The sequence below is a fragment of the Lactuca saligna genome, chromosome 8 (assembly GCF_052625555.1).
Source record: "Lactuca saligna cultivar CGN05327 chromosome 8, ASM5262555v1, whole genome shotgun sequence".
Taxonomy (NCBI): domain Eukaryota; kingdom Viridiplantae; phylum Streptophyta; class Magnoliopsida; order Asterales; family Asteraceae; genus Lactuca; species Lactuca saligna.
In genome coordinates this window covers 112,184,644-112,256,732 of record NC_136424.1, presented here as the reverse complement: position 1 = coordinate 112,256,732, position 72,089 = coordinate 112,184,644, and the positions used below count along the sequence as shown (strand labels likewise).

The following is a 72,089-nucleotide window of genomic DNA, read 5'->3' as shown; positions in this document are numbered from 1 at the left end:
ATTCCTCGCAGAACTTATTCCCATTCAAGTCAATTAAGATGTTTTTCATACGATGGCTAACAGGTACAAACTTGCCACTAGCAACTTCGACTAATAAAGCATTATCTAGTCTATTAATAGGCAAAGCTAGTTTTCTACCAAATTCATGCGATATAAAGGAGTAGTTGGCTCAAGAATCAAATAAAATTTGGGCAGGCAAATTGTTAACGAGAAAGGTACCTGAAGCGACATCAGCTTCATCCTTAGCAGCTTCCAGTGTCATCTGGAATGCTCTCGCCTTCGGCTTTGGTGGAATGTTGGGCTTAGCTGCCTCCTTCTTCTTCGGACAGTCTTTCAAAATATGCCCCTCTTCATTACAACCAAAACACATCCTTTTGTTGTTCGGACATTCATTGGCAAAATGTCCAACCTTTCCACACTTGTAGCAAGTTACATCCTTGCTACATTTCCCAAAATGCTTTTTCTTTTTCTTACACTTTTCACACCACTTCGCTTCCCCTCCTTTACCCCCACCAAACCTTTTCGAATCAGATTTCGAAAATTTGCTTTTCTTACCGGAACCAGATGTTCCCTCAAACTTCCTCTTCTCACCAACCTCAACCTTGTTGGTGGTTCTCCCCTTTATCATGTTCTCAACAGACTTGGCAGCCCAGATAGCTGCCTCTAAAGTATGTGCCTGACGTACTGGCACCTCATACTCCCATGGGAGTCCCTTCGCATACCGGTCCACCTTCGTCAGCTCGTCTGGAACGATACGCAAGGCAAACTCCATCTTATCGGTGAAGTTATTGGTGTATTCATCAACTAACATACTGCCCTTAGTCAATGTCAGGAACTTGTTCTCCAACTCCAACAGATTTTGAGCCGAGCAGAACTTGCGCTTAAACTGCACCAAGAACTCTGCCCATGACAATTGCAGTGGCTCATTAGGGCTCAAAGTCTTCCCTAGAGTGTTCCACCAACGAACGGCTCCACCTCGGAATTGACGCACGGCATAGATAGTTTGCAACTTACCTCTGCAGCCACACGTCATGAAGGCCAATTCCATTTCTGAGATCCAATCCATAACTCCAATCGGATCCTCCTTTCCATTGAAGGTCGATGGTTTGCAAGTCAAAAAGTCCTTGTACTTGCATCCCATTCCATCATTCCTTCCATCGCGGTTATCTTGCCTAACTATCGGTGGGTTGGCTTGACCAACTGATCCACTGAAGTTTCCACCTTCCGAGTGCCCTTCATTTAATTCAGGCTCTTCCACACGAATCGACAGTTCTTCACGATTTTGTTGAAGCAACCGTCTAGTTTCCTCCATCTGACGATCCAACATCGTCTGAATCATCAATTGTACACCGGCCATTGTTATCGGCTCAGGTGCTGCTGCTACAACAGGTCTTTGTTCAATCACTGGTGGTTGATTCCTGTTTTCATCAGCATTTCCAACTCCACTTCTTGTTCTCACCATTTTGATCTACACACCGAATAAGGTGAAATTAGATCCTTATTCACGATAGATATTCAAATCATCCTTATCACTCCGAAACGTTTACATGCTAGTTCTAATATCGTAGACGTACGCTTAGAATCCTACACACATAAAGTTTCTAGATCCGGTCGGCAACAAACCATAGATCCGAACAAATAATATCATATATGGCAACATATAACATTTAGCACATAAAATCATTTTAGGCAACTTTCCTAAAATAAACTAGTGCTTGTGTCTAAGATCCAACAGACACACACCTCGCAATCTCCACTTAGTATCCTAAGTTTAAGTTTAGAAATCCTACAAATTCCTAATTCGCTTAAACTAATGCTCTGATACCAACTGTGACATCCCCAAAATCTCGGCCAGAAAAGATCGATTTCATTTATGCTTTTTAAAATAATTTTCAGAGTAAATCCTTTTAATTTTAAAAGAGATGCGGAATTTGTTCCCAAAAACAAAACATGATAAAATAGATATTTATCAAAACATTTCATAAAGAAATATGATTTCATTTCATAATCAAAAGTCGGGATGTCATGTTCCGATACAGATCATAAAGCATAAACGATAGCATTACAAGTCTTTCAACAAATATATACATATACAGACTTGTAAACAAAACAACTTGATGTACGCCCATCTTAAGCTCTTGCACCACTTCCTGTAAAATAAATCAACTGAGTGGGTCAGGCTTGGGATCCTGGTGAGCATATAGGGTTTTCAACCCACAATAAATAATTAAATTAATTATTATCAACCAACAATAACCCAGTTACCCATTCCCGTTATTCTCACTTTATGTCCCTAAAATAACTATCACAGGGGACCTAGTCTAAGAATATTTCATCGGGGCGACTACACATGCTTCGGGGGTTCCTCAGCAATATAAGTCAAATAAGGCAACCATGGGGGGGGGGGGGGGGGGGGGGGGATGGAATACAGCGAATGAACACCCAAGTTCATTAACACCTACAGGTTATGAGCCTGCTAGCGTTCCACTGGACTGTCTAGAAAAGTCCGTGGTCGTCATCTAAATTCTGCTAGATGACTGGATCAAAACAACATCGAGGCCTCTCATCTGTTTATTACACACCAACTATCTACCCATATTCTACCCAACATATTAGTAGATAAAATATACATTTTTATATGTAGTTTCAAAACCTGTATAGCATGCTCAATCAAAACATTTTTCACATACAGATGAGGCACACACACATAACACGTATTTCATAGAGAAATAATCAGATCTATAAGATAGAAGAGAGTGGGTATACATTCACATATATAACAACAAAATATATACACATAGCACGTATTTTATATAAAATACTTCATAATATTGTGTTGGAATGAAAGTAACTACACACTCACATGATCAGAAGATGATCGGGCAGCACTACGACTTGCAGAAGAGGTGTTTCTCCGTAGATCTGGAAGATCTTCACAAAACCGGGCTCCTCGCGGGCAGCGTTTCGGCTCGGGAATAACGCTCTTCGGGATTCTCGAGGCTTCGGATCTTGCTTCGGGGCTCGAGAATATTACCGGGGCTTCGGGGTATAAACGGCACGCAAAACGAGGCAAAACTTAGAGAGAAAGAAGAGTTTGAACAAGAGAAAATGGCTGAATTCGAGTTCTATTTATAGGCTGCTGGGTCTGGGATTACGCGGGGCGTACTCAAATTACGCGGGGCGTACTCAGGTTACGCGGGGCGTACTTTGACGTCACTGCGTGCGTCGACTGGTGGCACTCGAGTATTGGTCAGACAAGTTGCAACCGACTAAGTACGCGGGGCGTACTCAAATTACGCGGGGCGTAATTGACTTGTCAAACTTCTAAATTGCGTAACTTTCGCATACGAGCTCCGTTTTCGACGTTCTTTATATCCACGCGAAGGTCATACCGTACTCTACAACTTTCATTTAGACTCCGTCGGCTAATTTTCACTTTTATTTTTATTATTTATTTTTAGAAGGCCGGGACAGAAAAACTTCGTTATAAATTCATAACTTCTTCGTCTGACGTCCGTTCTCGCCTAACTTTTCATTGCTTCGCTACTAACAACAAGATCTTCGATTCTCATTTAGATTGTTTCAGCTAAAAACCGCTCGATCTCAAATCGAGTATTCGGGCTGCATACTGCCACGTCGAAACTTCAGAAAATCATAACTTCCTCATACGAAGTCAGATTTGGGCGTTCCTTTTATGCACGCTCTCGGTTTAACGAAATCTACGACTTTCGTTTAGATCGCTAAGGCTAAATATCGTTCTATCTTAAATTCATATATTACGTCACTCGGCGTCGTGCCGGTTCTATCTCGAAACTTCGACAGGTCATAACTTCTTCGTTATAACTCGGATTTTGGCATTCCTTATATCTCCGGAATCCTTGTTTCGACCACTACAACTTTATGCAAAGATGTCGGGCTTATCTCACACTTTAATTTTGACGCTTATTTTATTCTTAATTCATTAAATTATAAAAATTAAGAAAATACACACATAATTCACAAATAATACATTTTTATTATTTTAAAATTTAGTTACAAAGGTTAACCTAGACTATTACATTGCTAAAAATGGCAAGCCTAGAAACACGGGCGTTACACTGTAGGCCAACATACCCAGGGCGGAACGGATATCCCGAAGGCCCAGCGAGCAGTCCAGATAGGATGTAGGCCCCACGAGGGCGGACCAGACGTTCCGAGGCTCGGAGAGTGGACCAGGCCGACTGAAGGTCCGACGCGGGTGGACCAGTCATACTGTAGACTCAGAGAGTGGACCAGGTGGGTTGAAGGCCCGGTGCAGGCGGACCAACCACACTGCAGACTCGATGTATGTTGCTAGACTTGGAGGGTGGACCAGGTGGACTGAAGGCCCGGTGCGGCGGACAAGTCACACAGTAGACCCGAAATGCATGGTTGTTTTGTTTAAGATATGATATGTTATGTGTATGGTATATGTGGTTGGTATTTTGGGGGTAACTCACTAAGCTTTCGGGCTTACAGTTTTTAGTGTATTGTTTCAGGTACTTCAAGAGATCATGGCAAGGCGAAGGCGTGATCGTACCGCTCCTCATGTTTTATGTGTTTATGATGTGGTTCTGAGAAATATTCTGATAATAAATGAATTGAAAACCTTTTTGTAATAAATTAACGAATATGGGTTGTTTTTGAAAATTTTAAATTGGTTGGAAATTTTGGATGTTACAGACCTCCTCCCAGAAATGCAGCTCACAAAGACATGAGCCAGGAATCTACAATATGGTGGCAGGAGTTTCTTCATGGTGGGAGGAAAAGTGACTTCGTAGCCTATCTTCTTAAGTACCTTCTGAGCATCCTCAATCCGAATTTCAGTCGGAAAATTTGGTTTGTCATCAATCAGCAGAGCATGTCTGATAAATTGTTCATTAATCACGATCTTGCATCCTTTCACAACTGCATCAACAGTGACTGCTCCATTATCATCTCTTTTCTTTTTAGCGGTCTTTCAGAACTCCCTGATTATATTCTAATAAACCATGGGGTTCACAGTAATAGCAGACGCCAAGCAACATTCCCTCAGCCTATGGATCATCGACCTGAATTCTCCATGAACAGCACGAGGATCAGCCAGTACAATTGCCAAGTTGTGCATGTCAATGAACTTCAAATTTGCCATTTTATCTGCACTAACACAAGCCAAGTAAGAAAACAAAGATATTTGAGCAAGCAATGTTTTAAGTTTTCTTATTTAATCGATTTAATTTTGGCTCAAAAAATTATTTTGGTCAAAATTGGAGTTTATGGTCAATTAAGGGTTACGACCGTAAACCCCTGGCAGTATGCTTATGGCCGCAAACAAAGTTTATGGCTGTAAATTCCTTGGCCGTAAGCTTCGATCGTAAGCTCCGAAAACCTTTTGCCTTCGATTAAAGCCCCAAAATCCGTCGATTTGATCAACAAAACACATTCTCACGGTCGATTTTGTCATACCTTTCAGATGAACCGAACAATTTCACGAAAAAAAACAAGAATTTTTTTTTAGAGGAGAGAGAAAATGGGAGGGTTTACGGCCGAAAACAGAAAAGTGAGGAATAGAAGAGTTTTCGGCTGTAAGATCTCCTAATATATCTTGTTCAAATTTACCTGTCTTCCACACAATATAAGGCACAATCCAAATCCCAAATATTTTTCAAAAATAAAACTTTTGAGGATTTAAAAATTAAAATTAAAATTAAAACAAACTAAAAATAAAATAAAATAATTTCGAAAATTTAAATTTTTTAAAAAATTTGACTATTTTAAAAATAAAATTAAATTAAAATCAAAATTAAAATAAGACTGAATTTATCTTAACAAAAGCTTAAAGTAATTTTGTGACACTGGGATCAAAGTTGTTAGACAACCTTAGTCCACTTGTCAGTACCTCTACCTTCATGTCCATGTCTGATCGATCGCCGGTATTGTGGTCTACTTAAACACGAAGAATTTGTGATTAATCATGACAGACTAATAATGACAAGACATTTTGATCATATATTCTTAAATAAATTTCTTAGGGACCATCTATCTGACGACGACCAGGGATATTGTTGTCCACCTAAATTGAGCAGCGAGATCTACAAACAATCTGTAAGAGTTCAATTCTTAATTATACTATAACATGTTTCCTGCTTCCTAATATGCTCCAGTAATCAAGGACTTCCAGAATACTCCTTACACCGGGTGAGCAGGCAATTATTAAGGGAGAAGATAGAATTAGAATGCATATGCTATACACCCAGGTCGGATCTATTCCAATCACGCAGAGGGAGAAGCATATGACTAACTGAAGTTTTAAAGGGATTAAGAAAAAGAATGATGCATATACTGTGTACCAGGTCATATTGTAAGTCATGCAAAGGAGACACTATATGCTTAACAAATAGAAAGAATTGCATTGATAGAAGATGCTGAGAGACAGAGTTCCATATGTTACAGTCCAGGTCGGATCTCTCGATCACGCAGAGGAGGCAACATATGACTAACAGACAGAAAGAAATAAAATAACTTTCTACAGACCTAACTTATCGAAATTCCCCAGTCACCCCATCAATACCGGAATTAAGGACAGAATCCGCACATCGAGGAAAAGTTAATCCACAGTTCTAGATATGGGTTCTTTTAATGTGACCAGTAGATTCCCATATATATCTCCCTGCTCAACCTATCCGAGCGTCATATTGTCAGTCTAAACGGATCTAACTAGTTCAAGATTTTTCAAGTCCTTGAATTCCTTAAATGCAACGCTTCCTAGTCAAGTCCATTTAGAATCTTTCATGCCTACTAGCGCATCGAACACAGAGCGTAGACAATTTAATTTTGGTACATTACGTGGATTCAGATTGTCTGTTATCACTTGATAATATCACTTCCCATCACATCACCTACAACCAAAAGAATTAGCAACATATTTCTGATTTTCTGATTTTTAATGTTTTTGGATTTTTGAAATTTTCATTTTTTTTGTTTGGTTTTTGTTTATTTCTCCCCCTAAATTTGTGCATGGATGAGAATGAAATAAAACAATGTGCAAATTTAAACTAATTAATCCTAAAATAAAATAAGATAAAAATAAAAATTAAAAATAAAATAAATAAAATAATAAAAATTAAAAATTAAAGATTAAAAAATTAATCCTCAAAACGAATCATTTTCAAATCCCCACAAGCACATCGAATCGAGCTTTTGTTAAACGGCTTGGTGAACAAATCCGCCACATTATTAGCAGTGGGAACCTGTTCCAGTTGGATGAGCGAACGCTCATAACAATCTCTGATAAAATGAATCTTGATGTCAATGTGCTTGGTTTTGGAATGTTCGACAGGATTTTTAGCAATTTGAATCGCAACCTCATTATCACAATAAATGGGGGGTTTCTAGATAATTCAAACTGTAATCCAACAACTGATGTTGGATCCAGATAACTTGAGAGCAACAAGCAGATGCAGCAACATATTTCGCTTCTGCTGTTGAGGTTGAGACGGTATGTTGTTTCTTGCACTGCCTTGACACCAACCTATCTCCAAAAAATTAACACCCTCCTGGTGTAGATTTCCTGTCAAGCTCACAGCCTCCATAATTACTGTCAGCAAAAGCATATAAATCAAATTCAGAATTTTTCGGATACCACAGACCCAATTTCGGGCTGCATTTGATATACCGAAAAATTCTTTTGACAACAATAAGATGTGAAAGTTTAGGATTAGCCTGATAACGTGCGCATTGACACACTGCAAGCATGATGTCTGGACGACTTGCAGTAAGATACATCAACGATCTGATCATCGATCTGTAGAGAGTCTGATCTACGGATTCGCCATCAGTGTCTGGATTTAGCAGGGGTCTTTCAGCTATCGGTGTCGATGTAGGTTTAGCGTCTTGAAACCCGAACTTCTCAAGAATATCATCCACATATTTAGCTTGATGTAGCAGAATTCCGTTTGAACTTTGTTTGACCTGAAGCCCCAAAAACATGTTCATTTCTCCCAATGAACTCATATCAAACCTCTTCTTCATTACACATTCAAACTCCATGCAAAGTTGTAGACTGGTTGACCCGAAGATAATGTCGTCAACATATATCTGGACTAGAATCTGATCATTATCCACATGCTTGATGAATAAAGTTTGATCGATAGTACCACGAGAGCAACCATGCTCGAGCAAGTGCTTTGTGAGAGTTGCATACCACGCTCGAGGAGCTTGATGTAACCCATACAACGCCTTGTCTAACTTGTAGACATGGTTAGGAAACTTCGAGTTAACGAACCCAGTGGGTTGATCAACATAGATCTCTTCCTTCACTTTGTCATACAAGAAAGTTGTCTTGACATCCATATGATAAACAGTGAAGCTCATGTAAGAGGCATACGCAAGGAAGATACGAATAACCTCCAAGCGAGCCACTGGAGCATAAACTTCAGTATAATCAAGACCCTTGACTTGTCGAAACCAGCGAACCACCAATCTTGCTTTCTTTCGTACTATAACACCCGAATCGTCCTGCTTGTTTCGATAGACCCAGCGTGTGTCAAGAGACTTTTTGCCCTTTGGTAACTCAACCAATTTCCAAACCTTGAGCTTTTCGAATTGATTTAGCTCTTCATGCATGACATCTACCCAGTTGGGCTCATTCAAAGCCATTTCAACATTCTTGGGCTTTATTTGAGAGATAAAGCAAGAATAGAGACATGTGTTGACAACTCCACTCTGACTTCTGGTTCTAACTCCGTCGCCTAGCTGACCAATGATGTTTTCGATCGGATGATTGCACTGAATTCTTGAGGGTATCTCCTAGCTGATATCATTAAGTGAGATGGGAAGACTGTGAATGTTGACACCTCCATAATTTGCTGATTGTTCCACATTAGATGATTCAGCTACAAACTCATTAGCGATTTTTTCAGGAAAGAGTAGTTCCATAAACGTTGAAGTGACAGCGGAAGCACCTCTCGACATGAAATCTCTTTCAACAGGAGTAAGAGGTGTAGCATCAACATTTGCAGTAACATCTTGAACTGGAGACTTTGTACTATCAAGTTGAACAGATGACTCCCCCTCAGGTGTAGCAGATGAGTCCCCCTCAGATGGTGAAGAGGTTACTGCTGGAGGTCTGCAGACAAATTCTTCGTCTTCATCTTTAGAAGCATTCTTTAAACCACAGAAAAACCCAGATGAACTATCCGAAGACACATTTATAGACTTGAAAAGCGATGTGTAATCAAATAACCAATCCGGACCCACTCGAGCATCTGTTTCATTCTCCTCCAACCAGTGCACATCATAGGATTCCACAATATGTTTCGTATTCTTATTGTAGACCCTATATGCGGTGCATGCAACATACCCTACGAAGTAACAATCATCGGTTTTGGCATTTGTAATGCCCGTAGATTAGGGCTAGTCAATTTAGAGACAATAAGCATCAAAATTGACTTTTTGATGGAAGATTATTTAGAAGGATTAATCTTAACCAAGTTGTAGTATATGTCTCAAGGTTTCCGAAAATATAAAGAACGCCGAAATCCGAGTTATAACGAAGAAGTTATGACCTGTCGAAGTTTCGCGACAGAACCGACACGACACAGCGCGACGTACATAGTGAATTTATGTTAGAGTGATATTTATCCAAAACAATCTAAATGATAATTGAAGATCTCATCGATAGTAGTGCAACAACGGAAAGACAGGCGAAAACGAACGTCAGACGAAGGAGTTATGAGTTTATAATGGAGTTTTCCTGTCCCGGCCTACTAAAAATAATATATAAGTAATATAATTATAATATATTAGAAATAAAGTCACAATTAGCTAATGGAGTCTAAAATATAGTTGTAAAGCATAATCTCACCTTCGCGTCGATATAAAGAACGTCGAAAATGGAGTTCGTATGCGAAAGTTATGAATTTCTGAAGTTCGGGGCGCGAACCCCAAAGCTGTGTCAGAGACCACGACGTGGCAAGCAGTGCCACGACGTGGAAAGTCTCCTGACACCTCCGGGAGTCCCCCATAAGCAACTTGAGATGACGCATATAGTGACGACCAAGCCCATGACGTGGAAAGAGGTTCCACGATGTGGCAAGGGCCAGTTTTGCCCTAAAAATAGATTTGAAGGGCCAGCCGAGTTTGGTTGCTCATTCTCTCATCTCTCTCCCATATTACCTCGATTTACGTGCAAAGAAGTACCCCCGAAGCCCCGGTATCATCCTGAGACCCGAAGCGAGTCTCGAAGCCCGAATATCCCGAGAAGAAAAGAGTTTCCGAGCCGAAGCCTGCCCGCGAAGAGTTCGATTTTTTTTGTGAAGATCTTCCAGATCTACTGAATAATACTACATTTACAAGCCTTAGTGTTGTCTGATCATCTTCTGATCAAGTGAGTGTATAGTCACTTTCATCTTACACATAGATATGAAGTATTTTATAAAATACGTGCTATGTGTATATATATTGTTGTTTATACGTGTGAGTGTATAAATACTTTCTTCTAACACATAAATATAAAGTATTAGTTATGAAATACGTGCTATGTGTTATATATTATATGTCTATTTGAAATGGGCATCGAATTGATGTTTTATACAAGTGTTAATCATTTAAACTGTGTAAGTATTTATATCTACAAAAATGTTGGGTAGAACAAGGGTAGATAGGATAGTTGGTGACTATGGAGTTAGCGCTTACCGTTAGATAAACCATGGTGACTATAGACTTAGTGCCTATCGAGTAAACCTTGGTGACGATGTGACTTCGTGCCTAGTAAGTAAACCCTGGAAACTATGCGACTTAGTGCCTATCGAGTAAACCTTGGTGACGATGTGACTCCGTGCCTATTGTATAAACCTTGGTGACTATGGAGTTAGCGCCTACTGTTAAGTGAACCTTGGTGACTATGGAGTTAGCGCCTGATAACTATGGACTTAGTACATGATAGATAAACTTTGGCAGCAATGGACTTCGTGTCAATTCCTTAGGTAAATCCTAGGAACGAATGAATAAAGGATAGTTGATTCTTAGGGTAAAACCTTAAGAAATAAAGAAGATAATGGGGATGGGTAATTGTGTTGATTGTTTGATAATTGAATATAACAAATGTATTATTCTGGGTTGAAAACCCTATATGCTCACCAGGCTCCCAAGCTTGACCCACTCAGTTTTCTTTGCATTATAGGTAATGGCACAAGAGTATAAGTTGGTGGACTTGACGGGAGATTTTGAATTATAGATCAGTAGTTATAAATAACTGTTGTAAGGTCTATTTTATATTGTTTATGCTTATGGTCTGTATTGGAACATGACATCCCGATGTTTTATTATTTAATGAAAATACATTCTCTTTGAGAAACGTTTTGATAAATTTTATCATATTTTGTTTTGGGAACAAATTTCGCAACCGTTTTCTTTAAACGATCACTCTGATTTATAAAACAAAGCATAAACAAATCGGTCTTTTCTAGCCGTGAAATTGGGGATGTCACAGCATTAAACTTTAGGTTGGACTCTAGGTGAAGAAGGGTGCAAGGGAAGCCAAATACACGGAAATGACTGATTGATGGTTTGTGACCATATAGAATCTCGTACAGTGTCTTCATCTAAGCTTTGTTGATCAACACATGATTTTGAATGTAGCAATCAGTGTTAATCGCCTCGGCCCAAAAGAAAATGAGTAACTTAGAGTCACACAACATCGTCCATGCAGCGTCTTTTAAAGTTCTGTTTCTCCTCTCAGCAACACCATTTTGTTGAGGTGTGTGAGCAGAGCTATATTGACGCATAATTCCCTTTTCTGTGCAAAAATGATCAAGAATGACATTCTTGAATTCTGTTCCATTATCAGTATGAAGCGCTTTCACCCGGTTGTTGGTTTGGTTCTCAGTCAACACTATGAACCTCTTTATCAAGTCAGCAACCCCAACTTTGTTGGATAAGAAGAAAACCCACGTAAAACGAGAGAAATCATCAATCACAACCAGACAGTACGAACTTATGTTGTTGCGTAGGACGTTGACTGGACCAAATAAGTCCATATGTGATAATTAGAGCACCTGACTGATTGAGTTAACCTGTTTTGGCAGGTGTGGTTTTCTATGGTGCTTTCCTTGGTCACATGGCACACACTTCTCAAAAGTTATGAAGTCTCTGACGGGTAAGCCTCAGACCATCTCATTCTTTGCAAGTCAATTTAGGTTTTTAGCATTTGCATGACCGAGTCTCCGATGCCGCAACATTGCGTTTTGTTCGAAGACCTTTGAAAAGAGGCAAGTGATTTGTTCCTAAATGTTTCTATTCATATCAATAATGTAAGCATTTCTATCCCGCTTAGATTTGACAAGAATCCACTCTTATGGGATGACAATGCCTGGCTTGAGAATCATGCACTCCTTGTCAGTGAAATGTGTAGAATAACCTTTGTTGCGTATATGAGACACACTTAACAAACTATGTTTTAACTCGGGAGCAAAGTTGACATTCTCGAAACTTAGCACCCGATTTGTAACGGTTCCCCTCTGAGTGATCTTGCAGCCTTCTCCACCCACAAAGGAAACATATATGCCATTAAAAGATTGAATGTTGTTCAGTTGGGAGATATCTCCTGTCATATGTCGGGAGCAGCCGCTGTCAACGAACCAAGGTCTAACGACATTCCTCCGCAATTGTCCCTGCAAAATGAGCGGGATCATTTAGATTTGGGAACCCAGGTCATCACTTTCTTGGGTTGGCCCTTCACTTTCTTAGATTTATCATTATTTACAACCTTTTTAGAGGATGTTGATGATGGATTGGAATTTATTTTGGACATCCATTGGTAGTTGGGTTTCTTAACAATCACTGGTGATTTTGAAATAGGTTTCTTATCAGTTTGCATTGAGCACTTGGGTTTTCTATCAGAAGTGGTTGAACACCCAGAGCTGCTCCTTGATGAAACCGATCTTGGTGGAGCCTTGTTCGGTTTTAGCCAACAGTAGGTGACTTTGTTATGAAAAACCATTTTTGTATTTTGAAAAACTGCCCGTTTTCTACTACAATCATCCTTCCAATCATCATTACGAGAATGAGCTCTAGAGGACTTTCTAGTTAAATACCTTCCTCTATATTCGTTCTTTCCTCTTGGAGACATATAATGCACAAAAATCCTATTGGGACAATTTCTAGCTATATGTCCACCAATACCACAATTAAAACAAATCTGTTTATTATTAAAACTGGTACTACTTTTCTCAGATTTGTTTTCTTTCCTTACATCCTTACTTTTCCCACAAAAACATGTACAAGAAGCAGGTTGTGAGATAAGTGAGGGTGCATCAGTTGGTGTAACTTGTGGAATTGGTGTGTTTTCATTAGAAGCATCACAAACATCAGAATTATCAAAAAATTCATCAAACACTTCAAAAAAGTTTAATTCAGTATCAGTAGATGCAAAAGTATCATGAAAAAAATTGTCTTCTTTAACATCAGAAACATTAAATTCTTTATTTGAAACTAAAACTTCAGGTTTAGACTCAATTTTATTATCAGAAAAAGATCATTCAACTTCATTCTTTGACTGATTTAAGGATTGATCTGCAGAGGAAGTAGAAACGTTAGTACTTTCAACATTAATAACTCCTCATGAAATAAAACCCGTTGGCTTGCCATAAACCATGAAAGATTCTTTGGCAATCTCCACATCAGAGACATGGTGATACTGATAATTGTGATTAAAAGGAGGATGCACTTTATCTTATCCCAAACCCTTTTTCTTGTTTTGTTTGATTTGCAGGCAATGGTTAATCATGTTGGCAACTACCTCGCCTGATACATCATACTTTTTAAAATCAAAATTTTCAGTTTCAAATTTTCCTTTTAATGTATCAAGCTCAGTAATTAACTCAACATTCTATCTATTGATATAGTCATAGTTTTCACATTTATTACTGTAGTCTTCCTGAAGTTTCCTAAAGTCCTTTATTTTTGTCTCTAATTGGGCCTTTAGAGGTTTTTGTCCTTTTCTAATTTGGTAACCCTCATATCTAAGGTCCTCTACTTCTCTACGTAAAGACTCTATTTCGTCACGAAGAATTTTAACGTAATCAATACAAGCTTGAGAACAAGAAGGAAAACTTACCTCATTTTTCTTCGATTCAGAAGTAGAAGATACCATCAGCGCAAACTGCAGCTCCATCATATTTCTTTAACTGCAACACTCTCCACGGAAGCTTCATCCTTATCTTGGGCCAGGTGAGCATTTTCAGGTTTTGAAATGTTCAAGGCCTGAATCTGGTCCTCCCAGTCAAATGACTGAGCAAACATAGCCTTCTCACTGTTGACCTGAGCACCTCCCCAATTGTTTCCCACCAAGACCATTGTCTTGTCATTGTTCAATCTTCTATCTGGTTTCGGGCACTCACAAGCAAAATGTCCTGGCTCATGACAGTTGAAACAACGCAACTTCCCTTTGTTGAACCCCACCTTTTTATCAGCATTAATAGCCGAGTTATTCTTCCCAGTCTTTTTGGCAAACTGCTTAGCTCTGAATACAACCATGGCTATCTACCATGTGATGTCCATCTCTTCCACATCTTCTGGATGAATCTGATCCAAATCAACGAATGACAACTGAGGTGGAAGATCTCCAGCAAGAAGAGAATTATAGCAGTTCACTAATCCTGCGGCAAAGGCAATATTGTCATCACAATCCTTTATGTTTGAGGAAGAGGCCATAGCTGATACATTGGAGGAAAAAATAGCTTGAGGAATGACATGCAGCTGGCTTTGCGAGTAAGGCGTGGATGACGCAGCAGTAATGGTTTGAAGCTGAGGTTGTTGAACAACAAATGCTTGACCTGAGGAAGGAATGGTTGATGAAAAAGCATTGTTGGAGGAAATTCCAAGATTTGCAGTCAAGTACGAATTCACATGGTTAATCCCTCGCTGTTTATCATCAATATCACACACTTTGATGATCGCCATTGTTCCAGCAAGAGTGAGACGATTCAAATCTTTGGTCTTCTTAATAATTGCTACATTCATGTCCCATGACTTAGGAAGAGCATTCAATAGCTTTTTATTTATTTATGACTTTATCAAGAAGATTCATGAAATGTTCATCTCAGTAGTGAGAGTGGTGAATCGTTGCAGTTGTGCCTCCAGGGTTTCTCCATGAATATAGTTGAAAAAATTAAAATTTTGACGCAGCATATCCTGGCGGCTTTCCTTCATACACCTCAATCAGGGCTTCCCACAAAGCTTTAGCTGCTTTATACTCTCCGAAACCTTGAGAAATATCAGGAGATAACGCCATTGTCAGAGTGGCCAAAGCTCTTTCCTGCTCTTCAACCTTTTCAAAATCTTCATCTGTATAATTTTCAACTGCTTTGTCAACCACTTGTCCAGTAACGGTGGTGGCAATTCTGACAGGATCCTTGACTATGCTTGGCCAGACTTTGAAGTCTTTCATTTTGATATATTTTTCAATGCGGTATTTCCATTCAGGAAAACCATCTGCAGACATCAGTCTCGGAATGCGTGTAGTAGTGCCCATGATAGAATCCAACTTATGATGGTGTGTTTGACTTTGAGAATCCATTTTCTTTATTATTTTAAATCAAAGATTAAAATAAAAATTTAGATTTGAGTTTCCGGTCAATGAGTTTACGGCCGTAAACTTTGTTTACGATCTTTGCAGCTTAGTTTACGGTTATTGAAGGTGCTTTGTTTACGGTCCAAAAACAATGTTTACGATCCAAGAATGTTCTTGAATTTACGGTCGTAAACATGGTTTATGCTCGTAATCTCCTGGCAGTAAACTCCCAGCAGTTCACGAAAACACGATTTTGGAGTAGATTCGATCCCATTTAGTAGTAAAAACACCAATTCCAATCTCGAACAGTGAGGATTACGGCCGAAAACTCGATTGCAAGATGCTTTGACACTGGCTTCGCTCTGATACCAATTGTAAGGTCCTAAAATGGATCTTTGCTAATGATCAAGCAATCACACAATCACAGAAACAAGAATATAAGTAGATGAAGAATTGAAACAAGCTTACACACGTTTATTACTTGAAAACGTTGGGTACAACTTGCTTACACTTGGCCGTGAACTGTCTAGCATCAACAACTAATAAAGACCTACACAACCCCTATTTATAATCGACAATGACCGCAAACAGGATATCGGCCAGAAACTGGGTTTACGGCCGGAAACTCTCCATTGACCGTGAACCCAACTTTGACCTACTATTATACCAAAAATGCTCAAAAGAACTATTACAATTGAAAGCCTAGACCAAACCATTAATTGAGCCCTTCACTGGTCATCCGTATACGACCCAGTCATCAATATCCACCAGTCCTTTGCCCCGGACCTCAACAGGTTCAAGGCACATCTGAGAATCTGGTTAGTAGGACACGAGCATGTGAAGAAACATCCCTCCTCGTCAGATAGCCACCACATGGCTATGATCAGATCCTAAGTCCCATCGAATGTTGGGGGCTTTGTGTTATCGAAGTCCCGGTACTGAAAAGCTCGGCCAGCTTCTCCCCCTGCCATTGTTACAGTCGTTGTAGCTGTTGTGGCATCCGTCTCAGAAATCGTTGGATATTTGTCATCAAAATACTCCATCATAGCGGTCTCAATAGACCTAAACATCTTTGGAATCTAACCCCGGACAATCTCGACCACCTCCTCGCGGATGTTCTCCCTGACACGATCCTTTGTCAACACAAGCCCGCCTAAGCATGTCTTTAAGGCTAAAAATGAAATTTTAAACTAATTAAGCACCTTTTGTTCATAAATTGAGATAAAAATAGCAAAAAGTATTAAGATATTGTATGAATTATATGACTAAATATAAACATATTAAAATACACCACACTTGCCTTTTTCTTGCCCCTAAGCAAAACTGAATTTTAGCATACTAATATCAGATAAGACAATCCCAATTGAACCTAATCATTATGCCAAGACCGCAACGCATGCATTTGTGTCTAAAAATTTTCCTAAGGACCCTCAACCCTAAATACTCACAATCTTCATAAATACTCACCCACTTTTTCCGAACAACTCTCATTTTATGCATCCCTCCGAATCCATCCACATAAAACATTCTTAACCTTAAGGAATATTTGGTTAAACCCCCAATTATACATATGATAAAATAACCTAGAAAAGAAAAATGCAATAAAATAAAAGACTTGATAACTTTATAACTTTTTACCTTGAATCTTGAATAATTTGCAGCTTTTCTTCATGATATGTCTTTGTAGATTCTTTCAAACATTTCAGCACTCTTTTTTTTCTTTTTTTCTCATTTCTCTCTCTCTCTCTCTCTCTCTCTCTCTCTGTAACACCGGAAATATAAAGCCAAATTTTTTTTTTTTTTTATAAAACATAATTTCGTTAATATTCATAAAAACAACCATTTTACTTGTTCCCCATAAAACAACCATTTTAATAGTTCAACATAACAGTACAAAATCCCAAGATCAACATGTAAAAACTCCAATCGTGTGTGTACGGATCAAGCCGGCGCCTTCCCGCGGTCGTCACTAGCACCTGAAACAAATAACATCAACACTGTAAGCACAAAGCTTAGTGAGTTCCCCAAAATACCACATATAACACATATTAGCCACTCGAGGCTATAACTCTGTGGGTCCGTGCACCCAAACTCCTTGAACCCTCAGGTTCTAGCTCTGAATACATGCACTACATAAATCACATAGAAATCATGCAGTACAACACATAACATACATAGCATACAATTACTCAATCACATAACTCTGGTTACCTACTCAAGGTAAAGTATAGAGAGGAGACTCACCTCGATGTCTCGGTAAATATCTGACTCGGAAGAAGTGTGATCTAGCCTCCGCCTAATCACATAAAACTCTCATAAATACAACTGTACTCAACCCTAAAAGTCAACAAGGTCAACGGTCAAACTTTGACCCGACTCGTCGAGTGCACTAGGGCGACTCGGCGAGTCTACACGTGTCCACTGACTCTCTTAGATCCTCTCTTGGCACGTCGAGTACTCCCCTTGATCCGACGAGTTCCACCTAGCATGAATCGTGGGGCCACCCCGACTCAACTCGCCGAGTCCCAGAATAACTCGGCGAGTTCCAACTTGAACTTAGACCCCTGACTCTCCCTGACTCACCGAGTCATTTCCCCCAACTCGGCAAGTCCACTCACTGAGTGATTAACGGGCCACCTTCATACTACTCGCCGAGTCCGTTCTTCGGACTCGGCGAGTCCATGCCATGCACGAACTCAAAACAACTTCTGAGGTCAGATCTGTTCCATACAATCATAGATCTGGCCTCCCCAAGCATGATAATCACGTAAAGTTGGGACCTTGACACACATATAACATCTAAAAGGTCCAAAATGGTGCTTTAGCCCCAAAAATGACATTCCAAGCTCAAGACTCCCAAAATGACTCATAAAGCTCCATGGGTTAAGGTCTCTGGACCTCTTTGGGTCCAGATCCAAAACACAACTCGAGAAGGGACCAACTACTCCACTTAATCAACCTCTAAAAGGGTTAGAAAACCCTAACACTAAGAATAAACACCAAAAAGTGAAGAAGGTCCGAGAATAATACCTCAATACAGCCTCTATGAGCTCAAAGACCACAAAAATCGCACCTCCTTCAGCCTCCTCTTGCCTTGAACACTTCCTTCTTGCAACAACACCCACAAAAGTTCAAGATTGGCCTCTCCTTCCTCACAAACGCTCTAGATCTCTTTAGGGTTTCTCTCTGGGGGTTGGGTGAGCACAAAAGTCGGCCATAAGGCCCTTTAAATAGGCCTCAAACCCGGAGATTTAGGGTTTCATTACACAGCGCAGACTCGCCGAGTCCATACCCTGGACTCGCCGAGTCCAAGCGCGCACCAGTCGATCAATTCCGCGTCCCTACTCGGCGAGTCTGAGCTCCAACTCGCCGAGTCCCTCTCACATAATAACAAAATTTAAACTTACAAGATACCTGGTAAAAATCCGGATGTTACAACTCTCCCCCACTAGAACTGGACTTCGCCCCCGAAGTCCCACTCTAAAACAGCTCCGGATGCTGCTCCCGCATCATACTCTCCGGCTCCCAGGTCATCTCTGATCCCTTCCGATGTTGCCACTGAACCAACACCAGAGGTACCTCCTTGTTCAGCCTCCTCTTGCCTTGAACACTTCCTTCTTGCAACAACACCCACAAAAGTTCAAGATTGGCCTCTCCTTCCTCACAAACGCTCTAGATCTCTTTAGGGTTTCTCTCTGGGGGTTGGGTGAGCACAAAAGTCGGCCATAAGGCCCTTTAAATAGGCCTCAAACCCGGAGATTTAGGGTTTCATTACACAGCGCAGACTCGCCGAGTCCATACCCTGGACTCGCCGAGTCCAAGCGCGCACCAGTCGATCAATTCCGCGTCCCTACTCGGCGAGTCTGAGCTCCAACTCGCCGAGTCCCTCTCACATAATAACAAAATTTAAACTTACAAGATACCTGGTAAAAATCCGGATGTTACAACTCTCCCCCACTAGAACTGGACTTCGCCCCCGAAGTCCCACTCTAAAACAGCTCCGGATGCTGCTCCCGCATCATACTCTCCGGCTCCCAGGTCATCTCTGATCCCTTCCGATGTTGCCACTGAACCAACACCAGAGGTACCTCCTTGTTCCTCAAAACCTTGATCTTCCGATCCCTAATAGCCACTGGTCTCTCCGCATAATTCAGGCTCGCATCGACCTGGATATCCTCAAGTGGAACCACTGCCGACTCATCGGCTATACATTTCCTCAACTGCGACACATGAAACGTGTTGTGAATCTGCTCCAACTCTGCTGGCAACTCCAGCCGATAGGCTACCCGGCCTACCCTGGCAATCACACGAAACGGGCCTATAAACCGGGGCCCCAATTTGCCCCTCTTCCTAAACCGGATCACTCCCTTCCAAGGGGAGACCTTCAGGAGAACAAAGTCACCGACCTGAAATTCCAGCTCGGACCGGCGTCTATCCGCGTAACTCTTCTGTCGGCTCTGAGCGGTCAATAACCTCTGCCTGACTAGCTGTATCTGCTCTGTCGTCTGATTCACGATCTCTGTACTGCCCATTACTCTTTGCCCAACCTCTCCCCAACATATGGGAGTCCGACACCTCCTACCATACAGCAGCTCAAAAGGTGGCATACCGATGCTCGAATGATAGCTGTTGTTGTAGGAAAACTCCGCCAGAGGCAAATACGCGTCCCAACTACCCCCAAAGTCCAGAACACAGGCCCGAAGCATGTCCTCGAGTGTCTGTATCGTCCGCTCACTCTGACCGTCGGTCTGGGGGTGGTATGCGGTACTAAAATGCAGCTTAGTACCCAACTCCTCATGAAATTTTTTTCCAAAAACGGGAAGTGAACCGCACATCGCGGTCTGAAACAATCGAGATCGGCACCCCATGCCGAGATACAACCTCCCTCACGTAAATCTCTGCCAACTTCTCCGCCGAAGAACTTTCACTGATGGCAAGAAAGTGAGCGCTCTTGGTCAATCTATCCACGATCACCCAGATTGCATCAAATCCTCTGGCAGTCCTCGGCAATTTGGTGATAAAGTCCATAGTGATCTGTTCCCACTTCCACTCGGGAACCTCCAATGGCTGCAACTTGCCATGCGGTCTCTGGTGTTCGGCCTTTACCCTTCGACAGGTCAAACACCTTTCGACAAACCACGCTACATCCCTCTTCATACAGGGCCACCAATACTCCTTCCTTAGGTCCAAATACATCTTCGTGGCCCCGGGGTGGATCGAAAATTTCGATTTATGAGCCTCCTCCATCAATGTAGCACGTGTACCGCCCACAAACGGTACCCAGATCCTGCCCTGATAAGTCATAAGACCTCGACTATCCGATACAAACTCAGAAACCAATCCAACAACCCGCTCTCTCTTCTGCATCTCCGGATGCACGGCCTCGGCCTGAGCCCCACGAATGGCATCCAGAACTGGAGCTATCACGGTCAATCTCATACATACATCTCGCAGGGGAGTACTCTCCGCTCTGCGACTCAATGCGTCGGCTACCACATTCGCCTTGCCCGGGTGGTACAAGATCTCACAATCATAATCCTTGACCACGTCTAACCATCTCCTCTGCCGCATATTTAGGTTAGGCTGATCCATCAAGTACTTCAAACTCTTATGGTCCGTGTAAATCGTACAACGAACCCCATACAAGTAGTGCCGCCAAATCTTGAGGGCGAACACCACTGCCCCCAACTCCAAATCGTGTGTGGGGTACCTTGTCTCGTGAGGCTTCAACTGCCTCGAAGCATAAGCTATCACATGACCCTTCTGCATCAATACCGCTCCCAATCCTAGGATCGATGCATCACAGAATACCACAAAACCTTCCATTCCTTCCGGAAGGGCTAATACTGGAGCTTCACACAACCTCTGGCGAAGCGTCTCAAAGGAGGTCTGCTGCTCAGGACCCCATGCAAATGCCACACCCTTCCGGGTCAATCTGGTGAGTGGAACCGCAATCTTGGAGAAATCCTTAATAAATCTCCGATAATACCCTGCCAACCCGAGAAAACTCCGGATCTCAGAAGGTGACCTCGGCACCTCCCACCTCATCACTGCGTCAACCTTGGCCGGATCGACTAATATCCCCTTCTGGTTAACGAGATGTCCCAGAAACTGGACCTCCCGTAACCAGAAATCGCATTTGGAGAACTTTGCGTAAAGTTTCTCCGCTCTCAAAACCCCAAGCACCTCCCTCAGATGCTCCTCGTGCTGCTCTCTGGATCTAGAATATACCAGAATATCATCAATGAAAACAATCACCGACCGATCCAACATCGGCCGACATACCCTGTTCATGAGGTCCATGAACACGGCTGGGGCATTGGTGAGCCCAAAAGGCATCACCACAAACTCATAATGCCCATAACGCGTCCTGAATGCTGTCTTCTGGACGTCCTCGTCCCGCACTCTCACCTGATGATAGCCCGACCTCAAATCTATCTTGGAAAACCAAGATGCTCCCTGAAGCTGATCGAATAAATCGTCGATCCTCGGTAGCGGGTAACGATTCTTGACCGTCAACTTATTCAATTCCCGGTAGTCGATACACATGCGATGCGAGCCATCCTTCTGTTTCACAAACAGGATGGGTGCTCCCCACGGCGAGCTACTCGGCCGAATAAACCCCTTCCCCAGCAACTCCTGAAGTTGCGAGGATAACTCCTGCATCTCTGGAGGCGCAAGGCGATACGGCACCTTAGCAATAGGCGCAGCTCCAGGAACCAAATCGATGCCAAACTCTACTTGCCTCACGGGAGGCACACCTGGTAACTCTTCGGGAAATACATCTGGAAACTCCCGCACCACCGGAACTTCATCCACAGAGCTCGGTCTCTCCGAAATCACTCGTGTATCCATCACATACGCTACATAACCCTTACAGCCCTGCTGTAAACACTGCCTCGCTCTAGCAGCCGAGCAAAAGGCTGATCCAGAACGTGTACCCTCGTCGTATACTGAAAGAACTCCCCCACTAGGATCTCGTATAGTCACCAGCTGTCGCTCGCAATCGATAACTGCACCGAATCGGCTCAACCAATCCATGCCCACTATAACACAAACATCACCCATCGCAATCGGAATCAGGTCGATCGGAAACTCGACCACGAATATCTCCAATACACATCCCCGGAAGACCTCTGTAGCACAAATCACCCTGTCGGCGGCTATGGAAACCCGCAGAGGCCGACTCAATACTCCACGACTAACACTGATACGCTGACTAAATGCCAAGGATACAAAAGATCGACTCGCACCCGAGTCAAATAACACTAAAGCGGGTACAGAATTCACAAGGAAGGTACCTAAGCATAGCATGATATAAGCATAATATCTCATCACCGAAAATAAATAATGAAAAGGAAACATACCAGCCACAACGTCGGGTGCAGCGCGGACCTCTTCCGCAGTCAGCTGGAAGGCTCTCCCCCGAGCCCTCGGTGCCTCGGCCTTCACGGGCCGACTCTCTGTAGTAGCAGCTCTGATGGCGGCGGGAGCAGTCCCCTGAGATGCCCCGCGCAGCAGCGGACACTCCGCCTTCCGGTGTCCGGTCTGATTGCAGTGGAAGCACACTGCAAATCCCTTGGGGCAGTCCTTAGCCATGTGCCCCTCCTTGCCACATTTGTAGCAAGACCCTGCCCGACAGGCGCCATCGTGACCCTTGCCGCACTTCCCACAAGTGCGGCCCCTCTGACTCCCGGGTCTGGGATCAGCGGGCTTGGCCCGCTTGGCTGCCGGCTGGGACTGTGCCGGTCGCCGATCCCTCCCCATAGACTCCGCCTCCTCCCTGGCCTGAGTCTCAAGCTCAATCTCCCTCTTCCGAGCGTTTGCCTGAAGCTCGGCAAATGTCCGGTACGAGGAGTTCGCAGCGAACTCCCGAATATCCCGCCTCAAAATGCTCAGATAACGGCTCATACGTGCCTGCTCGGTGGACACGTGCTCAGGGCAAAACATCGCCCTCTCCTGGAACATCCTCGTAATCGCTGTAACCGACTCGGTACCCTGCTTGAGGGTCAGAAACTCCTGCGCCAGACGTTCCCTCTCCACCTGAGGAACATACTCATCCCGGAACATGGAAGTGAACCTCTCCCAGGTCACTGCCGAAAGCTCAGTCGGTGTGAAATGTGCAGACACAAACTTCCACCAGTCCTTCGCTCCCAAGCGAAGCTGGTTCAGTGCGAACCGAACCTTCAAATGCTCAGGGGACGAGCAAGTGAAGAAGCATCCCTCCATATCAGATATCCATCTCATAGCTGCCACCGGGTCCTGCGTACCATCAAACTCTGGTGGCTTGGTGTTGCTGAACTCCCTGAATAACGTCGCATCACCTCCCTGGGGTCTCGCCGCAGCAATCGCTGCGGTAGCTGCTGCGACCGCAGCCTCAGAAAGAGCGGCATAGCGCTCGTCAAATGTCTCGATCAAAGCGGTCTTAATAGACCCGAACATCTCCGGTATCTCAGCTCTGATGACCGCAGCCACCTCCTCGTGAATGATCTGCCGAATGTCCTCATCACTAGACCCGGCATCCTCCGGCATGTGTCGCGTCCTCACCATGATCAACCTCTGAAATACAACATGCGATAATTAGAATTCACTCGAATACTCTTACATTCAACAATCCACCCCTCCTTGACTCTTGGCATCCCCAGATTCTTATTTGGGTCTGTGTACCGCACCGGTGCTTTGAGTAGTACGGGCCCAATACTACTGTTTGCACCGTCTCAGTACACATCCCCAAATCGTCCTCTTCGGATCCCAGTCCCCAAGTACTCTATTATACGTAAATCGCTCTGGAACAAATCTCACACAAAGCCCTAGCTGCTACCAAATTACTCTCAGCACCTCATAGCAGCTCACCATACCCTAAGCTAAGGCATCACAAAACAGGCCACTCTAGTCCTATCAGCAATACCTAGCCCGCTCTAGCATGCAAACACATCATAGTAATAATTATTTCATAACGAAGGATATTTTAGGAATTCACCGTTCGGGCGCTGACTGATCGTACACACGTTTCTTCCTGGAAAACCCTTTACTCTTAGAAAATTTTGGTTTTCATTTTTTTTTTTTTTTGAAAATGTCTCTTAATTCCTCAGTTTGAGTTCAAATACTCCCGGAGGTGTACCCGAATCCCTCAAACCAAGGCTCTGATACCAATTTGTAACACCGGAAATATAAAGCCAAAATTTTTTTTTTTTTATAAAACATAATTTCGTTAATATTCATAAAAACAACCATTTTACTTGTTCCCCATAAAACAACCATTTTAATAGTTCAACATAACAGTACAAAATCCCAAGATCAACATGTAAAAACTCCAATCGTGTGTGTACGGATCAAGCCGGCGCCTTCCCGCGGTCGTCACTAGCACCTGAAACAAATAACATCAACACTGTAAGCACAAAGCTTAGTGAGTTCCCCAAAATACCACATATAACACATATTAGCCACTCGAGGCTATAACTCTGTGGGTCCGTGCACCCAAACTCCTTGAACCCTCATGTTCTAGCTCTGAATACATGCACTACATAAATCACATAGAAATCATGCAGTACAACACATAACATACATAGCATACAATTACTCAATCACATAACTCTGGTTACCTACTCAAGGTAAAGTATAGAGAGGAGACTCACCTCGATGTCTCGGTAAATATCTGACTCGGAAGAAGTGTGATCTAGCCTCCGCCTAATCACATAAAACTCTCATAAATACAACTGTACTCAACCCTAAAAGTCAACAAGGTCAACGGTCAAACTTTGACCCGACTCGTCGAGTGCACTAGGGCGACTCGGCGAGTCTACACATGTCCACTGACTCTCTTAGATCCTCTCTTGGCACGTCGAGTACTCCCCTTGATTCGACGAGTTCCACCTAGCATGAATCGTGGGGCCACCCCGACTCAACTCGCCGAGTCCCAGAATAACTCGGCGAGTTCCAACTTGAACTTAGACCCCTGACTCTCCCTGACTCACCGAGTCATTTCCCCCAACTCGGCAAGTCCACTCACTGAGTGATTAACGGGCCACCTTCATACTACTCGCCGAGTCCGTTCTTCGGACTCGGCGAGTCCATGCCATGCACGAACTCAAAACAACTTCTGAGGTCAGATCTGTTCCATACAATCATAGATCTGGCCTCCCCAAGCATGATAATCACGTAAAGTTGGGACCTTGACACACATATAACATCTAAAAGGTCCAAAATGGTGCTTTAGCCCCAAAAATGACATTCCAAGCTCAAGACTCCCAAAATGACTCATAAAGCTCCATGGGTTAAGGTCTCTGGACCTCTTTGGGTCCAGATCCAAAACACAACTCGAGAAGGGACCAACTACTCCACTTAATCAACCTCTAAAAGGGTTAGAAAACCCTAACACTAAGAATAAACACCAAAAAGTGAAGAAGGTCCGAGAATAATACCTCAATACAGCCTCTATGAGCTCAAAGACCACAAAAATCGCACCTCCTTCAGCCTCCTCTTGCCTTGAACACTTCCTTCTTGCAACAACACCCACAAAAGTTCAAGATTGGCCTCTCCTTCCTCACAAACGCTCTAGATCTCTTTAGGGTTTCTCTCTGGGGGTTGGGTGAGCACAAAAGTCGGCCATAAGGCCCTTTAAATAGGCCTCAAACCCGGAGATTTAGGGTTTCATTACACAGCGCAGACTTGCCGAGTCCATACCCTGGACTCGCCGAGTCCAAGCGCGCACCAGTCGATCAATTCCGCGTCCCTACTCGGCGAGTCTGAGCTCCAACTCGCCGAGTCCCTCTCACATAATAACAAAATTTAAACTTACAAGATACCTGGTAAAAATCCGGATGTTACACTCTCTCTCTCTCTCTCTCTAATACCCATAAAAATCATGCCAAATTTAAACTTTTTAAAAACATTTCAAACCATTAAACATTACAAAGTTTGTTTTCAAATTGGTATAATATCAGAGTATACCAGAAACATAAACACAAATATAAGAAGCTGTACGATCACGCCTTTGCCTTCTTACAATCATTTGATGTACCTGAAACCAAAACTGAAACTATAAGCTCATAGGGCCGGCCTTGGTGCCTTCGACCCTTGAGTATACTGAAGAGAACTCACCTCTCAACCGTCAAATCGAAGTGATAACTCAAATTCACGAACCCCAGCCACGAACTCCACCACCTATAGTTACCATAAAATCATTTCCATAAATTTCCCATTTACCAAAATACCCCAGAAGTAAACTAGTCAACCCTTGGTCAAAGTCCAAATCAATGGTCAAGGTCAACAGTCCATGTTGACCCGACTCATCGCGTCCTTCCTGAATTCGAGAAGTCGTGAAAACCCCAGTTGACTCGTATAGTTTCCCTGAAACTCACCGAGTTCATGCATGTCAAAATGTTGGGAAATTCCTAGCTGACTCGCTGAGTCTCCCTACTGACTCGCCTAGTCCATGCAGAAATCCTTGCACAACAATCTTCATCGGACTCGCCGAGTTGGCCATGCAACTCGTTGAGTCCCTTCAGTCCTTTCTCCATCCAAACGATTTTTAAGCCACTTTAAAGCTCCATAATGTAGATCTAAGATCCTAAGGCATACTTCTTACGTAAAGTTGCAACATTTACGTACATGCAATGTGATAATGGCTCAAATCAAGCTAAAGAAAGGTTCTTGGCAAAGGAAATATTTTACCATGCTAAAGGCTAAAACTTTATGATTATAAGGACCAAGATGAGCCTAGATCTGAAGTTTCAATTTCAGATCTTGGTTCACCACTCGAAATGGAACACTAACATGCTAAAATGGCCCTAAAACCCAAATATAGAAGGATCTAGCTAGAAGGAGATCAAGGTAACGACTTGATACCTTCAAATGCTGCTAAACTGGGGTAGACTTCAGATCCACACACGTTCCTTGCCTCAATCTTCTTGATTTTCAAGCTCCTCTCACCAAGATCCACCTTCCAAGCTTAAAACATACAAGTATGGAAAGAAAATAGTGATTTAGGGTTTCTGGACTCACAAGGGGTTGTAAAGGAGGCTAATGACCCTTTAAATAGGGTGCAAAACCCCAGAAATTAGGGTTTCATCCTCCAGCTCCAACTCGTCGAGTCGTGTCCTCCGACTCGTTGAGTTGGTCACGTAAACTCGCGGTCAAAAGCGTTCCTACTCGACGAGTGAGGGTCTCCAACTAGTTGAGTAGACCTTTTAATATGAAAAATTAAAATTGTAAAATTAATACCTGAGAGTCAGAGCATTACACTCTCTCTCTCTCTCTCTCTCTCTCTCTCTCTCTCTCTCTCTCTCTCTCTCTCTCTCTCTCTCTCTCTCTCTCTCTCTCAAACTCACTTTTTTCACTCAAACTAAAATCTAGACAAACATATGCTTAAGCAAGGGGATTTAACTTCATCCTTTATTAATTAAAGGCATTAGTCTTATGTGTAATGACTATTTAAGCTTTGATGAATACATTTATGGTACACAATGCTAAACATATTGCGTCTCTCAAACTAAGCGGAATTGTATTTTTGTTTCATGATTTCACTAGAATAAAAGGGACCACAAATGCATTATAACGTATAAAATGAAATGCTTTGTAAATTAACTTTTTAATGGACTACTTGTTTGTAGTCTCTAGTGAACACGAATAGAGAAGTAAATTTTACAACTCCATGATTTGAGAAGGACCTCTTTTTGTGAAACAAGATGATATGAACTTAGCCGCACATTTTGGGGATAAAAGAAAATTTAATAATTATTTTTTCACTTTTTATATTCAAGAAAAAAACCAAAAAAATCACCATTTTAATACCTTAACTTAATATTGTTCGTGATAAATACTATTTATAAAATTCTATTTGAATATTGTTAAGATTTTAAAATTTTGTATATTGTCATGTGTAATATTTTATTATAAGTTTAATAAAGATTCTGAATTTTGCACAATGTAATACACATATTACATATTTTATTACTACGAGTAATATTCTATTATTAAAAAATTTAAAATTTTGCCCATTGTAATATTATGATAGAGTATTACATGTTATAATTTTGTAATATTATGGACAAATAAAGTGACAGAAATAAATAATAATTGTATCTTTTTCATTTATTTTCCATTTTGTTCTTTTATTTTTGACCCCCGCATGTGTGGCTAGGACCACATCCCTTTGAGAGAACACTAATTATCCTTGATACATTCTTTGATCCTAAATTAATCATTTATGTTAATTTACCTCATCAAATTTAAATAAAATCAATACACCGAAAACGATTATAACGTGACTAACAGATCATTTTATCACCATTAACAAGTTTAGCAACATACTAAAAATTGATGTTTTTGTCCGACCAAATGTCGCCCAAACTAAAACAAAAAGAAAAAGCACCAAGAACCAATGAATGTGACTATTGTGAAAAGCTAAAAATTGAACAAGATATTTACATTAATGTAAACATCATAATGTAAAATCTATGAAGGAGTATATTTCGTTGAAAAAAAAAAGGTTCTCATATATACTATACTAGATTGAAGGAGTCAGGAGTCACCCGATTCAATGGCTAGGAAAACTGTAAGGAAGCTTTGTTACAGATATGAGATGTTTAATTTGACTTAAAAGATTTTATTCCAAAGAGGGAACTTGAATCTTAATCTTTTCCATTTACTTCTTTCCAACATTGGGTGTAAACCAAGTATATGTTGTGGCATGAAATCATGTCTTGTTAATATTCCAACCACCGGAAGTCTCTGCAACATGAAACAATATAACATTTCACATTTCTAGAATCTCGAAAAATTCCACCAAATTAGAAATTACCTCAGAAGTCTTGGGAACCACAAGCAAGTGTCTCAAACCAACACCTCTAAAAAGCGTAAGCGCCTTAGCCAAAGACATAGTCTCCACAACCGTATAAGGCGAAGCATTTGTAAAAGGATGCAAATCAACATACATCTCCATCTCCTCTTCACTCAACTCAATCTCCTCAATCTTATCCTGATTCCCCAACCCTTGTTTCGCAAAATCACTAGCCGAAAACCGCTCAACCGCGTCCACATCCAACCTCGGACTCTCCAAAAAACATTTCTTCTTCAACAACGTAATAACATGTGACCGCAAAATCAAACCGTACAAAACCGGCGCGTCCGAATACGGCGGCTCGTCCACAACCGGGAACCCGTTATGCCCGGTCGTCCTTAGCACATGGACAATATTCCCCACGAGCTCGATCCCGTTGAACACGCGAAGCGGGCCCGCTACCACGTCGCTAACCGTTAACTGTCGCATGTATGGCTCCGCGTGAGTTTCTAAATACGGAAAGCCTTTGAAGCTCATGATTTGGTCGTATACGTTTCCGTTGAACGCGTCGGCTACCGTTTTTGAAATGAGTAAAACGAGCATGATAAGCGGGAGTAATAGTAAGTTATTCGTGAGTTCGAGAAGTATAACGCATAATGACACTGTCATTCGCATGGTCCCACCGAGGAGTGAAGCGGCGCCCAACACTGCAAACAAACCGTGGTTGAGATTCGAGGTGGAACCAATGAGTAACCCGACTAACCGACCGTAAGACGCGCCGGTTACTATAACGGGAATGAAGAGGCCGATGGGGGCCACGATTCCGTAGCTGAAGATACTTAAGAAAAAACATGTGATGAAGAAGATGAGGATCGATAAAGGGTGGAACTCGGTGTCTGTGTCTTTGCTAAAAAGGTTTTTGATGGCGTCGTCGTTCGTGTTGAAGAAGAGGCTTGCGAGCTCGTTGTAGTGGCCAGGCGGACATTGGAATTTTTTGTAGTTGCCGGAGCGGCCGATGGTGGGGCAGGGTTCGGTTGCGCCAGGTGGACATGGGTGGCATGGGGCGATCCATGGGAGGCCGAATAAGAGAGAGGAAGTTACAATAGAGACTATGCATGCGAGGAGGATTTTGTATATCGTGCCTTTTCTGTAAAAATGTAGTTTGAGAAATCGATAATTTATTTTCATGTTTTTATATTATAATACCAAAAGAGGGAGTGGAGGTTTAAGCTTACTCGTTGATTAGATTGTAAAGCCGGAGAACTTTACCCAAAAGAAAATTGTATAAACTTCCTGCAATGCCACCGATGACTCCAAGAAGAAGAACAGGAGGAACATCACGTAGGTGATATGATATGTTTACTGAGGTGACATCATATATTATCAAACCCCCAGTGCCAAAAAGTCCACATTTTCCACTCAAGCATAAATCAGTCAAACCCCGAAGCAAAATTGCAACAATTGCAGTTGCGAAAAAAGCCCTCCATAAAAGCGCGCTTCTCCACCTGTAACACACAACAACAAAGTTTGTTTTCAATTTTCAGAGGCAATTGGTAGAAGAAATTAATTACCAAGATGCCATTTCTTCAAGAGCAAAAAGTACACCACCAACAGGAGCACGAAAAGCAGCAGCAATTCCAGCAGCTGATCCACATGTTACAAGATCACGTTTGTCTCTATCATTATTAAAAAATCTAAACCAACTCCATGTCAACCAATATTTCTTTGATCCACCCTGACATGTTAAAGCTGCAATGCATGCACCCGTGTGCACCATGGGCCCCGCCTTCCCGACATTAAGAGATGATGACACAGCAGCTATGCTGCCAACAATCTGTCAACATCTCTCCACATCACATCACATATATATGTAAAAAAAAAAAAAAAAAAAAAAAAAGAAGAAGAAGAAGAAACACATATTGTAAACCTCAAAGTTACCTTTACTAGCAATGTTCTGAATGAGAATATGGCAGGAGCATCAACACCATTTAAGTAAGCCTTAACTTCAGGGATGCCTGATCCAGCAGCTTCTGGAGCTATAAAAGCTGTTATAGTAACAGCAAACAAAGTAAGGCCTAAATTTGCAGCTGCAAATATGAGATATGCTTCTGCATACCTGTAACAAAAGCAGTTTATAAGAGTAAGATTCAATTTCTTCTACCAATTGAAAAGTGAGATTGAAGAAAACAGTTTATAAGAGTAAGTCTAACTTGTTTTCCAGCATCCTGTTGGAGGTGACTACAAATTTGATACCAGCAATGTTCTCAATGGCTAAGTTATTGAAGAAGCCAATCAGACCAACAAAAGTTCCAACAACAAAACACAGACACCATTTCAAAGATGTGTATTGGAATATCTGGATCTTACTTCTGCTTCTCCAATCTTGCTTGAAGACATCATTCTCCATGATCCTTAAGGGAAAAAAAAAAAAAAAAGATAAGTACTTAGCAAAATTACTTATAGGAGTAATGATCATGCTTAAATTAATTATTGTATGTGTTTTAGAAGGTATGATATCAAGACATAAGTTCTTCATCTCTCTATTCCTTATGCAAATGTGGTTTGGTTAGATCAAAGCCAAATAGAAAACTATTCATACAAGCACTACATGTTACTCGACCTTTACTAAAAGGTGTAAAGTGGTAGCATCAATTCACAATCATTGTTAATCCGAACAAAAAGATACTCCAAAATTAAAGGTGATACTATAGACATGATTGTCGCAATTGAACAAACATGATTACCAGAAACGAATCCAATCAATCAATCAATCAATTTCCAATACATGCGACACTTAAACGTTACCGGTGTGTACAGTTATAGAGTTCAACTCCGAGAACAACAAAAACAAGAGATAAGAAGACGTATCCCTACTTTAATCGCTTTGTATTCGTTTAAACTTTTAACTTTCGATTACAATTTTGATTAACCGAGATGTTAAACTATAGTCGGTTCGAAGCAGAATCGACTAACAGTCAAGTGGAGAAAGAACTACTTCAATTCCTTAACATCCAGATCACGAATGTCATTGGAAGTTTACTTCACTTGATTACTAAGCAAACAAACAATAATCCAATGGAGTTGACAATAGATAGAGAGTAAGAAAGTGAAAGCAGAGAGTTTACTCGTAGTCAAGACTTTCGATAGGGCAAGGATTGGATCCGACGATAGCAATCTGAGAGGTGTTGTTGGAGGTGGAGCGGCGGAGGTGGAGGAGCGGCGCCGTAATCGATTCTTCATCGGGTACTCCATTGCTGACGGGAGTGAAACCGTTCGCCATAGCCAGAGCTCACTATACCAAGGTTACCAACTGTTGTTTGATTATCTTCACTCGATCCTAAAATAACACAAACGCTACCTTCAAGGTTCCGGTTTTTTTTTTTTATTTATTTATTTGTTTCCTTCAATAACGTATAAATCCACGTTGATCTATTTTTTTAAATTTTTGTTTGTTTATACTTTATCCTCCCTGGATCCTATAATAACAAAAACGCCACCTTTTAATAATTATTTTAATTGCAGTGTTAATAATATAATATAATTTAGATGACTATGGTCTATGGTTGTTTGGTTTTTAATGAAAAAGTGGTCCCAACAACGACAGTGGTCCATATTTCCACGTCGTCCACACAATTGGTGTTACATCACCTACACACTTGTATATAAACCAAAGACGTGACTGATGCGTTTTCATTTTTTTATTTATATAACCAGCGATAAGAACATTGTAGATTAACAATTATTAAAGTTTTTAAGTTTTAAAACTATTTGATTGTAATCTTTTATCTTTTTGCTGAAAGATGTTTTGAAATGTAAGCCAAACTGGTAAAGTTAGTATGACATATACTGATATACTCAAACCAAAATGATTGAGTTATCCAAACCAATTGAAATTGTATGATTGTACTAGTTTTGACTGTTTGGTAAAGAAGTGTTGTGAGTAGAAACCAAGACTTTTTTAGGTTTTTTTTTTACATAAATATTATGTAACCAATCATGCTAAAGAATAACCATATAATATATGGAAACCTGTTGGCGTATGTTTTACCTTTGGCGTTTCTTTATCAAAGATTATATCTATAAAGATAAAGATAGAGTTTGGTAGGATAAAGATAGAGTGCAATCTTTTCCTTATATTTAGTTTGAATTTATAAGTGTATGTTTATTCTAGCTCCATTATGGGCGTGTTAAATACAAAGCGTTCGAGAGCTTCTAGTTTCTAACGCTTGACAAAATGTTTCATTTTGAACAGAAAACATTATTTGACAATACAAGATCTAGTGTTTACTTTAAACAAAACGCTTCAAATTCAAAAGTTATTTCACGTAGCGTTTAACAAAACGTTACAAGCTACATGTTACCTACTCAGGACCAGTCCAAGTATATTTTGAGCCCGGGGCAAAAACAAAAATGGGGCCCTTCGAAAAACAAATTGATTCTAGTGCAACCATGTCAAATGTTTTCTTTTCTTTTTTGAAATAGAGAGTTTACGTCTTATTTAAAACATAGATAAAATTAAAAATCACAATATTCGGATAATAACCAAAAAATGAGGATGGTTTGAAGAAAATAACCAAGGAAAAACATATTTTGGAAAATGACCAAAGGATCCGCAGAACATCCTCTGCGGATCCATTAGATGCTCTGCAGATCTGCTACACCTCTGTGGAATTGGTGTTTTTTGATTTTTTTTTGTTTATTAATATATATATATATATATATATATATATATATATATATATATATATATATATATATACACACACACACACTGTGACAACCCGAAGTTCGTTTCATCAATTGTAACCCCTTTCGTTAATATATTCGTCATTTTCGATTCGTTTCCGTTACGTCATTTAATTAGGTCTTAATTGTGGGACTCCTATTATGACTTAATGAATGTCTAAAAATGTTTAGAACTCACATTAGCACTTCATTTTAATAATCAGGAACATTTTAGAATCGACCATATCAGGTTACGGTAACTAAATCGGGTGCGACCAAAAGCACCGTATAATGTCGGTATCGGGTAGAAATCCACCGTCTCCAAATCCCGAGCACTATATAAAGTGACCTAAGCTTCCATTTGAAGCTTTTGCTTCATCTCACTACTCTCTCTTTCTAACCTCTCTCCTCAACCAAAGAATCAAGGTCCAAAACATTGAATTAAGGCTCCAAATCTTTGAGGTAACATCCCTAACTTGTTGTACAACCTCTTAGGTCTTCAAATCCGTGTTTACTCTATCATTTTGGACCTGGAACATGTGTTTACGTCCAAGGAGCATGCTTGGGCCGTAAACACTTAATAAATGGGTTTTTGAGCAATTTAACCCCTCCAAACCAACTTTGGGACTTACATATGACTATATGGCTTACCAATTCGGACTTATAACACATTAAACATGGTTTTTGAGGAGTAAACATGAGTTTACTGCCCAAGAACAATCTTGGGCCGTAAACACCTCATACATGGGGAGTAAACTCATTTAAACATGTTTAAAAGCCATATAACTCCACCAATAGCCTTGGAATAAATCCTAGAATCATCTAAAAATAGTTTGGGGACCTTAAACATGTTAAACACCCCACAAATGAGAGTTTACGACCATGAAACCCCGAGGACAAGTTCCAGGGCTGTAAACTCCTCTTTATGTGTCAAATGATGTCCAAAACTCATACCAAGGCTTGGAAAATAGTTGGAATCACATGTGATTGTCCTAGCCTCACAAAATAAATTATAGTTTGAGCTTGGGGGAGTTTACGGCCGTAAACTCCATGTTTACTGCCGTGAACTCCTATAAATGATATTCATGCAAGTGCAATCCATTCCAAGGCCTTAGAAAAATCCATTTCATCATTTCCATGAGTATTCAAGCAATTTAGCATCATAAAACCCTCAAACATGAGTTCACGGCCATGAACTCATGTGTGTGTGTTGTTCAAGGCCAAAAACTCCATAAGGAGTTTACTCCTGAAGAGTAAACTCAATTCCCAAGTCCCACACATCATTGCACGTCCGTAGATGTCACCCGGGTCACTCCAAACACTTGTTATGAAGTGTTTTCGCTCATTGGAGTGTATTATCATATCTAATTAGTGTTTTAAAGTCTAATTAGATACCTTTGGAAACCATTTCATATTACATAGGAACCTCGCGTGTAATCAAGCCCCGAACCAACGTTTAACATCCAAACAGTCGCGTTTACTCGTCTGGTGAGTTCATACCCCTACCCATTTTCATTGTTTTCACTGTTTTCAGGGGGGATACAAGCAAAGTATAAGTGATACTTGTACTCAAAACTTGTTTTATATACATTGTGTTTCATACTATATATGCTTTTAACACTGACACTCGTAACAAACAACCGTTTGAACTTACAGGACACACTATCATGTTATTTGTGAATTACATTATAAATTGTTGTATTTATATTTTCACAAATGCTTTCCCACAATATAACAGTTAAAAGCATAACATTTGAACATGGTTTTGTCCTCGGTAACACTTCACAGAGATACGCAAGTGGAGGATAGTCAATTGATCTTTCAGTATTATTACTAGTAAATTTGTTAATCCTATAATTGGAGACACGTCCTCGGTGAACACTCCACAGAGATACGCGAGTGGAGGACCGCCCCCGTAACCAGAATCTCTTAGATAGGGAGCGTGACTTGAGTGTATAGATCTATACGGGGCTGACTACCCCGCACCTGGCTGCTAGCTACAGTCGAACCGAAAGGTTCAAGGGTGACGAAAGTCATATAGGGTGATGGATTATTTATTGCCCTAATTAGTCTATTGTATGGTTATGGAACTCGCAATTTGGATAACAGAGATTTACATAATAGTAATAATGGGTTAAGTAACTAGTTTACTTGGTATGTGTTAGTTTTATAAACGTGTTAAAACTAATACATTTTCAGAGTACATCTTTTACATTACATTTCGGGTTGGTAAACACGTACATTACAAGGATAACCAGGTTTTCAGTATACATCTTTCACATTAGGAAAATATGGGATTTTCCTGGGATTTCAGTTGAACATAACTAGAACAGTGTAACCTAAAAGTTAACCAAACACTACTTTTAAGAAAATATGGGATTTTCTTGGGTCGTAACATTTTCAGAAACCAGAAAGGAAACTCGTACATTTTCACATAACAAAACCGCTTATGAACTCACCAGCTTTATGCTGATTTTCAAACTGCTTGTATTCTCAGGTCCACGTTAGACAGGTACCCGAAGATCCTTTTGTTTGAAGATGGAGTACTCAGAAGACCCGTTCCATTTTGTTCATATATACTATGTATCACTTGTATAACTTTACTTTTCACACAAATGTAAACTTTTATATATGTAATGTAATGGTTGTTTTACTTTACTTACTATGTGCATTGGATTTGATACACAACATGGAGTCCGCCTCGGAAATGTTTCCGCCTTCAGTTTTCAAGGTGTAACACACACACATACACACACTAATACCTTATGTGATTATGTAAATAATTTGACAAAAAATGTTAAAAATAATAAACTTATTGTTTTTTTTTCGTTCATTTTAGTTTATTAATATTTAAAAAAAAACACTAATACCTTATGTGATTATGTAAATAATTTGACAAAAAAAATGTTAAAAATAATGAACTTATGTTCGATATCAGTCCACATAACTATTTGGGAATCCACATAACTGTTATCAGCGGATTAGTGTACAACTCTGCGGATCAGTATACACCTCTACAGATCAGTGTATAAATTTTCATATCTTTTAAATACTGTATCAACTCACCCTAGTATTGAAAAATATAGAAATGGCCTCTAATGCACCAATTTCTACGAATGCAACACCATCGTTCGATACTTTACGTCCATGTACGACAAGAGAGGTGATGGTTATAATACGATGTTGGTTGAACATTTTTGAAGGTAAAACAACAATGATTACCCTTGATTACCTTGGAGGTGATGAATGGACCCACATAACAGGTATGTTCAACCTCTCATTTGGACAAGGAGAATATCGGGTACAAGTAGATATTCTTAGTAAGTGGATGAAGTTAAAGAACGAAATCACATGGTTCAATCAATGATATCATCATCTTAAAATAGTAGTAATTATTATTACTCAAACGAGGAAGCTCTTGTAGAAATGATTTTAGATCATTACATTCTCAAGCATGAAGGAAAAGACTTCGAGTATGTGGACGCATGGAATCTAGTTAAGAATCACCAGTATTTCATGTAGAATGGTTTTTTATGTGAAATATTTTATGTAATATGTTTGCTAGTGATGTATGTTTTCCATGTATTTGTATTGTTTTGTATTTTATGTTCTATGGAATAAAGTAGACGTGAACTCGACTGGTTTCATAAATAACCTAATACAAACCAAATACATATAAATAACGTATACAAACCGGTGCATATAATTAACCTAATAAAAACAAACTACATTAAAATATCCTTCTACAAACGCAATACAAATTAAAAATACGGGAGATCTTTTAATAGATTCCAGGGCCCTTCAAACTCGAATTCTAACCCGTTACTAATGGATATGTATTCCGCTTTAGCCGCGTCCAGGATGACTTCCTCATCTTCATTTGGACGTTCGTCGTCATTCTTGGTATAAAGATTGTTGAAAACCAAGACTTCTGTTTTTTAATTCATACCATTTTGTTGTGATGTCAGCGGTGCTGCGGTAGTTTTCTGGGGCAGTTTGAGGGTCAGCGTTGAAGGCATAAGTTAAACGCGTCCAATAACTTGGATCATTCACTCAGGTGGTCTCGTGGATATTAATATATGCACGAGTTAGACGGAGGTTATCCTCGGCGCTCCATGGTATGGAAGCCATTATGACGAAAAATATAATGGCTAATTTTTAAAAAAATTGAAATCAAGAAGAAACGGTACAGAATCGATGACAGGATACGCATGGTAAAGTGATTTTATATTACTTATTCCGCAGAGTTGTTTGGTAATCCGCGGATGTGTACACGGATCCGCAGAGGTGTGTACTGCTTCGCAGAGGTGTGCACTGATCCGCAGAGGTGTGCAATGATCCGCAGAAAACAGTTCTTAAGTGATGTCTCAAAAAACCCAATTTGGACCTCATTCATTTCTTTCTTACCACTTTGATTCTTCAACAGAATGTCTATGAGCTCGTCCAATACAAGAAACCGCCTCCAAGTTGCTTGTGTGTTTGTTAAAGACGATGTTAACCATTATGATTGCAATGTTCCAGCTAAGGAACGAACATGTTGGAAACTCACTAACCCCGGGAGACGTTTTTAGAACTGCAACAACAGCTTGGTAAGCTTCGTTTCTAAAAATACATGTATAATTGCGATTGTTTAAAATACATCTTAGGGGATTAGTCATTGTGTTTTGATGTTTTATTCGAGTGAGTTTGATACAGACAAGACTGGGGAAATGTGATTACTTTGAATGGAAAGATGTTGCACTTGAAGATGGTTACTACAAAAACCTCATCTATTCCATGAAGCAATAGTTAGATTCCAAAGAGGATCTTGGTGTCATAAAAAACTTGAGGACTAAGAATGTTGGGTTGGAGTTTCTCCTAAGTAAGGAGAATAGTGTAGTGGCAAGCATGGAAAAGGGGATGTGTGATTCCAAGAAGAGCACACGTATGTACAAGTTGTTGGTAGTTGTTCTAATAGTTAGGTATCTCATGTTTGTTTTGTTTTAATAGGTGTAGTTGTATGTAAATCCAAATAACACAATCAAAGTCTAGTATTCCAAATAACACAATCAAAGTCTAGTATTCCAAATAACACAATCAAAGTCTACTATTCCAAATAACACAATCAAATTCTACTATTCCAAATAATTTATGCCATCCGATTACGGTAAGTAAATCCCGTATCTCTAGTTGATTGACGTGTCTCCACTGGTACACCTGATGCAAGCATTTCCATGAACATGCAAATAAAAACTCCACAATCTCCTCTTTCTCCTTCTTCTACTTGTTCCTGCTACGAAACATGTTTATCTTTAACGAATTTCACCTGAGTAGGTTTCTGTCTATTAGGAAAATGGGCCCAATATAATATGTGGTCTAGTTCACTTAATATACTATCACCCAATGATTTGAAACTACCGTCTTCCACATGTTTTTTGAAGAAACCACACCATTCAGCTAAATCATATATGATCACTTTCCATGTCAGGAGATCCAAATCAGGCAAATACCAATGCAGTTGCGATATGTTGATTGGAATTAAAACCTTCAAAAAAAATTATAAATTATTAGATATATACATATTTTAATGTATGTGTGTGTATGTATGTATATATATATATATATATATATATATATATATATACTTACCTGATAAATATCCTTCCAATGTGGTCCATCAACCATCCCGGCTGCTATACGCCTCAAATAATGTTGTTTCCCAGGTTCCAAAGTCGTGCCTTCACGATTAATAATCGTCCACCTAGAATTCGACAGACTTATTTCCTTGAGCAGGGATGACCAGATAACTAAATGTTGCATGTTAGAAAAAAAATCATTTTGAACAATTAATTATCTAACCCTTTTTGTAATATAAAATAAGGGATGTGTGTTACATCAGAGAGCAACCATCCAGAGCCAATACCAAGTAAACTAGACCAAAATTCCCAATTCATGTCAATACCTCTTAAAATTCTATGCTCCACAAATACCGCCCCCATCTTATTTCCCCATAATTTCCAAAATTCATCATCACAATCTGCATAATTCTCCAATAGTAATTGTCTTGTTGCTACATTATTTTCCTTCCGTGTTGTTTTTCCCTTTTCTGTTCTTCAATGGTTTCGTCGTCGGATGAACCTACAAATCAATATGTTAATTAATTTTGAACGATTATATACTATATAAATAGAAATCACTTAATTTTATACCTGTGTGTAAGGCTCCCTACAAAATTTCGATTTCATTTTTATCCGCCCTTTAATTGGTGTAGATGTGTTATCCTCAACATCAACTGTAACGACCCAAAATTTAAGACCAAAAATTTCTTTTAATAAAACATTACTTAAAGCAAAGTCATCATTCCAAAACATAATATGAGTATAAGTTTTCAAAACACATGTTCATTATCAGAGTAAACATTCCCAGGTTGTCTATTCTGTGGTGTGTGCCATGCGATCACCCCGAGCTCTTCCCTCCGCTACCGGAAGTACCTGAAATCAAAACTGAAAACCGTAAGCACGAAGCTTAGTGAGTTTCCCACCCTACCACATACCATGCATAACCACATACAGCACATACTGGGCCATGCCCGCTATCTTGGGCCTCGCCCCTACCTCGGGCCTCCCCCGCTACAATGGCCCCGCCTGGCTTCGAGCCCCACTCGGATACAGATCTGTTTTATTTAGGCCTCGCCCGCCAGCAAATGATAATACATAAACATATCACAACACATAACTAAACACATGTAACTGGTTCTGTCCTAAGGCCTCGCCTTTGTCCTGCTACTGATGAGTCATGGAACCCCATCCACGCTCCTAATGGTAGTGAGATACGGGCCCAACCCACTCTCACTTCTGCTCTAGTTTGGGCCTCGCCCATGTTCTACTACTAATGAGATATGGAACCCCATCCACACTCTGCTATTGGTGATATACGGGACCTCGCCCACACTCACCTCCCTACCAGGCACATACATGTATCACACAGACAACAAGTATAATCTATCATATAAACAAATCCTTGGGCACCCACCCACTATTACTGGACCTCGTCCTGAATATCATACTAGCATACTGTGCCTAGGGCTAACCCCCGGGTCTTCTACTCATAACTACATAGGTCGGCATAGTGGCCTTAGACCCATTCACACAAAGGAAAACTCACCTGCTGGCTGAACTTGCTGATGATCTTACTAGCTGCTGCCCGGCAACTCACTGAACTCCTGCACCCCTTGCTCCCCGAACTACCAATATCAAAGCAATACTAAGTCCAACTAACCCCCGAAGGCAACCAAGTCAACCCTGGTCAAAGTCAACCTTCCAGGTCAACCCTACTCGTCGAGTCACCCTAATGACTCTCCGAGTTCAAAATGTTCAAATTCCTTCCATTCGCGTCTCGAATCGCCGAGTCAGCCCATGACTCGCCGAGTCTACCGATTTCTGAGTCCAGACCTATACAACTCACCGAGTCTCCACCCGACTCACTGATTCGAGTCTCAACTAGAAGGGTTTGGGGTTTCGCAACCTGACTCGCCGATTCCAAGAACACACTCGCCGAGTACAAGGCAATCTTCATCTGACTCGACGAGTTGTTCATCCCACTCGTCGAGTTGCTCCACAACTTCATGCTACTCGCCGAGTCCACTCAAAGGACTCGCCGAGTCCATTCAAATTCCTTTACATGCAGAGGGCTTGTGAGTCATGCATGGACTCCAAACTGTAGATCTACCCTTCCCAAGCCTATTCCTCACGTAAAGTTGCAAACTTTACGTGTAGAGAAGGAGATATAGGCAACATACACCATAAACTAGGGTTTAAGGCAAAGAGGCTCCATGATCCACTCAAGGGCTGATACTTTGTGATTCTCAAGGCCATCATATGCTTAGATCTGAAGTAGCAACTTCAGATCTGGCTTCTAACTTGAAAGAATAACATTATGGCTAAAAACCCCAACAACAACACATAGATCTAGGTGTAAAGGAGGGAAAAATAGTAGCTTGTTACCTCCAAGATGAACACCACAAAAGTAGATCTCGGATCTACACCTCCTCCTTTGAAGCAACCTTCTTGATCTTCAAGTTTCTTTCCCAAAGTTCCTTCCTCCAAGCTATTTCTCTCAAATGATGGAATCTCACACGAAATCAAGGGTGTACTGGTTCTCTAGCATGATATGGGGGCTGAGGGTGGGACATAACACCCTTTAAATAGGATACAACTCCCGGGATTAGGGTTTTTCCTCGTTCAGACCAGACTCGCCGAGTCACCTTGGCCGACTCGCCAAGTCGGTCGCTTACTCCTCGACCCGGATCCTGCTCGGACTCGCCGAGTCTCCCCTTAAAATTGGGGTTTTCTTTCTTTTCTTGGATTTCCAAACATTGGGTGTTAAAACTCTCCCCCACTTAAAATAAACTTCATCCTCAAAGTTTGCTACGATCCACCGATTGCGATCTTCCTCCAATACCCCACCGTTCATTCTAACACCAGTTGCCTACCTTCGCTGGCCTTCCGCTCAGTCATTCAGACCAATGTCAATCCTTACAGATAATAATCTCGGGTCCATCCTGACCCTGAACATTCTGGAAATGCAACTCACTCAACCGACAATCTTTCTGATAATATCCAAATACTGTACTGACCCCGTAGGGGTTTACCCTTTTTTTTTGCACGATTTCCTTGTCTTTCCAAGGTGATGCTCCATAACCACCTATCTCCTCTGTCACTGTGAAGACCCTGTTTCCACCAAATCTATTACTCCCGCTACTCCCAGTACGGGTCATCGTCGCCAGTATCCATTGGGCATTCTTTCTACTACCATTTGGTGTCGCGCACCCCACGAACAACTGGCTGAATCCTACCATACGCTGCATACTCGCACTGCTACTGACTGAAAATTTTGCTATTCCATATCTGGCTTCCGGATGAACTAAGACCACCCTGGTCCCTACCAACCTATCAATATCTGCATTACCGGCTCTCACCGATCGCTGACTCAACACAACCACTAGTCGCTCCCAACGACATTCGAAGAAACTTCCGCCACCTATGCTGCTCAATCTATTCCACTATGTCGGCACTACAATTTCTTGGGATTCCCCGATCCCCTCATTTAGACACTAAGATCCTTGCCAGGTCCCACCTGTGCTGCTAAAACACACGGGCCTCGCCCACGGGTCTCACCCAACCATACTACTAAGCAACCCTGCTCTAGGTCTCACCTATACTGCTATTCTTATACAGGCCTCGCCCACGGGTCTCACCCGTTTATATCCTAGAGCGGCCTCTCCCAAGGTCTCACCTCTCAAGGGCTATACAGGCAACTCTTTACCATTCTCACCCATTCCTGATCCCTATCTGAATGCTAGGAGATAAGGGCCTCGCCCCGACTCCGCCAACAAAGCTACTACGGAATGCTACGGCTGCCCCGTAGTCTAACAACACTTCCCACAACTGACTGCTAGCACAAAAGCATCCCATGCTAATTGACCTCAAGATCTCCATTCCGATTCACATGAGTCCTACAGGCGACCCTTCATAACAAACGATGAACTACTTCTTTTCCTTCTCAGAAATCACGTAATCATTCGGGATTTGCGTGCTCTTACCCTTGTACACTCGGAGGATTCTCCCCCACTTCGATCCTGCTTACACCTCCATGCTTAATAAAGAGAAATCTCAATCCTTGCTACCATTCCATAATCAATCCGCTGAGGAATCCCAAGCTTACCATAGCTAGGGATCCAACCTGTCCATTCTAAAACTTATATGGCTCCGAACTAGCGAAACATACCGAGTCCCTCCAAGGCATGCTACAGTTACTGCACCCTAAATAACCTTCTCCAATAGAACTCATCCCTTAACTACTATCCAAATATCCACGGTATGCAGATGGCATATAACTTGATTACAATCAAAACCGCTCAAAAATAAAATATTCATACCGATAATGATGCAGAACCATAACAATATAATATCATACACAAACAAAAGAACTAAAACGAAAATCGCATACCTGCAATGTCCGGCGCTGCTCGCGTCTCCAAAGTAGCCATCTGGAAAGCCCTGCCTCCTACCGCAGACGCCTCTGCACGGCCCTGACGGCCGTCTGTGATCCTCAAGGTTGCCGGGGTAGGTGCCATCACTCGTCCTGCTGAAAACAAACTGGGGCACTGGGCTTTCTTATGGCCCCATTGATTGCAGTGAAAACATATCAAGTCTGATCCCTGAGTGATGGTAACAGTACAATCCCTGCTAAAATGACCAGTCCAACCGCACCTGAAGCAGCCCGACTCACCACCACTACCACTCCTGCACGCGCCCCCGTGCGCCCTGCCATACTTTCCGAATCGACTGCGGTCCTGATAATCCCTCGATCTCGAATCCGATCCCTTGGGCCTTTTGCCCGAACTCGTGGCTACCTGAACCTCATCTGACTTCCTCTTCCGGATCTGTTCCAAATCAATTTCCCTTTCCCTGGCCCGAGAAATCATATCTTCCAGCGTCTTACAGCCGGACCTGCTCACGAACTCCCTGATGTCATCCCTCAGCATCTCGTGATATCGGGCCTTCTTCATCTCCTCATCCGCGGCATACTGCGGAACAAGAAGGGCCCTCTTCCTGAACTTGGCGGTGATCTCCGCCACAGTCTCAGTGGTCTGCGTCAAATCCTGAAACTCCCGAGCCAACTGTTGCACCTCTATAATTGGCGAAAACTCCGCCCTGAATCTAGCTGTGAAATCGCTCCAAGTCATGCGTCCAACGCGGCATCACCACCCAAAGCATGACCAATCTATTCCCACCAATCCCTCGCTCTGTCCTTCAGAAGATAGGAAGCGAGTCTGACCTTGTCCTCCTCAGGACACCGGCTCGTACGGAATGCGTTGGCAACATTAGCCAACCATCTGCTGCTAGCGATGGGGTCCCTAGCCCCATGATAATCTGGTGCACCACAAGCCCTGAACTCCCGAAATGTCAAGGTATGCGCTCCCAACAAAGCCATCATCTCAGTACGGAAGGCTCCCTGCCTCTCATCCAAAATCTCCAATATACCCTCCTTGACCGTGCCAAAGATCACAGGAGTTTGAGCTAGAATACTGCGCGTAACCTTGGCTGATATCAACTCTCTCATCTGCTCCTCGAGCTGCTCGGCCCCTGAACCCGAACCCGATCCCTCTCCGACGCCTAATCCACTCGTTGGTCTCTCTCGCAATGCCACCATACTGAAACATATAACATAACCATTATCAGAATACTCCTCACTGCTACGAGACCAAACATACTCACTACCAAGTTCCCGATCTTGTCTTGGCCTTTCCCGAATCGAGTATGGATCCTCTGCTTTCAGTAGTACGGGCCCATACTACCCTCCACATCGATGCGTACTTTCTTCAAGAACTGCTTCGACTCCACCAGGTCCCTTTTCTGACTACTACTGCTCCCAGCACTACCTTCTCCTAGGCTTACCCTAGGGAAACCTCAAACTCAACTCAAAACAACCCTCAGCTGCTGAAGGTCTCCTTGTGATGCCAATTAGCCATCACCTGGATACCATCACATGTGACGAGGCTCAGATAATCCTTCAAGTAGAGGACTCGTTCCTACAACGATTGGACTCAAACAAGAGCTGCACAGTAGGACCAAATCCAACACTCTGAGATTATTCAACCCTGATCACATGTGACGTACCGTATCCACCTAATGGCTAACTCCCATCACTCAGAATCCCATAATGCACAAAGCAAGCAACATTCAGACAAAGGGAAAATCTAACCATAACATACTCAAGCAATCATATCCACATAGCAAGAATCTGAACTAGCATACAACACAACTCATAAACTCAGGCATAACCTAAACAAGCTATCCTACTACTATTTATTAATCACTATCATGCAGATCAAAAGCACATATAATAGGCACCTAAGGCATCATCCCTAGATCCTTAGTCCTAATCTAGCATGCTGTTCTATTAACTGATAATCAAAGCATAAACTTGTATGGGTATTTTGGGGTGCTTACTTGAGCTCGGTTGATTTCATGCACCACACCTCTTTTCTCTTTTCAAAGTTCTTATCTTTCTGAATTCTTTTTGCTTTTCTAAAACTGTTTTCTTTCTCAAAACTCTCTTTTCACAAAAGTTTCTTTTCATTTTGAAAACTTCTTTACCTATTCCTCAGTTTGAGTTCAGACACACCCGAGAGCATGTACGAATCCCTCAAACCAAGGCTCTGATACCAACTTGTAACGACCCAAAATTTAAGACGAAAAATTTCTTTTAATAAAACATTACTTAAAGCAAAGTCATCATTCCAAAACATAATATGAGTATAAGTTTTCAAAACACATGTTCATTATCAGAGTAAACATTCCCAGGTTGTCTATTCTATGGTGTGTGCCATGCGATCACCCCGAGCTCTTCCCTCCGCTACCGGAAGTACCTGAAACCAAAACTGAAAACCGTAAACACGAAGCTTAGTGAGTTCCCCACCCTACCACATACCATGCATAACCACATACTGCACATTTTGGGCCACGCCCGCTATCTTGGGCCTCGCCCCTACCTTCTACAACGGCCCCGCCGCTCCAGGCCCCGCCTAGCTTCGAGCCCCGCTCGGATACAGATCTGTTTTATTTAGGCCTTACCTGTCACAGGGCCTCGCCCGCCAGCAAATAATAATACATAAACATATCACAACACATAACTAAACACATGCAACTGGTTCTGTCCTAAGGCCTCGCCTATCCTGGGCCTCGCCTTTGTCCTGCTACTGATGAGTCATGGAACCCCATCCACGCTCCTAATGGTAGTGAGATACGGGCCCAACCCACTCTCACTTCTGCTCTAGTTTGGGCATCGCTCATGTTCTACTACTAATGAGATATGGAACCCCATCCACACTCTGCTATTGGTGAGATACGGGACCTCGCCCACACTCACCTCCCTACCAGGCACATACATGTATCACACAGACAACAAGTATAATCTATCATATAAACAAATCCTTGGGCACCCGCCCGCTATTACTGGACCTCGTCCTGAATATCATACTAGCATACTATGCCTAGGGCTAACCCCCGGGTCTTCTACTCATAAATACATGGGCCGACATTGTGGCCTTAGACCCATTCCCACAAAGGGAAACTCACCTGCACTGGCTGAACTTGCTGATGATCTCACTAACTGCTGCCCGGCAACTCACTGAACTCCTGCACCCCTTGCTCCCCGAACTACCAATATCAAAGCAATATTGAGTCCAACTGACCCCCGAAAGGCAACCAAGTCAACCCTGGTCAAAGTCAACCTTCCAGGTCAACCCTACTCGCCGAGTCACCCTAATGACTCGCCGAGTTCAAAATGTTCAAATTCCTTCCATTCGCATCTCGACTCGCCGAGTCTACCGATTTCTGAGTCCTAACCTGTCCAACTCACCGAGTCTCCACCCGACTCACTAATTCGAGTCTTAACTCGAAGGGTTTGGGGTTTCGCAACCTGACTCGCCGAGTACAAGGCAATCTTCATTTGACTCGACGATTTGTTCATCCCACTCGTTGAGTTGCTCCACAACTTCATGCTACTCGCCGAGTCCACTCAAAGGACTCGCCGAGTCCATTCAAATTCCTTTACATGCAGAGGGCTTTTGAGTCATGCATGGACTCCAAACTGTAGATCTACCCTTCCCAAGCCTATTCCTCACGTAAAGTTGCAAACTTTACGTGTAGAGAAGGAGATCTAGGCAACATACACCATGAACTAGGGTTTAAGGCAAAGAGGCTCCATGATCCACTCAAGGGTTGATACTCTGTGCTTCTCAAGGCCATCATATGCTTAGATCTGAAGTAGCAACTTCAGATCTGGCTTCTAACTTGAAAGAATAACATTATGGCTAAAAACCCCAACAACAACACATAGATCTAGATGTAAAGGAGGGAAAAATAGCAGCTTGTTACCTCCAAGATGAACACCACAGAAGTAGATCTCGGATCTACACCTCCTCCTTTGAAGCAACCTTCTTGATCTTCAAGTTCCTTTCCCAAAGTTCCTTCCTCCAAGCTATTTCTCTCAAATGATGAAAGCTCACACGAAATCAAGGGTGTACTGGTTCTCTAGGATGATATGGGGGCTGAGGGAGGGACATAACACCCTTTAAATAGGATACAACTCCCGGGATTATGGTTTTTCCTTGTTCAGACCAGACTCACCGAGTCGGTCGCTTACTCCTCAACCCGGATCCCGCTCGGACTCGTCGAGCCTCCCCTTAAAACTGGGGTTTTCTTTCTTTTCTTGGCTTTCCAAACTTTGGGTGTTACATCAACAATAGGCGGTGGCATCTGCACATACGTATGGCCTGGCTCGGGACCCAAACCACCAAAAAATGCTTCCCCCGCATCCACATTTTCCATATCGTTCACACCAATATAAATAGAAATTACTTAATTTTATACCTGTGTGTAAGGCTCCCTACAAAATTTTGATTTCATTTTTATCCGCCCTTTAATTGGTGTAGTTGTGTTATCCTCAACATCAACAATAGGCGGTGGCGTCTGCACATACGTATGGCCTGGCTCGGGACCCAAACCACCGAAAAATGCTTCCCCCGCATCCGCATTTTCCATATCGTTCACACCAAATTGTTTATCTTTTTCCCAATTATCTATTCTCTTCCCAAAGTGCTCAATTGTGGTTTTCAATTCATTAACAATGCCAAATAACTTGTCTATTTTACTATTTTCTACAGGTCCGTGGTATGTTTCCTAAAAATGAGAGGCTGAGGTGTAATCTACTCCCTGAAACTGATTACAAGGTGATGAAGAACGCTGCATAGGAGGACTCATTAGTTGTGGTGATGGAGAGCGCTCCTTAGGAGGACTTTGTTGTTGCGGTGGCGACTGCACTTTGTCTAGAGTCCAACTAACATAACACACAAAGAATGGCAAATTGATCTCAACATGCGTTGGTTCTAAATCACGTGGGATATTTTTTCCTACAAAATTACTATAAATTTAAGTATATAAAATTGTTGTAATTTTTAACTATATATATGTAATATAAGGATTGCATAACTATACAACTGAAACGTCCAATATACGCAAACATTGCTCGAGAGACAATTGTGTTTTTATTCTCCATGCCCTCATTCTTGGAATTTCGTTTTCTGTGTGATGCGCAAACCTCAAAGCTTCAGAAAATGTCTCCAAAATCCATACATATTATTACGACCAAAAAGTATGCTTTGTCCAAACTTATAAGCACTTAAAAAATACCAATTAATTGCACCTAAAACTAACCTTAAACGGAAACTGAAAACCTAAAACAGTATACTTCATCGTCTTCGTGTAACCCTTACCCTCATTATCTCGTAAATATCTAGAGATTTCACCAAACCATAATCGTAATTGTGTTTCACTATACCTCCACAAATACGTACCCCATGCAAACATGTCGTACTCATTAATAAATAAATAATATAAATCATCAAGTATTTATATATAGATACTAAATAATAAATTTAATACGTGTTCTAATTTTATTGACTATCAGCTAACTCATACACTGCCGACGGAATGCACGTATTGCCGTCTCGTCCTATGAGACCCCTCAACAAAAATATCATTTGCATAACCATTACCGCATCCTCATCGCTACACGTCGAGAATGATGGCCCTATTACGTAGTCTTCTAAATCTTTCAGTCGTAAATCTTTATCTCTCACATTAGGGAACAACCGATTCCTCAATGATGAATTTCTGCTAACTTTTGTATTTATTATATCAACATACGGTCCAAATCTCAAACCGCTAATCAAACAAAATTCTGTTTCACCATATTCAACCACCCTGCCTTGTAACTCGAACCGAAACCTCCCAGTCCTGGCTACCTCTACATCACGAACATCATGCAACACCATCAAATGACAGAGCATCGGGTTACCATTCGGGTTGGGCATACCAATGAAGATCCCAAAAGTTGTCTCTCGAAATAATTCAAGTCGCCTAGTATTTAGTTTTGGAATGTACTTTTTCAACACAATCCCAAATACCCCTCTAAAAGTACATTCTGCAGGCCATCCACGAAAACTATGCGACAAAGGATTAAACATATATGCCAAAATTAAACAAAATAATATTGATATATTGTTTTTTTAACAATTTTATGCAACAAAAATATTGTTTTTATTCTATAACTTTCTATACAATAGTCTTCGTGAATAATTATATTTCAAAATAAGTTGTCCATTTTTTATAACAAATTTACAAAATTTTACAAAATGGTCTCATATATATTATAAAATTTACATAAATGGTCCATGTTAATAATTAATAGAAATTTTAAATTTTCAATGTTTTTTCTAATTACACAAATAATTGGAAATCAATTTTAATATGAGATATAATCAACATAAAATGATCTCAATATTCAATGGTCCATTTAAGAGATAATAATTACAGAAAATTAAAAAAAAATTAAATAAGGATCCGTAGAGGCGGTTATCGTTCCGCAGAGGGCTCCTCTGCGGATCTGTTCTTGACGAAAAGAAGGGTTCCTCTGCATAAATCGATTTCTCATTTCCAATTTTTACACCCTAACAAACATATATGTTTATAAATAACATTTAACCAATCAATTTCCAAATCATATAATCGGTTTCTACAAAGATTACTTGAGTTATTAAACAAAAATTATGAAAAAAATTTACTTGAGTGCCATATCCATCTAATAACACATCGGAGTGCAGTTGTTCCACAAATCGAGCTCGCCTTGACAATTTTTTGTCCGTTTCGATCACACGTCCACAGAACCCCCGCAGCAAGCTCCATACCTTCCTTCCGCAGTCGAGTAATGAGGAATGCTTTTTTTTTCCAGTGTTTTTTTTAATCCGCAGAAGAGTTAATGGTTCCGCAGAGGATCTTGTGCTTCCGCAGAATCCCCTTTGCGAAACCTTTGGTCATTATCTGAAACATCCATTTTTGTGGTCATTTTTTTTTCAAACGCATCCTAAATTATGGTCATTTGCTGAAAATACTCATTAAAAATAGTTTAGAAGTGAATTAAATTTTTCAGTTAAAAAATAATAATTAAATGTAAACAAAATTTTTTAAAAATAAACTATTGTCAAGTTCTAAAATTGGCCCTCGTGAATAAAACTCATTTTATAAATTTTTGGTGAGTATGATTTTTATCAAAAATGGATAAATAACTAACTTTTATTTCATAAGAAAATAAATATACTTGATAATTTATAATTAGACTTATGTATGATATTAAAAAAAATAATTTAAGTGCGGAAGTCTAAACTAATTGTCATTAAATTGGTGTGTAAACCAACATTTGGGCCATCCTATTTAAGGTTTAAAACAGTTAATCTAAATTCAACAGGCCACGTTAACTACAAGTATTGAACTCGGGACGTATAAGGACTGAACAGAGGCAACGCCTTTTCCAATTGGTCTGTATTCATGTTTGTTTAAAATGTAACACTAATTATATATAATTATTAACATCTATTTTTTTGGGGCCCCAATCCGACGATGGGCCTTGGGGCCCAACTTGCCCACCCCCATGGGTCGGGTCTATACCTACTACAAGCTACCCGCTACCAGCTAGTTTTGCCGAACACGTATGTATGCATTGTGTTTGGCATGTAATCGCTCTATATGTTGACATGTTGTGTTTATATGTGTGTGTGTGTGTGTATATATATATATATATATATAGAGAGAGAGAGAGAGAGAGAGATGATCATCTGAGAACCTATATTTTCCTAAGAACCCGAAAACTAAAAGTGGAACATTAAATCAAATTTTTTGTAACATCCATAAAAATCAAGCCAATTTAAAACTTTTTCAACCATTCAAAACCATTAAGTTATTACAAAGTGTTTTCAAAATAGTTTAAACATCATAGTATCCCAGAAATCCATATCATAAAAATGTAAGGAGGTGCACGATCACGCACTCGCCTTCCTACAATTATCTGAAGTACCTGAAACAAGATCTAAAACTGTAAGCTCGAAGCTTAGTGAGTTCCCTCAAAATACCCATACACACAACAATATATATATATATATATATATATATATATATATATATATATATATATATATATATATATATAATCACAAACATCATATTATAGGTCCAATCAACCATTGAGTTGGAATACCCCAGACCCTCAACCACCGGGTTGGAATGCCAACATACTATGGGTCCAGTCATCCTCGGGAAGGGATGCCCTCGGCCCACAACCATCGGGTTGGAATGCCCACGTCTATTGGCTCTCGCACAAAGCAGATAAGCCTCAACCACTAATCCAACATGTGCACATATATCAAATAATCACATAATAATCTATAGACAGACAAATTGATCTAACAGATCATAACAACATAATAACATTCTATCTACCAAGATACCGATCTAACAGATCATAATAAAATAATATCATCATATCTACCAGGATACTGATCTAACAGATCATACAATACTCGAGCATATAACATATCAGGATAACAATCCAAAAAGGATCGGCCTTGGTGCCTTCGACCCTTGAGTATAGTGAGGAAAACTCACTTCACAAGTAGCTCAGGATGATAATGTCAAACTCCTCCCAATACAGCTTCAACTCAAACACCTACATCCACCAATGATCCACTTCCTATAAATTCCCAAATTACTAAAATACCCCTAGAAGTCAAACCGGTAAGTCAACGGTCAAGGTCAACAGTCTATGTTGACCCAACTCGTCGAGTGTAGCTCACTGAATCGTCGAGTCCTTCCATAACTTGAGAAATCGTGAGAACCCTAGTTGACTCGTCGAGTTTCCAGACAACTCGTCGAGTCCATGCGGTGTCCAAATGTCGGGAAAACTCTAACTGACTCATCGAGTCATCTCACTGACTCACCGAGTCCATGCAAAAACCAACTATGGCCAATCTTCACCCGACTCGTCGAGTTGATCATGCAACTCGTCGAGTCCCTTCAGTCCATTTCTCATTCAGACGTTTTTAAGCTACCTCAAAGCTCCAAATTCCAGATCTAACCTCCTAGGGCATGGTTTCCACGTAAAATTGCAAACTTTACGTACATGCAAGGTTCTAAATGCCAAAATCAAGCTAAGAGAGAAGTTTAGGTAAGGGGAAGGCCATACCTTGCCAAAGACCGAAACTTTATGACTATAAGGGCTTAAAGGAGTCCAAATCTGAAGTTACAACTTCAGATCATTCCCAATACCCGAAATAACCCACAACTAACTAGAAAATGACCCCCAACCTTTGCATAAAGAGATATAGCTAGAGAGAAGTCAAGGTAACGACTTGTTACCATCAAGATGATGCCAAGATGAAGTAGAAATTAGATCCACAAGCTTCTCCCTGCTCCAAGCTCCTTAGACTTCAAGCTTTCTTCACAAAATCCACATTCCAAGCTTCTTAACACACAAAAATGGAGAGTAAGCGCGTTCTGTGGTTTTCGATCATTTTTGAAGCTTCAAAAATGGTCCCTGTGGTTTTCGAAAATATCAAGTTTAGTCCCTAAGTTTAAAAAACCTCACAGATGGTCCCTGTGGTTTCAAAACTTTTTACATTTGGTCCTTTTCGCTAACTCCGTTAGCTTTTGGCCATTAAGTGAAGGGCAATTCTGTAATTTCACTTATGAAGTTTTACTTTATTTTTTTAAATATATAATTATTTAATATTAAAGGGTCCTACCTCTCTCCCTCTCTCTCTCTCTATCTCTCTATCTCTCTCTCCGACGAGCCTCGTCTTTATCCATCTTTCTCAGCCTTCGTCTATCTCCATATTTCTCCCTCGCACCTGAAGTCCGATGCAGACCAATGATTTGGCGAATTAGGGAAACCCCAATCGATTTGGCGGCGACGTTCTATAGAAGACGAAGGGCAGCGACGAGTTAGGTTTTTCAGATCCGGTGAGTTAGAATTTCCGGACCAACGATTTAGGGCCGCTATCTTCCCCATAAAACCCTAGCTCCAAAATCTTCATCGGCAACCCGTGCCCTGGTATGTTGAACGATGACCCTAGCTTTGATTTCAGGTTTGATAGCTTGATTTCATATATGGTTTTGACCAATGATTTCAGGTACGATTATTATTTGGTGCAAGTGGTAATCGATGGTTTCCATTGGCAGAAGAACCGGAACCAGATGTGAGAAGGAGGGTGGAAGAAGTATAGATGGTGTCTGAAGCAATTAAGAAAGGTCTCGATCTAATTTTGACGTTTTCAGTCAAACATTGTTCACTCATCCATCCATACAATATCTGGGGAGAGAGAGAGAGACTTTTTCAGTCAAACATTGTTCACTCATCCATCCATACAATATCTGGAGAGAGAGAGAGAGAGAGAGAGAGAGAGAGAGAGAGAGAGAGAGAGAGAGAGAGAGAGAGAGAGAGAGAGAGAGAGAGAAAGACCCTTTAATATTAAATAATTATATATTTTTTTTAAAATAAGGTAAAACTTCATAAATGGTCCCTATGGAAGTGAAATGATAGAATTGCCCTTCACTTAACGGCCAAAAGCTAACGGAGTTAGCGAAAATGACCAAATGTAAAAAGTTTTGAAATCACAGGGACCATCTGTGAGGTTTTTTGAACTTAAAGACTAAACTTGATACTTTCGAAAACCAAGAGATCATTTATGAAGTTTTATCTTTATTTTATTGTGTTCACAAAAAATCAATAATAACCTAATTACCTATAAGTCCATTAGTATCTAATCTAAAATCTAGGTACTCCAAAACCCTTTGTCGTACTAAGAAAGGTCAAAATGCCGTCTTCGCCGGCAAATGCCATCTTTTCCGGTTGGGTTCCTTTTCTGTAAGAAATCGAATTTTAAAAAAGTTGTTAAGTTATATATGCATTACTTTTAGATTTTTAATTATGTAAATGAGTTGTCAATTATGGAATTAAAAAAAAAATGTACAGTTCCCTTGTTCTATAGTCGTAAGTTATGTTATTCGCCGCCCAAAATCCTCGGTTGATTCACCAATACAACTTTTTTTTTGGACTTTCTTTATTCCTATTTTCTTACCTCGTACTTCCTTTCCCTTACACAACAACAACAACAACCAAATCTGCACTAAAAGGTCAACCAACATTCATCTATTGTGATACTGCGTATGAACAATTGCTTGAAATTCATTGTTCTGTGATTCTTCCTGCTTGATTTAAGCTAGCTCTTCATCAAAATCTATCGAGCTTTGTTGAAGGATGTCGTTCGTTGTGGGATTGATAATCGGAATTACGATTGGATTTGCATTGATTATTGGATTTGTTCGATCGGAAAATGGTCGATCTAAGCGTCGTTCTGCACTTGTAAGTTGAAAAACTTCGAATTGAATCGCTGAATCTTTATTATTCCGTACGCACTCTGGTATGTGTAAAGTGATTGTCATGTTGGTCCTACATCATGTAGAAGTAAAATCGTTTAGTTCTAGTAGAACGTATAATCACAGGTCGCATCAACTTTAAGCTACTTGGTTTTTATTTGATTTTGGGGTCCATCAGAATCCTGGATGCATCATGCATTCATTCCTGCCCCGACCCGTTTATGCCTCAGAAAAGCTAAGCTCCATATGCAGACATATCAGTAATAGAACAAATGATTTTAAATATTTCCGCTATCAATTTGTAATGATATATACATGCTAAATGGTATACACGATGTCGAATTTACATGCATAAAAACACATTAACTCAACTGATTTGGTTTTAAATGTGCTATGGAGGCAACAATGATTGCTGCGCTTGCAAGAATGACTCGTGAAGATTCACAAAAATTGCTCACAAAAGAGTATTACCCTTCGTGGGTTGTTTTCTCACAGAAACAAAAGTTAAGTTGTATCCCTAATTTTACATTTTTACAAGCTTATTTATGTTTTCACTATGTCACTTGCTATAAATGGGGATTGATTTTGTTCATTGTTTTGCTTATTTTTCCAGTTGGATTGGCTTAATGCTCATCTTACAAAGATCTGGCCCTATGTTGATGAGGTCAAACTGGTTTAATTTCTTGCTGATTGCAATTTTATACCATTTATGACACTAAAGTTATATACTTTATAACTTGTAGGCAGCTTCTGAGCTTATAAAGGCTAATGTGGAGCCAATTCTTGAGCAATATAGACCGATTGTACTTTCTTCTTTGACTTTTTCCAAGCTTACTCTTGGCACTGTTGCACCACAATTTACAGGTTACATTAATAATTATTTCCCTTTTTTTTTCTTTTGTTTTACTCTGTTTTCATGTTCCAGCTATTTGCAGTGTTTAGTAACCTTTTATTAACGGAAATGACGACTTTATGATGTGATATTTAACAAATTGACCACCTTTTTTACCAATAGCACAAAATGAATACCAATTTTGCTACTTATGAGTTGTAAATTTGGGAAATTAATTTCTGAATGGTCCCCACCACAAAGAAATTGAAAAAAAAAAACTTTTTTCGTGAAATTGTTAAAAAACATGTTTTTTGCAACCTTTTGTCAGTAAAAGGTAATTTCGTAGCTGATCATTTGCGAAATTGGTGGTCATTTTGTGTTATTAGTTAAAAGAGAAATCTTTAAAAAAATCTCAATATTTTGAGAATTTTTTTAATAAAGGTCTATTTTTTTTAGAAAAGAAAAGTCTGGACTATTTGACTTTTTGAATAGAAAATCTCAAAAACCGGTTAATTTATTCACTTTAGCCATTTTTGACCTGTTCAGCACCAAATTGTTAATTTTTCCAAAACAATGAGATATTTCTGCATATTTCGTCAAAATTTGTATATAATGTATAAATGTATTTTTTTATGTATCTAAATCTATTTTTATGTATTTATGTATTTTTATCAAGTTTTTATATGTATATGTTTACGTATTTTTACATATTTTAATGTATAAACTTCTTTTTTACGTATTTTTATATATTTGAAGTATTTTATATATATATATATATATATATATATATATATATATATATATATATTTATGTATTTGTATGTGCTATTTTTATTATGTATTATATATTTATATGTATTTAGGTATTTTTTAAGTTTTTATATAGATTTTTTTTTGTATTTTAAATGTATAAACGTAGGTTTCTACGTATTTATATGTATTTTTAAGTATTTTACATATTTTTATGTATTTTTATGTGTTTTTTTTATGTTATATGTATTTACCTGTATTTTTACATATTTATGTATTGTATTTAAGTTTTTTATATAAATATTTATGTATTTTTATGTATTTTAAATGTATAACCGTATTATTTTTATGTATTTATGTACTTTTTACCTCAAGTCGTCTTCACCATTTCATCCAATTTCCACAGCTTCTTCGAGTATGTCCAGATGGTTTTCTTACATATTCAAATATTTTAAGTTTTCCCATTCGTTTATCTTGAAATTAAACATCGAATTAAAAAAATGAAATAATAATTTATGCACATACGAAAACTTGAGGTTCTTTTGAGGCCACATGATAAGCGATGTTTAATTTCAAGATAAGCGAATGGGAAAACTTAAAATATGTGAATATGTAAGAAAATCATCTAGACATACTCGAAGAAACTGTGGAAATTGGATGAAATTATGAAGTCGACTTGAAATAAAATATACATAAATACGTAAAAATAATACGGTTATACATTTAAAATACAGAAATATCTATATAAAAAACTTAAATAAAATACATAAATATGTAAAAATACATGCAAATATGTAATACATAAAAAATATATAAAATACTTAAAAATACATTAAAAAAATATGTTTATACATTTAAAATACATAAACATCTATATAAAAAACTTTAAAAAAGTACATAAAAGTATATATAAATAAGTAGTACATAAAAAACAAATTAAAATACATAAAAAATATGTAAAATACATATAAATACGTAAAAATATGTTTATACATTTAAAATACATAAAAATACATAAACATCTATATAAAAAACTTAAAAAATACCTAAATACATATAAATATGTAATACATAAAAAAATAACACATAAAAATATAAAATACATAAAATAAATATGTAAAATACTTAAAAATATGTAAAAAAAATATATATGTTTATACTTTTAAAATACATAAAAATATGTAAACATATACATATAAAAACTTAAAAAATACATAAATACGTAAAAATAGATATAAATACGTTTATACATTATATACAAATTTTGACAAAACCTGCAGAAAAGTCTGATTATTTTGAAAAAATTAATGATTTGGTCTCATGACCTGTTGGATAGGTCAAAAAATAGCTAAAGTGAATAAATTAGCTGGTTTTTTTGGGTTTTTCTATTTAAAAGGTTAAATAGTTGGGACTTTTTTGTTAAAAAAAATAGGACTTTATTAAAAAAGATTCCAAAATATTGAGACTTTTTTTGGAGATTTCCCTTAGTTAAAAAGTGGTCCATTTGTTAAATTTCACATCATAAACCGGTCATTTTTTTGTGACTACTCCTTTTATTTATGAGGGAAATCTTTATTATAACAAATTACTTAATTATAATTTAACATGGGCTTTGTTAATTGGTTATGATTTTCAGGAGTTTCTGTTATTGAAGAAGAAAGTGATGGAATAACTTTGGAATTGGAGATGAAATGGGATGGAAACCCAAGTATAGTACTTGATGTCAAGACTAGACTTGGTCTGGGATTGCCTGTGCAGGTAATATAAAGGGTAAAAATGTAATATACCTCAAAGATTATGAAGTAAATTTAGTATTGAAAACTTGATTTTTGATCCAATATCCCCACCATAATAAACATTTACACCAATCTTTGGGGTTTTATGCCAATATATGAAAGAAGTTATAATGAAATATAAATATGATGAATTTTTTTTTTCTTGTATAGGTGAAGGATATAGCATTTACAGGGGTTTTTAGGTTAATTTTCAAGCCACTTGTTGATGAATTTCCTTGCTTTGGAGCTGTGTCATTTTCTTTGAGAAAGAAGGTATTTCAATTCGTTTTCTCCTTCAAGATGTTACTTTAAAATATTAAGTTAATAAATATTTCTTCTAAACATTTCTTTACTTTTGAAATTTATAGAAAGATATGGATTTTACTCTGAAAGTAATTGGTGGTGACATATCTGCTATTCCTGGTGTTGCCGATGCTCTTGAGGTAAAACATTTCAATATTATTATATCATTATCATTATTATTATATTATTATTTATTACAAACAGTCCCTGCCAAAAATTTATTTGTACATAATTAATCCCTATAACTTATAAAAATGGTCTTTGTTTTAATAAAAAATTACAGAAATGGCTCCTATGTAGACTTTTTTTTTTTTTTTTAAACAGTCCCTGTAATTTACAGAAATGGTCCCTGCTTAATAGCAAATCTACAGCAGAATTGGTGCCCATAATTTACAAAAATGGTTCCTGTTTTAATATAAAGTTACAGAAATAGTCCCTGTGTAGAAAAAATTACAAAAACAGTCCCTGTAATTTACAAAAAAGGCTCCTATGCAGAATTGTTTTTTTACATAAACGGTCCCTGTGTTTTACAAAAGGAAAGAAATGGTCCCTGCCTAATAGCATGTTTACAGAAATGGTTCCTATGTTTCATAAAACTAAAGAAATGGTGCCTCTCTATTAGCAATTTAACATAAATGGTCCATGTGTTTCACAAAATTAACAAACTACTCCCCGCTTTTCACAAAATTACAGAAATATTCCCTGGTTTTCACAAAATTACACATAGTCCCTGCCAAAAAGCAAAGTTACAGAAATTGTACCTATGTTTCACAAATTTACAGAAATGGTCACTGTCTAATAGCAAGTTTACAGAAATGGTTCTTATGTTTCATAAAACTAAAGAAATGGTCCCTGTCTATTAGCAATTTAACATAAATGGTCCATGTGTTTCACAAATTTAAGAAAATACTCCCCGCTTTTCACAAAATTACAGAAATATTCCCTGGTTTTCACAAAATTACACATAGTCCCTGCCAAAAAGCAAAGTTACATAAATTGTACCTGTGTTTCACAAATTTACAGAAATTGTCACTGTCTAATAGCAAGTTTACAGAAATGGTCCCTGAGTAAGAAAACATTAAAAATACTGTGTCGAAATTATAAGATTAATAAACCCGCCACGTCGCATGGGCCATCCCACTAGTTAAAGTACAATCTGTGGGTTCCCTTCTTTGACATAAGTCGATATGAAAACATAAGTTGAAGGACTTTAAAAGTACAGGGACTAAAGTTGAGATTTCCGATAGTTGGTGGGTTTAAAACAAAATGAACCCTTTCTTGTTTATGCAGAGTACCATACATGATGCAGTTGAGGATTCGATCACATGGCCTGTTCGAAAAGTTATTCCCATTCTCCCTGGTGATTACAGGTACAAATTATTGTAGGGAATTAAAAAAAAAAAAAAGTATCATCATTATATTTTTTTTAAATAACTTGTTAACTTCATGTTACTTATTATTTTTTAATTGTTAGTGATCTTGAATTAAAGCCCATGGGAATATTGGAGGTGAAACTTGTACAAGCACACGGTTTAACTAATAAAGATTTAATCGGAAAATCCGATCCATTTGCAAAATTATATATACGCCCTTTACGTAGTAAAATGAAAACCAGCAAAGTTCTTGTAAGTTTTCTTATTTATTATTCCATTGTTTCTTCAAAAGAACAAATATGAACTTGTGTTCTTTTATTCAGGATAATGATTTGGATCCAGTTTGGAATGAACATTTTGAGTTCGTAGTTGAAGATATTTCCACCCAACATTTGACTGTAAAAATATACGATGATGATGGGATTCAAGCTTCAGAACTCATTGGATGTTGTCAAGTGAAGTTAAGCGAACTTAACCCTGGTAAAGTGAAGGATGTGTGGTTAAAATTGGTAAAAGATTTGGAGATCCATAGAGATAATAAAGATAGAGGAAAGGTGAATACTCTGTGACCCGATTGGCAAAAAGACGTGAATGCCCTTTATGTCTAGTCGATTAGAATTGACGTTGTTTGTTTGGGTTGAATTAGGTGCACTTGGAGTTGTTATATTATCCACATGGTGTGGGAAACGGGTTTATCAACCCGTTTAATTCCACGTATTCAATGACATCTTTGGAGAAGGTTCTAGAAGATGGTTCAGGGGGTGAAAATGGTAATTTTGTCGATAACCAAAGAAAAATGGTAATTACAAGAGGAGTGTTATCTGTGACTGTAATATCTGCTGAAGATTTACCACCTGCAGATTTATCGGGGAAAGCCGATCCTTTTGTGGTTCTCATTATGAAAAAAACCGGGAGCAAAAACAAAACCAGGGTATGTTGTTCTATGCGGTTTTTTTTCTTAAAAATAAAAGGTTAAATGCAAAAAATATCAACGCATTTTCATTAATTATTTTCTTTTGTTAGTTTTTTTAATAGATTTACACAATTATACCCGATACTTGTAGGTGGTAAATGAAAATTTGAATCCAGTTTGGAATCAGACATTTGACTTTGTTGTTGAGGATGGTTTACACGATATGCTCATTCTGGAAATATGGGACCATGATACGTTTGGGAAGGTATGAAAAGGGAAAAAAAAAAAGTAAACTGTTGTACCATATCAGAAAATGTGATATAAAACAGGGACCAAAACTGTAATTTACTTTTTTTTTGTTTGTTTTTGTAGGATTTCATGGGGAGATGCATTTTGACACTAACAAGGGTTATATTAGAAGGGGAATATAAAGACAATTTTCAAGTTGAGGGTGCCAAATCTGGAAAACTTAGCTTAAATCTCAAATGGGCACCTCAGCCGATTTTTCGTAGATCTTAGCATTTGTTTTTGTGTGGGTGGGTGTAGAATTTTTTAAAACTTGAGAAATCTATGGTCATTTTGGAGTGACGATGTTGTTGTGCTATTGTAACGTTGGTTAAGAAGTTGATTAGAATGACATTTGAACTTACAAACAACAATTACACTTTATAAAATGCAAAAACAAGATGTTCAAATTGATAAAAAGAACTTAGGACCTCCTCTATGAATAGCCACTTGCTTTACAAAAAAGCCATCTGGCGATGATTTATTTGTTACAGCATTTGCTGTTTAAACTTTAAAGTATATTCTTAGGTTGATTTACGTAAAATAATTTATTTTTAATTTTTCTTTTATTACTGCTCTTTTAATGGAAGCAAAAACCAACATATGTACACATACACAATACAATAATACCTTCATTATTGGGACTAATATTTTGGGTCGTGTCATTGAAGTGATGTTAATGCAAAGAGTCATTCCATTGCCTTTATTAGCAACATTGTATTTTCAACAACTTACTACTAGTGATGGATATATTTTTATTGCTTACTTTATACACAATTGCCTTTTTTTAGTTATGAACATAATCAGAAAATTCCTAGTGCATAGAAGGTTAGGTGAAAACCGGAAGACAAAATAAATAAATAAATAAATAAAGGCAAAAGGAGACGCTCGACAAGATGACTATATCTCAATGTTTTTGGTTATATTTGACTCCTCATAGATCTGATCATTGCACGTTCGATTCTTAATTTTATATGCAAAGGGGCTAGGGCCATTTTGAAATTTAGAAAGTTTCTTGTTTCTTTAGAAAAACACTTCCATGTAAATGTAACACAAACCATATATATTTCATAAAAACAATTCTTTTTAAGAAATAGTAATCCATAATAGCTCTCAGTTCATTATGAAATTGCAGAAAATTGTTTCCTTAACTCCAATGAAACTTCTATTTATAATAAGAATTTATACTTACAAGTTACATGAGATGAGCATATAAAATACGAAGAAAAAGACGTTCATTTAAAGTAAAATTTATGGAAAACTTTTAGGTAAAACCTATCCATTGGCACACATAACAATACATAAGCAGGTATAAATATCAGTAGTAAAATCTATTTATTGTGAGACCATTTTATATAAAAATCTAGGCCAAAGTCAAAAATGGAAAAATTGTTAATCAATTATATTCGAAAAATCTACATAATTATTTATCGTTAAGAAAAAAGACATTATTATTTATATAATTATTATTTATTATTTTTTAACTGATGTGTTAATTGTAGCCGATGATATCATTCCTTCGATTCTTTCCACGTCCACATCGACATTTAATAGATTTGAATTAAGTTCAATAACCATAGAACATTATAATCATTTATATATGTTTTATTGAAATTTATAGATTGATAATTTTTTCATGATTCTTCAATGAATATTTAAATATGTTTTTTTTTTTTTTTTTTGAAATTTATAGAGCCGGTGCACTGCAAAAAAAAAAAAAAAAAAAAAAAAAAGTTGTATGAAATATTAAATAATAATGTGATAATTTATTAAACTTTGTAAAGTTCAAAATGTTATTACTTTTTATAAAACTCTGTAAAAATACAATATAGTTGATGATTTTTTTTTATCATTTTGATATGTTTAAAGAGGAAAAAGAAATGACAGAGACTGTCATGCATATTATCACTCAGAACATATTTAATGCCAAGTCAAATTGTGAAAAAATAACTTTTTTTTTTATCCACAATTGAAAATTTGGAAACTTGAAATCTTGTATCATCTTTTCAAGATGAAATTGAAAACCCATTTTGCACAACAATTAATGCATCTACACGCTTTGCTCCCGAACAACAACACGTATTCAAATTCAGACTCAGTTGCATGCTGATACCAATAATCAACACCTTGCTACACCATAAGTCCATAACCATGACTTTAATCTTCCAATGTTCTTCCAACACACTAACGAATTGAAGGCTTCAGTTTTGGCCTCAAAATCCCACTCACTTTAGTCTTTAGGTAAATGTAAATCTCCTAGATATACATCACATGCATAACCAAATCATTAATATATTAGACTAGGACTCACTTATTATGCAATTAATTTTCATGTCATCTCACTCAATGGGAGGTTGTTGATGAATGAAATATGTCTCCAAAATAGAGTTGATTAATAAATTTCTCCATTAAAGCCATTGCTAGATCTAGAGGAGAATTGCTTCTTGGATCAATATGGGACAAGTGCATGCAACAATGGAGACAAGATTTAACGACTACCCTTCATGTCAAGATTAGAAATCGTAGATAGCAACATTAATGAATGCTCAAGCTATGTATGTATACGCATGTGTATATATCTATATGGACAATTGTACATGAATGATACATATACGTATGCGTAACTGCAAAAATGATACTCGATGGTTATTAGAGCTGGATACCAAAATTTCATGATCCACAAAAAACATGTAACCACAGCCACCAAAATTTCATGAAAAATCCTAATTCCGACAACCCAACTGGCGGATGCCAAATGACACCAATTCCTCGATCACATTTCGATCTCCTCCATTCATGCAATCCACAGGTTCATTTTCTCATCGAAATCGATTGATATATACGTATCTATCTATATACGAAGAGGAAGAACCCCTTTTCGTCTCCGACACCATTTGATTCAAAATCTTCTATCACTGTGATCGATGTGTTTGTTTTTTGGGGAGCAAATGCTATGCAACCGAGGAACAACCCATTCCTGCAATTAAATGGGGCTTATGTCCCCTTCTTCAATCGTTTTTCTTTCGATTAAATTACAGAAATAGCAAATGGGGATCGATAGTACCTTATCATCAAACTTCACAACGATATGATCATATTCTCTTACCCGTCTCAATTCCTACAGCATCTGGTTTGGATTTGATATCGAGCTTGAACTAAAGCACATGGGGACATTGGAGGTGAAGCTTATACAAGCACAAGGTCTGACTAATAAAGATCTTATCGGGAAATCCGATCCATTTGCCAAGTTATACACACGCAATTTGCATAGCATGATGCAAACCAGCAAAGTTATTGTAAGTTCTCTTCTTTCTTCCATGAATGACTATGTCTACAAAGAACAAAGCTGATTACTTTTTATTCAGGACAATCATCTGAATCCGATTTGGAATGAGCATTTTGAGTTTGTAGTTGAAGATACTTCCACCCAACACTTGACGATAGAAATACATGATGAAGATAAGCTTCAAACTTCAGAACTCATTGGTTGTGCTCAAGTGAAGTTGAGTGAACTTGAGCCTGGTAACGTGAAGGATGTGTGGTTAAAATTGGTAAAAAATTTGGAGAGTTATAGAGACAATGAAGACCAAGGGAAGGTGCATTTGGAGCTATTATATTGCCCAGATGGTGTTATTAACCCATTTTCTTCCAACTTTTCAATGACATTTTTGGAAAAAGTTCCCAAAGATAGTTCAGGGGTTGAAAACGGTGATGAAAAAAGAATGATAATTACAAAAGGAGTGTTATGTGTAACAGTAATATCTGCTGAAGATTTACCATCTGCAGATTTAATGGGAAAAGCCGATCCTTTTGTGGTTCTCACTATGAAAAAAACCGGAACCAAAAACAAGACTAGGGTATGTTTAAATCTCTAATTTGGTAGATTTTTCAAACTATAATGTCCTAATAAGTAATAAAAAAAAGTTTACTTTTTGAAATACAATGTCTTTAAAAAGAAAGTGATTGAAATTATATAATGATGTAATAGAAAGAAATGGAAGTAAGATGCTATAAGACTTAGATAAATGAAAGTACATTGCTATTTCTTGTATTTATCCAAAAAAGCATGAACCTTATGTTTATTTTTGCTTGATGGATCAATTGTAGGTCATAAATGAAGATTTGAATCCAATTTGCAATGAGAGTTTTGAGTTTGTTGTTGAGGAAGGTTTACACGATTTGCTTATTCTTGAAGTATGGGATCATGACACATTTGGGAAGGTATGCATATTTTATAGGGACAAAAATGCAAAAAGTAAACTTTTGTATCTTATTCGACAAAATGATATAACATGGGGACTAAAACTGTAATTTACTTTTCTTTCTTTTGCAGGACTACATGGGGAGATGCATTTTGACACTAACAAGAGTTATATTAGAAGGGGAATATGAAGACAGTATTCAAGTTGAGGGTGCCAAATCGGGAAAACTTAACTTAAATCTCAAATGGTTAGCCCAACCAAATTGATGAAATTTAACATCGATCCATTGGGGCTTGTTTGATAAAACTGAACCATTTAATGCTCAATGATTCAAACTTCTTAATGGTTAAGAGAAAGTAGGGTTCCTTAATTGTTTAGGGGATTTTGATGTAGAGGTTGTTTAGAGGCTGTATCAAACGTTTTGAATGATGAGGAGAGGCAACAGGCAACATCTGAATGGTTCTATTAGGATGTGAGATGACACCTAAATGGTTGAATTCAAAGGTTATCAAACAACCTCTTAGTTTAACAATAGTCCTCACCATAATTGTAGGATATGGTGGATACAATATAAAAACAACTCTTTAATTTATATACTTTGTATAGTATAAGGTATAGGCTAAACAATGTTTAAAAAATCGGTTCGAAGCGGGACCAGAGTATATGAGTGGTTCAACTATCACATGTTTTATGTCAGTTTCTAGGTCTGATCGAATCGGATGGTTTATTTAAAAATCTAGGTCTGATCGAATCAGATGGTTTATTTAAAAATCGGTGTGATAGAACCGATAAAAAACTGTTTGAACCGGATTATTGAAGTTAAATAGTTAGATTCCACTAATCCCCTTAAAAAAACTCATTTCCAAATAAAATTGAATAGCTCCATCAGCGTAAAATTTATAGTTGTGTTTTTTTAATATACTTGGATTGATCTACCACTTGCTATTTGTATTTTTAATGTTTGAATTTTTGGATGTCAAATCCTTATATATATATATATATATATATATATATATATATATATATATATATATATATATATATATACACACACACACACACACACACTAGCCATTGCGCCAAGCGACGGGTGTAAATAAATTTTTCATAATTTAGTTTCTAAAGGTGCTTAGTTTTTTGTGCAAATAGTTTACAGCACCAAATAAACAATGTGTGTTAAAAACTCGATTCAAGGCAATCTTAAAACCCTCATATTCAAGTCACTCACGCAATGTGGCAGACAGTGGAACTGGTGGGGGGGGGGGGGGGGGGGTTAAGTTTCCACAATAAGTTTCCTTTGATTTTTTATTTGTGTTTTGAAAGTATGTTCATTTTATAACTAACTTTTCTCGGCTAACTCAATGCTAGCTATTAAATATAAATGTTTCTCGAAAGTTTCGTTTCAGTGGATGGTGTATAGGTTCGTTCTAATGGATGAAATATACATTTTTTCGGTGATTATTTTCACATCGGTTGGATGTTTAGGGTTAAAAAGAAAAGTGTATTGCAGTTTTAAATTAAAATCAAATTTACCTGATATTTTGTATTAAAAAAAATATCTTGTTCTGTGTTAAATAAAACTTCTTGTTTATCTTTTAAAAATAAATTTATGTTTTTGTTTTCTTTTAAAAATCAAACTATATTGTTTTTTTATCAAAATAAAAAGTAACTGTTATTTTATAAAAATTATGTATCACTACCATCTATGTTTTTTGTGGTCTTATTTATTCCAAAACATTTAGCCATGGATCTTACAATTTCAACATTGAAGTTCCGGTGGTTTAGAAAGAAAAGATTTTACGTAAACATGATTCATGTTGTTAATAGAAGATTTTGGTTTAATTTGGGATTAAAATGCTCTAAATACTTGTGACATTAAAGAAAATATGTTCAAGTGGCCTAAAGAGCATCCAAAATGTTTTTGGCATTAAAAAATGAAGTCCAACTCATTTTAAACAATTAAGTGCAAAAACAATGACAATTAAGAGTTCTTAATAGCCAATGGATAAATAAACAATTAATTGACATATTTTATGTTAACAGTCATATGCGTTGTTGATATATTGATTTTTCCCTGTTAAAACTTGTGTTTGCATTTTTATATGTTAGATGAATGATAATTAGCATGCCATGGTCTATGATTTATATATATATTAAAATAATATATGAAAAATTCGGCATCTGATATGAACAAAGTTGTTGCAAATTTTCTTGTGGGTCATTCCTAACCTATTTCACACCTAAATTACTCTATAACATAAATATATATAGCTTGACGGATTAAGTCCATTGACTAAAATAGAAATGATAAATTTGAATGCATGCATCACCCAAAGCATAATTCTTGTAATTTTGTCCCTAAATTTGGACTCTGTTACGAAGATTATCCCTAATGACATATTTACCCTTCGAAAAAAATTATTGACATTTAATTTAAATAATTCTAAACAAATTTATATACATGGGACCAAAACACACGCCCACACCCATCTTATCTCTTTCTTGTTACCATTTATTTTTGTATGCTATACAAGACCATCATTAAACCTTTATGCATATTACATGCCAAAACAACTACAACCAAAACCAAATCTCTTTTATGCATAAATGTTTTTAGTGATTGTGACTTTATTGGCCATGTAAGCATCATCACATTCCATCTATGAATTTACAAACGATTAAAGTGAGACATATTTACATCAAAACGTAATACTTCCTTTTGTAGACTCTAATAGCTTGTGACCTTGCTATTGCTATTTCCTAATAAGAATAGATAGAACCAAGACAGAAACTCAATTGCATGCAAAAAGACATGTAAAACCAATCAAAGATGTATAGAATGGAAAAAGAACCAGGTTTGTATCAGCTTACGAACTTTCAACTCCATAGACTCGAGATGAACTCCATATCTACATAGGGAAAGTAAAAAAAAATCAACCAAAAGAACATAAAGTTTTGTTAAACGGAAACGATGAATAAATCAAGATATTGTTTAGCATACTTGGGCTAGGATATTAAGGAAAATTTTGTTGCTATTTGAAGCATATTCATACTTAGGGCTAGGGTTCGAAAAAGCAACAGAAAATAGCCTCTTCAAAGCATCTTTATGCTTTCAAGGCTACAAAGTTCTTGTTTCTCTCATCGCTTTCTACAACTGTACACTCCAACTCCCCTTCAAAAAACCTACCAAAAAATAAATTTTTGTTAAAGATTTTGTTTTCCTAATTAAAACAAAGCAAATCCAAACTAAAAGAAAGTGGTTAGTTGCCTGATCATATAGTATCAAAATGAAAGTTGCAAAATACCCCTTTGTGATTTAATTTGTCAAAACAGGTGGCAATATGCATGAAACATCCCAAAATACGACCCAAAAATTTTTGTTTAATAATTACTAAAAACACCATGATAATATCATAAGGTAAAACTCGTACGTCAATATCTCAAAAACAATAGCAAAGTGTTATGAGTAAACTGTATCAAGACTATATCAAATCACATCTATGAAAAACTAAAGACAACTCCCAGGACAACTGAAGCTGTGGTGTGTGCGATGCCATCAACCCGAGCTCTTCCCTTTGCTTGCGGAAGTACCTGAAACCAAAACTGAAACTGTAAGCACGAAGCTTAGTGAGCTCCCCCAAACTACCACATACCATACAATACATATAAACACATACTGGGCCTTGCCTACTGCATCGGACCGAAGTCCGGAAACTGCATCGGATCGAAGTCCAGAACTACTGAGGCCTTGCCTCCTGCATCGGACCGAAATCCGGAACTAACTGCATCGGACCGAAGTCCGGAACTAACTGCATCGGGCCGAAGTCCGGAACTAACAGCATCGGACCGAAGTTCGGAACTGACTGCATCGGACAGAAGTCCGAAACTACTGAACATAGCATAGCATAAACATATCAACTAGCATGAACACATAAACTGCATACTGCATCGGGCTGTAACCCGGAACACATAACACATAAATCCTGTCTGAGCCACGAAGGCATCAAACATACTAAAATTTGCATCGGACCAAAGTCCGGAAACTAGTATTAGCTAAACGGGCCGGCATTGTGGCCTTAGACCTGTTCCTACTGGAAGGAAACTCACATCGTGATCTGGCTGCTAAGTGTATGGCTCTGGAAGCTATCTGTTGCTGCTCCCGTATCTACCCGGCTACAATTCCACAAATACACTCAATTAAATACTAATAACTGCATTGGGGTAAAATGACTCTTTTACCCCTGGCTAAAGTCAACTCTCATGGTCAAAGTCAACTTACAGTTGACCTGACTCGCTGAGTTGGGCCGCCAACTCGCCGAGTCCCTACTCTCACTTCTCAACCCTGTTTGCTGCTACTCGTCGAGTATGGCATAAACTCGACGAGTTCCCTTTCGATTCTAGAACTCAGGCTATCTGCATCCGACTCGCCGAGTTGTATGAACAACTCGACGAGTTGTTCTTGAATCTATGAAGATTGCCTTAGACTCGCCAAGTTGTATGAACAACTCGTCAAGTCCCTCCATTACTGAGTCTAACCTCCGACTCACTAAGTCCATTCTACTACTCACTGGTCCCCACTCGGAATTACTCAAAAGGGGAAAGATCGGGTGTAACGACCCAAAATTTAAGACCAAAATTTCTTTAATGAATCATTACTTAAAGTAACATCATCATTCCAAAACATAATATGAGTATAAGTTTTCAAAACATATGTTCATTATCAGAGTAAACATCCCCAGGCTGTCTAATCTATGGTGTGTGCCATGCGATCACCCCGAGCTCTTCCCTCCGCTACCGGAAGTACCTGAAACCAAAACTGAAAACCGTAAGCACGAAGCTTAGTGAGTTCCCCACCCTACCACATACCATGCATAAACACATACTGCACATACTGGGCCACGCCCCCTATCTTGGGCCTCGCCCCCTACCTCGGGCCTCGCCCGCTACAACGGCCCCGCCTGGCTTCGAGCCCCGCTCGGATACAGATCTGTTTTACTTAGGCCTCGCCTGTCACAGGGCCTCGCCCGTCAACAAATAATAACACATAAACATTTCATAACACATAACTAACACATGCAACTGGTTCTGTCCTAAGGCCTCGCCTTTCCTGGGCCTCGCCCATGTCCTGCTACTGAGGAGTCATGGAACCCCATCCATGCTCCTAATGGTAGTGAGGTACGGGCCTAGCCCACTCTCACTCCTGTTCTAATTCGGGCCTCGCCCCTAATCTGCTACTAGTGAGATATGGAACCCCATCCACACTCTGCTATTGGTGAGATACGGGACCTCGCCCACACTCACCTCCCTACCAGGTACATACACGTATCACACAGACAACAAGTATAAACTATCATATATAAACAATTCCTTGGGCGCCCGCCCGCTATTACTGGACCTCGTACTGCAAACAATGCTAGCATACTGTGCCTAGGGCTAACCCCCAGGTCTTCTACTCATAACTACATGGGCCGGCATTGTGGCCTTAGACCCATTCACACAAAGGGGAAACTCACCTGAACTGGCTGAACTTGCTGATGATCTCACTAGCTGCTTCCCGACAACTCACGGAACTCCTGCTCCCCTTGCTCCCCGAACTACCAATATTAATACAACACTGAGTCTAACTGACCCCCGAAAGACAATCAAGTCCACCCTGGTCCAAAGTCAAAGTCCTGGTCAAAGTCAACCTTCCAGGTCAACCCTACTCGCCGAGTCACCCTACTGACTCGCCGAGTTCAAAATGATCAGATTCCTTTCATTCGCGACTCGACTCGCCGAGTCAGTCCATGACTCGCCGAGTCTACCGATTTCTGAGTCCAGACCTGTTCAACTCACTGAGTCTCCACCCGACTCACTGATTCGAGTCACAACTCGAAGGGTTTGGGGTTTTGCGACCTGACTCGCCGAGTCCAAGGCAATCTTCATACGACTCGACGAGTTGTTCATCCCACTCGTCGAGTTTCTCCAAAACTTCATGCTACTCGCCGAGTCCACTCAAAGGACTCGTCGAGTCCCTTCAGATCTCCTTACATGCAGAGGATTTTTGAGTCATGCATGGACTCCAAACTATAGATCCACCCTTCCCAAGCCTATTCCACACATAAAGTTGCAAACTTTACGTGTAGAGAAGGAGATCTAGGCAAGATACGCCATTAACTAGGGTGTAAGGCTAAGGGACTTCAAAATCGACTCAATGGCTGATACTTTATGCTTCTCCAGGCCCTAAAACACTTGAATCTGAAGTAGCAACTCCAGATCCGGCTTCTAACCCA

At 39.0% G+C, this 72,089-nt stretch overlaps 3 protein-coding genes across 6 annotated transcripts; 2 read left to right on the top strand and 1 right to left on the bottom strand.

Annotated features, from left to right (window-relative positions):
- Positions 1-28,950: 28,950 nt before the first annotated feature.
- On the bottom strand, positions 28,951-32,735 carry LOC145009077 (Voltage-gated chloride channel family protein). The gene is made up of 7 exons (XM_078967736.1): positions 32,474-32,735; positions 31,559-31,759; positions 31,287-31,464; positions 30,920-31,182; positions 30,584-30,853; positions 29,370-30,495; positions 28,951-29,299 (listed from the first exon to the last, which is right to left on the bottom strand). Exons 1-7 carry the CDS (start codon positions 32,626-32,628, stop codon positions 29,165-29,167), a joined length of 2,328 nt encoding a protein of 775 aa, XP_078823862.1. The 5' UTR covers positions 32,629-32,735; the 3' UTR covers positions 28,951-29,164.
- Positions 32,736-54,779: 22,044 nt separating this feature from the next.
- LOC145011862 (synaptotagmin-5-like) lies at positions 54,780-62,008 on the top strand. 4 transcript variants are annotated; one of them, XM_078970609.1, is made up of 14 exons: positions 54,780-54,872; positions 55,228-55,370; positions 55,784-55,890; positions 56,000-56,048; positions 56,128-56,248; positions 58,603-58,724; positions 58,913-59,014; positions 59,110-59,184; positions 60,335-60,414; positions 60,519-60,669; positions 60,741-60,971; positions 61,064-61,348; positions 61,482-61,595; positions 61,703-62,006. In XM_078970609.1, exons 2-14 carry the CDS (start codon positions 55,266-55,268, stop codon positions 61,847-61,849), a joined length of 1,689 nt encoding a protein of 562 aa, XP_078826735.1. In that variant the 5' UTR covers positions 54,780-54,872; positions 55,228-55,265; the 3' UTR covers positions 61,850-62,006. The 4 variants fall into 4 exon arrangements, with proteins under 4 accessions (XP_078826735.1, XP_078826737.1, XP_078826736.1 ...); XM_078970610.1 differs by lacking the exon at positions 54,780-54,872 and having other exon boundaries at positions 54,905-55,370; positions 61,064-61,187; positions 61,278-61,348; positions 61,703-62,008; XM_078970611.1 differs by lacking the exon at positions 55,228-55,370 and having other exon boundaries at positions 54,790-54,872; positions 61,703-62,005.
- A 2,258-nt stretch (positions 62,009-64,266) lies between these two features.
- Positions 64,267-66,496, top strand: LOC145013140 (synaptotagmin-5-like). Its single transcript, XM_078971947.1, has 4 exons — positions 64,267-64,911; positions 64,981-65,472; positions 65,723-65,836; positions 65,949-66,496. Exons 1-4 carry the CDS (start codon positions 64,780-64,782, stop codon positions 66,081-66,083), a joined length of 873 nt encoding a protein of 290 aa, XP_078828073.1. The 5' UTR covers positions 64,267-64,779; the 3' UTR covers positions 66,084-66,496.
- Positions 66,497-72,089: the final 5,593 nt, after the last annotated feature.

Excerpts from the sequence above, each read along its gene's own strand:
- LOC145013140 (XM_078971947.1), top strand. The coding sequence starts at position 64,780 with ATGGGGACATTGGAGGTGAAGCTTATACAAGCACAAGGTCTGACTAAT. Across the intron at positions 64,912-64,980 it reads TGCAAACCAGCAAAGTTATT|GACAATCATCTGAATCCGAT; the intron begins GTAAGTTCTCTT and ends CTTTTTATTCAG. Across the intron at positions 65,837-65,948 it reads ATCATGACACATTTGGGAAG|GACTACATGGGGAGATGCAT; the intron begins GTATGCATATTT and ends TTTCTTTTGCAG.
- LOC145009077 (XM_078967736.1), bottom strand. The coding sequence starts at position 32,628 with ATGGCGAACGGTTTCACTCCCGTCAGCAATGGAGTACCCGATGAAGAA. Across the intron at positions 31,760-32,473 it reads ATCGAAAGTCTTGACTACGA|GATCATGGAGAATGATGTCT; the intron begins GTAAACTCTCTG and ends TTTTCCCTTAAG. Across the intron at positions 29,300-29,369 it reads TGGTTCCCAAGACTTCTGAG|AGACTTCCGGTGGTTGGAAT; the intron begins GTAATTTCTAAT and ends TTCATGTTGCAG.
- LOC145011862 (XM_078970609.1), top strand. The coding sequence starts at position 55,266 with ATGTCGTTCGTTGTGGGATTGATAATCGGAATTACGATTGGATTTGCA. Across the intron at positions 60,415-60,518 it reads ATTCTCCCTGGTGATTACAG|TGATCTTGAATTAAAGCCCA; the intron begins GTACAAATTATT and ends TTTAATTGTTAG. Across the intron at positions 61,349-61,481 it reads GGAGCAAAAACAAAACCAGG|GTGGTAAATGAAAATTTGAA; the intron begins GTATGTTGTTCT and ends CGATACTTGTAG.